Below are 72089 nucleotides of genomic sequence, written 5' to 3'. Positions count from 1 at the left end.
GGCTTCTCATCAGCCCTCATTGTCTGCCATGTACAAAGAGTCCAGTTTTATCCCATGCTTATTCAGTCCCAGTCCAACTGGACTTAGTGAGTTCCCAATAGATCTGCCCCACTGTGACAGTGGGTAGGTGCACCCCTTGTGGTCCTGACTTCCTTGTTCATCTTCTCCCTCCTTCTGCTCCTCATTTGGATCTTGGGAGCTCAGTCCGGTGCTCCAATGTGGGTCTCTGTATCTATCTCCATCCATCGCCAGATGAAGGTTCCGTCCAGATGGAACTCCTCCCTGTATTAGTACTTAATAATAAAAACAAATACCAGTTTTCACACACTGTTTAATTCTATCTTTGAGCTCTTCCTGAAATGATAAAACTATAGATATAAAGAACAGGTTATCTGTTAAGAGAATTGCAGAGGACAATGGGGCAAGAGTATTATAGGTCAAATGGATGGCATAAGACAGCCTTACACTGAAATAATTGTTTGTTGGTGTTGACTGTCCATTGGCCACACAGACTTAATATGATAAAATTAGATAAAATTTAATATACCAAACAAAAACATATTTAAAACCACTATTCAACTATCGACAAATGCTGATTAACTTGATTTATATCTATTTACAATTGATAGTGGGTAGCTGCAATGCAACATGTTCCATTGTGGAAACAAAATGAAGGACACATTAGATCTCCCTGTTTTATGTCTTATAATTATATATGACTCTATAATTGATTAAGACCAATAAAATGCTTCTTAAGTTTATTACCACTAAGCAAACAGGTGGTGATGTCCAGGATAACAGATGTTGGCAGGAATTATTGAAAAAAACAACAACAGAGAAATTAGAACTGGTGAAGGTGTTTTGGAAAAAGGATTAAATTATAATAGTCTAACAGAAAATAAAATATCTGGATATGGTGACACAGGTCTGTAAGCCTCAATTATGTAAGACTAAAGAAGCAAAACTGTGTTCATCATGAGCCAGGACTATGCTGTGAAATTCTCTATAAAAACAGAAAAAAAAAATACAAAATGAAGATATGTAACAAAAACCACCAAAGAAACATGAGTGGGAAGAGACTGATAACTAAGTGAAAAATGAATAGGAAATATAAAGTATGAATGACCAGGGAAGGGAGGCATGTGAAACAATATCCAGCTAGACAACAACTATAGCAGATTCTAATGGGGTCCTTCCCATACTGTCCACTACTTACATATTAATCATTTTCAGATTTTAAGTAAGCTTCTGAACATAGAACTTTATCATCTTAGAAAAGCATTATTTCTGAAGATCAAGCTTTAATCAATGATTAATCAAAGTTCAGTCTGGTGTAGCACATTGGGGTTCTTCTGAAGGTACTGGTTCTGTGTCCTTAAATGGTTTTAAATGTTTCTGTGGGTTAAATTGATATCGATGTTGGGCATGATAAAAGCTGCTTGAGACAATCCTGTATCCTGTCATTCCCTTGTGTCTTGATTCTTCTTTTCTGTAACATCTAAACTATTTTTTCTACAAGATAAATTATAGACTAGTCACCCCTTTTAAAACTATGTGCATTTAATCCCTCTGCCAATTTCAACAGGGACTGATAAATGAAGTAAGTAATTTATATATACAGAAATGATATGCTAAGTCATTTATACAAACAGCAACAAGAGCCTCCATCCCTGTGGCATGTGTTGGCACTTGTAATCCCCAACTGCTATAATATTGTAATTATGCCAACCTTTGTGTATGATGATGTGATATATTACACATATAGGAACATTGCTTAGGGGGTTTCTCTAGTAATATATATGGGAGCAATGGAAACTATAAGGAGAAAGCACTGGTGGCATGTCACCCCCAAAGTGCCAACTAAAGAAAATTATAACCTGAAACCAACCATTAATAAGTCAAAACCTCCATTGTGCTATGCAGAGATCCTTAGTTTCTGCCTCATGAGCAAGTCTTGCTGGGCATGCTGGCTCACACTGATGTATTATATTGGGACTTGAACATTTTGCTCCAGAAGCCTGGCAGCTTTCCTAATCACTCTGTTGATAATTAGAAGCAATGATTCACTCTGCAATGACTATCATCTAATATTCAAGAAAGTCTAGAAATTGTTTGCTTCATTCCTAATGAAGTTGCCAATAATAGAGCATGAACCTACTGGAAAACATTGTAGGACACCAGTAAGCTTGGTTAGAAAGCTTTAGTTCAGGAAGTTGTTGCCCTCAAATCAGAAATCTATAACCTCCCATGGATCAAAATCGAGTTGATATTGTGGTCATTATTGGGGTTTGCTGTACTTGATTCTTAAGAGTCACGAGGTGTGGTCAGAGAAATGCCTTTGTATTCAATAGATTCAGAGCACTGAATAAAACTACTACTTCTCTATATAATATGAACTACCACTGTATTTATTTTAAACAGAACAACTTAAAATTGATAATTAAGAAGAACAACTGAAATTGCATATGTCCCATATGTATTTATCATCTATATATTTATAATGTGTAAGCAAATTAAGATACACTCAGGTGCACAAACAGAATATTCTCAGCAGCAATGACTTAAACAATGAAGTAACCATATATTTCATAATAAAATCCCAGAGGATAGGCACTGTGGTGATATATTCTTTGTACCAATAATGATTGCCTGAATATCAGGGGGCAGAGCTAACCACTAACTAAGCATAGAGGACTGGAGACCTGTACAGACAGACAGGAATTGATATGGTTGGGCAGAGAGAGGAAGTGATAAGGCAGAAGGAAACAGGAACTCATTTGGTTTTTGCCTCGGGAAGTTGTGGTTTTGCCCTCCATTTAAATGACCTCTCAGCATTTTCTCCAATATCTAAATCTGGGCTTTTATTATTAAGACATCTTAGAACTCATGCTATAAGGTACTTACATAGTTTTTGCAATATCTGTAAAATAATATCTATCAAAATATCTATTGGCTATATTAATCGTGTTTTTCTTTTGGTTGATAATAATTCAGAAACTTTTGGTCTAAATTCATCTTATCAGACTTTTATTGAGATAATTAAAGAAGCAGAAGAGAGCAAAAGTCCTAATGAAAGCCGTCTCACCATGAGGCATTATCTTTGTAACATGGTAGACATTGTGCCTTCCTTATTAATCAGAATGCTCCTAGTAAAATAAATTACATATATCCTTCATTTTGAAATTAGATCTCCAAAAAAAACAAATGTACAAGTAACTCTTAGATTTGAGTTATGATAAAGAAAATATATCTCTATGGTAGTTTGAATATGAATACCTACAATTTAAAAATAAAATTTGACTCTTATCATCAGCTCTGAATATGAGTTTGCAGATAGAAAAATGTGACACTAACAAAGATATCAAAGTTAGTAATACATATCTTAAGTTTAATGTAGCTGGAAAAATAGCATTTTAACGGAAGAAAATCAGCGAAAGAATGGTTAAGTTAAGGCTTTTTTTTTAATAAATACATTGTCAATGAAACAGTCACTTTATTATCTGAACATGATGCAAATAACGCACAGCTATGTGTTCTGCATATTAAATGCTATTAGATCTTTTAAGATGAGATTATGTGTATATCTGTAATTTATGCTGAACACATATGAAAAGAAATCTATAATGAATGTTTATGTTATCATATTTGATTTATCTAATATACACTTAAAGTAAAGCTTCTTAATTGCTGCTTCTTCAAACAGATTAGCTCTTTGAAATAACTAATGGAGGAAATCTTGCAATTTCACTGCTACATACATTAGAGAACAAGATGCTGCTGCTACAAAAGTCTCTATGTAATACTTTGAGCAATATCAAAACAACAATTATTGGTATCACACATTAGTTTTCAAATGTAACTCTATTCACAATGCCAGTCTACACATTAGAAAAACAGCGATAAACAAACTGTGTCCACGTGTAACTAAAGTAAACATGGCAGTTTGGCATGCTTGAGTATTGCTTGTTTCAAGTGTTGAGAGTTTATTGACGAATGCAATATGGGGAAGTTGCTTAACAGGAAAGGAAGCTCATATGAGATCATTCCTCGATTCTTATGGCTTTGCCTTCAGGAAAAGTTTATGTTAACCACACTTCTTTTGCTCATATCTTTTAGAAATGATCATTTCTTTTTACAATGCTTCATTCATTGAAATCTACCAAAGGTCTTCATGAAAGCCAAGCATGTATCACTATATCTGTTAAGTAAATTAACTATTTTTAAGTTACCTATCTCAAGCATTTCATAATACTAATAGCAAATATGAGAATACTCTATCCTAATACTTGAATTCAATTTCTAGATGACTTGTTTTTTATTTATTTAAATTTTGTGATACTTGCTCCTTCATATATGCTAAATATGTAAAAAAAAACATAACAGACACATGTCTACTGTACTTTATCTGTCCTTACGAAATATAATCACAAATGCTGACTGGGGTTTATGTCCTACCAAGTCTCGCAGTCATTCTTTCCCAAAGAAAACACATAGAGGTCTACATTAATCATGAACTGATTGGCCTATTAGCTCAGGCTTCTTATTAACTCTTATAACATATATTAGCCCATACTTCTTGTCTGTGTTAGCCACATGGCTTTGTACCTTTTTCAGTGAGGCAGTCACATCTTGCTATCTTGCATCTTCTGAGGCTGGGTCATGACTGTAGATCAAAGTTTTCCTCTTTCCAGAATTCTCATCACCCTGCCTCTATTTCCTGCCTGGTCACCCTGCCTCTACTTCCTGCCTGGCTACTGACCAATCAGAGTTTATTTAAAATACAAGTGACATGGTATAAACCATTGTCCCACAGCACTTCCCCCCTCCTTTAAAAAATAAGAACTCTGAATCGAATCTCCTTTGCTTAGCTTTTCTCCTGATCATTATCCATTAAAAACTTGTAACCAACATTCTAAACCAACACAAAAATCCATAATATATTTTTGGGGAAAATGGGCATAGTTTCTAGGCTACTGCTGGCTGATTGGGGGCACTGACAATCTTATGGGGATCTAAAGAAAATATTGAATTATGGTCAAGTCCTGAATGGAATATTCTGTAAGGCTTGATAATCTCACCCAGCCGTTCTGGATGCAGAACTCAGAGGAAACTCCAACACACTAACATGAGATCTGGAGATAGGTAGTAAAAATTATCATATTGAAGCAAAGCATGGTGTGTCATTACTGTAATCTTAGCACTAAGGAGAGTAGGTAATGAGGAACAAGAGTTCCATAATAGATTTGATACAGTTTAGCTACCATCTCAAAAGAAAATTACACTGACAATTTCTGTGATAAAGACTCCAGCCACACTTATTTCTTCACATGGAATTATAATAGCAAATGATCAGGTCACATAATGAGAAAAATGCCTATGTTGAGACTATTTCTATATTTTGTTTCTGAATGAACTAAGACATAATATTATGAGATTATGAAGTTAAGTACATGGTGATGACAGAATCAGTAAGCATGCAATTAAATTCTGGGAGCTATCAAAGAAAAAAAAATGAGCCTTGATAAGTATCTTGCTCATCCACACACTTAAAATATTTGAAGTACTGAATAAGAATTTCTAATTTCAAGGTGAAGATTAGGTACATGTCATCAACGCAAAGAGGCTAATCCATATATGCATCTGTCTTTGATCTTTGTTCGTGAATATCACATTCTTGTAAGCCAAGCTACAAATTTACATAACTAAAATATTTATTTACCTTATCTAGCCAATATTTGAAACTGTTCAAGCTGACTTATTTGACCTTTCACAATTTTGGATATCATTTGGTGATACATAGCTATTTATTCTTCTATTCAATTTTTATATAAAATGTATGTTTCTGAAAACATAAACTTACTAATCTTTAAGGTATGACTTCCAATTAGATTTTTCGTTCCAGCAAAGATTTCAAGAAATTGATTTTTATCAGTAAATCATGAGTTTCTCTATTTTTTGTTTCAGGTCCTAACATAGCCTCCATTGGCTATGTTAATTCTCATTTAAAACAATATAGGCCAGTTTTAAAATTCATAAAATTCAAAAGTTATATCATTTAATCTTATTTTGAGATTTTACTTTGTTTGATACTGTACAGGTCTTCGACATAAAGTCTCAAAATCTGAATTCATATGACAATTGCCTATTGTGTATAGAAAACTTTAATGAAACCCCTCCACTACCTCTAGCTCTGTCTTTCTAGCTCCTTATCCATGATGATTCCTGAACTGTAGTAAGAGGGGATATGTTATAGATTTACCATTTATGTTTTCTTACTTCTCAATTTCTTACTTTCTGCATAAAAATTACATATAAAATCCCTTTATCTTTATTTGGGAATTAGCAGAGTAGCTTCCCAAATGACTTTTCAAAGGACCTTGTCTGTTAGTCATCACTTCTTGTATTCCTTTTTTACCTAACCCTGCAACCTACAACAATCTGACTGCAACATATACTGGTGTACTAGTGGCATAGACATTATAGGAGTAACCAACCTATTTCTTAAATTCGTGTCTCATTGAGGTAGAGCACATAATTTACACTTTTAAGGAGGTCAAGAAATTGAAATTTGAAGATCATAGGCCATGGAGGTAAATGCACTTTCAGCGTATTATCTATAGAAACCTTAAATTTCAGTTTACAAAAGAGTAAATAAAGTTTTGAGTAATATAGCTATGTCAAGGATCAGTGCTTCAGTTCAATGGGAAATTCGCAAAACCTTTTTGTAAAACTCAAACTCAAAATTAAAAAGTCTGATTTTGATCTTCTACAAACATTTGGTAAAAAAAAAATAGGAACTGGGGCTACAAGATGTTTAAAACATAACACTGCTAATTTAAAGAAACTTACCTGTATTGTACATAAGAAACATGCTGAGATTTTTGCTTTTTGTGGTATTTTGTGCTACTCCATCATAATAATGCATGGCTTCAGCTTTAGAAAAAATAAGCAAGGTCTCTCTGTTTAGCTTTTGGAATCTGTTCTAGAACTTGCTCTCTATACCAGGCTGGCTCATAAAGACTACCTGCCTCTGCCTCCCAAGTGCTCTTTTCAAGGCATGAAACACCACTGCCCGGTGCTACCTCAACTTTTATGTATAGTTTTCTGTCATTTCCTTCATTTTCACTCTCCTTTATTCTATCCCTTGATAGTTCAGTTATGTATCCAGACATAATCATGCTGGTCATATGCATAATCTATGAAATGAACAAAGCTATAAGATGACTCCTAATGGCACCTCCATATATCAGTGCTTTGCTCAATTTCATCGGAAAAGCATTTCTAAAAGTAGATGAAAATAATGACATAAAGACCCACAGCTGACTAATGGGCAGATAATGAAAGACATTGAAACACTAAACCCTAAATGGAGTGTCTTTAAGAAAACACTCTTCTCTAGTTCAGTGCCTACAAAGAAGAAGAGGTAGACAGATGATAAGAGACAGACATGGTCAATGAGTCCTAGAAAACTGTATCTTCCAGACACAAGAGTAAAACATATAATAAATTCACAGAGTATATGGCAATGTGCATAATACTAGTTCAAATTCAAGTCAGAAAATCCAAAGACTGAGAAGGGAAAGTAGACAGATATCCTCACAATTAATCAAGATGCTATGTGAAAGTAACAATCTGTTGAGAGAATGACAATCAGTATTATACAATGGAGTGACACCAACTATACCCCAATGCAGGTCTGATGCTCAGGAGTAATTAACCAAAACAAAACGGACACCATGTTCATGTGTGCTATTTTAGCTATGGGTTGGTTTTTTTTTTGGGGGGGGGGGGGCTTTTTGTTTTGTTTGATTTTCTGAAAACTTTTCAGTTTTCTGTTTTGTTTTCCTTTCTTTTGTTTTTGAAAAAGAGAAGGAACATGTAGTTGTGTGGAAAGGAAGATGGGATGATTTGGGGCAACTTAGTAGAGAAGAAAGAAATCAACATAAATGAGGATTTATACATATACCTAGAGACACATGGCTAGAAGTTCTTATTGCTTAAACTTTCACAATACCAACTTAATTTCTGAAATGTTCTAAATTTTGCCATGTGATAACTGTACATACTCTAAAGTTATTTTATGGTGCAATTGATATATGCTACCACCCTCTGATTTTTCTTCTCACTTTGCTTAACCTTCTTTCAAGTGCTTAAATATCTAGATCAGCGCTCATTATAAAATAGATAGTTATAGCAGCAAGCTATTTAATTATTACATTTAAAAATATAAGACTGTTTTCAAAAAATATACTTTGAGTTTAAAATATTCATAGGATTTACTATAGTATGGAGGATATAGAAGTGTAATATGATGGTAGAATGTTTTGTTCTAGATTCAGAATCCTAATATTAAGTAAAATAATTAAAAATTTCCAAAGAAAATATGCATAAAATCTTATTCAATATCCAGTACCTTTTATTGTTTATTAGAAAGCAATGATATAAATCCAATTCTGGTTCCACTCTTTCTAGTCATATATAAAGTACTTGCAATGCTGTATCTACAGAAAAATATTGACTAAAGAGTTGGTGAATAATATTCATAGTAGCCCTCTTGTTTAGAACAAATTCATAAACTCATTAAGTTTAAAGTATCATAATTTCATATTCAAAGAAATTGAATTTTCAAATTTGCTTCTAAGAACTTTATTTTCAAATAACTCAATCTCTTTAATAATGTAATCGATGAAATAAATAAATTCAACCTTCACCATTTCCTAATGGTCATAAACGATAGAAATATTTACTTTTCTAACTTTTACAAATAATCAAAACAATAATCTACTTGGTAGTTAATTAAAATGATTATTTAAATCATAACAAAGCGCTATGACTAATTTTCAATTATGTTTCTATTTGTTCACCTTCGCCTCAGTGGATTATGCTGTGAATGTTTAATCTGATCACTCTTTATTTAACCAACCTCACAGTTAATTATTATTTGGAAGAATGTTATTAAAAACAATTACCACAATGTTTTTCTTAAAATGGTTAGACTGTGAAGGGCACATATTTTAATAAGAAACATTAAGAATATATGTCAAAAAGCATGCTAGTTTTCATTTTATGAGATGACAAATAGTTTATCAAAAATATTTATATTTTTCAATATTATATTTTAAATACATTTTGAACTATATATAAAAATAATCATAACCTTTCTTCTTGAATTCTTTTCAAAATCTATAAAGTTCAAAATTATTGCTCCTATTAATCATATGTATATAAAATCTAGTAATATTATTAAAATTTAGTAGTTGATATGTCAAAGACTATCAGCAATATATAACTAAAAATTCATGAACTGTTTATCAAACATAAATTATTCCAAAAATCAGAAAAATTTCTTCAGGGAAACTATAATATAATGTATCAAAATACAATGTAAGATTTGAAATAAAACATAATACAAAATGTCAATGAATTACAAAAAAAAACCCAAGTGAAAATAGAAAAAATTCAGGCTGCTGTTTCAGACATTTAATTTAAAATAGTAAAGCAACAAACGTGTTTCTCAGCAAATCAAATAAATCTGTCAATGTCAAACATGGAATAAACAATAATCATTTGTTGGATGTGACTGTTTGTCACTTCATATAATTAAGGTTAATTTAAGAGGTGGCATATGAGTCATGTAACAATGACAGTATATAATTATGGGTTAGAGAATTCCTAGGATGTGGTTGATAAAAGGGTTTACTTTGATGGCAACAAAAATCAGAAATAAAATTCTACCAAGGTACTAGGAGATTATTCACATTTAAGTGTATGTACTGTTCTTCTCTCTGTCATTCCTAAGTATATACCTTACTCATAAAAAGGACATCTGTTTCAATCTATTTCCTATGTTATCTGGCTTACATCCATCTGCAATTCCAGATCTGGTAGATCTAATGTTTTCTTTTGTCCTCTCTGGGTAACTGTACTCATGTGCACATACCTTCCTGTATACACACACACACACACACACACACACACACACACACACACATCTGAAAAATCAAATAGCTCATTTAAAATAAAAGTACAAGCTATTTAAAACCGATATACTTAATTGAATTTATAAAATTAAGCAAAATTTAAGAAAAAATTCTAGGCACTAGTTCATGTTTGGTCAACAAGAGACGTAATGGCAACAAAATTAAAGTATATGAGATTCTTTCTAGAGCTGCCTTCTTTACAAGTCTGAAATCTGAACAGTAAAATGCTACTTAGAACAGCACCTGAATGTGTTTGAGATGGCATGTCTCAGGAGGACTCAAGGGGTCACATGAAGAGATAGGCTGTGCAATGATGGCGTAAAAAGACATCTTCATCTACAGAAGAAAGTAAACTACAGGATACGGCAACAGCACTTGAGATACTTCGGTCATGTTATGAAAATGAATGACAGCAGATAACCAAGGATAACACCTTTTAAAGGAGTACACCAGAAAGGGCAAAGAGGAAGTCCCAAAAAATGCTTTTTAGACAGCATAAATGAAGACTGGAATCTTGGTTATGACAATAACACAAGCATCTAGGAATGTCCAGGACAGAAACAACTGTAGAACTGCCAGAAAAGGACAGCTTAAGCATTGCCAGGGCATAAATGATGATGAAAAGAAAAAAAAAACACTCTACAAGTGACAGTGAACTAACTGAAAAACTAGCATATATAATTTCTCCAGAATGTTACCATTCTACTGGGAAGAGCCCAGTCTTTAGACAGAATACATTGCTTAGAGTCCAGTGTAGAAGCAAGACAAAGCAAACCAATTGACACAAAAGACTTTGAGTTTTTGTGGAGTGTGGGATTTGTTTATTTATTTTAAATACATAAAAAGAATGAAGATGGAAAACCTGGGGTATAACTGTATCATTCATAAGGTCAACATAAAATAAGCACAAGAGCCTATGACTTGAATGTCTGGGTTAATTGTTTTCCACAAAACAGTAGAGAAGTCAATGGACCACACAGAGTTTTAAGAATGATCCTAGATCCTCATTTTAAATCAGAACCTTCAAAGAATTTATGAAAATATAACTAGAATATTAATAAGAGAAAACATGAAATGGAGCTTCCACTCTGGCCTTTGCATGTAGGCAGGGCAGGGAACAATGCCCTAAGAAGCTCTAAGAAGTGGCCTACACTTTTAAATATATAAGAATTTTATATATATAAAATTCTTCTCTCACATAGTTTATATTGACTGCAGTTTTCCCTCTGTTCCCTTCTCTCAATATCTACTCCCCATTTCCCCTTTCCCAGAGGCCTACCCCCAGGCCTCTTCTCGAAAAAAGCAGGCCTCCCAGAGACATCAAAAAACATAGCAGACATGCAGACTGAAAGAGGCGACTTAGTATGAGGAAAAAGGTCCTTCAAGAAGGTAAAAAACTCAAAGACTGCCCCTGCTTCCAATTTTAGGAATCCCACAAAACACCAAGCTACACAGCCATAATATATAATTATGTATATGTATAGGCATGTATACATACATACATACACATACACACACAGCGAGAGAGAGACAGACAGAGACAGAGAGAGACACACAGAGAGAGACAGAGAGACACAGAGAGAAAGAGAAGACCTAGGTCAGAACCCTTACAGGTTCTCTGATACCTGCAAACCTGCGTACCGAGTTGTGGTCATTGATTCTGGGGGTTGTGTTCTTGTGACATCTCTGATTCTTCTGATTGTTCCTCCCCTTCTTTCTCAAGACTCACTGAGCTCTAGGCTAATGATTGGCTTTGGGACTGCATCAGCTGAATTGCTGCGTCTGCTTCATCTGCTGCATCATTTGTTGGGTGAAGTCTCTCTCTCTCTCTCTCTCTCTCTCTCTCTCTCTCTCTCTCTCTCTCTCATCTATTTATTTATTTTAGTTTTCTGAGACAGCGTTTCTCTGTAGTCCTTGAACTAGCTCTTTTAGACTAAGCAGGCCTCGAACACAGAGACCTGCCTGCCTCTACCTTCCAAGTGCTGGGATTAGAGGTGTGTACCACCACCACCTGGTTCTCTCTGGTCTCTTTGATGAGGATTCTGCTAGGCTGCAGACTCAGAACAGTATGCAGGCATGACACACTGTAGGTCGAAGGTTTAGTGGTTACATTGGTGTTTTAATCTCTCTACTAGAGGCCTTAGCTGGTTTACAGAAGATGACTGATTAGGCTCCATATCCCCTGTTACTTGGACTCTTTGCTAGGGTTACTCTCCTAGATTGCACTGCACTAGGCATCTTGTCCCTCCAATGGCCCCTTCACCAATTCTAGTTGCATCTCCCAGTGTTTCCCCCAAAACACACCTGATTCTTCCTGTTCCCAACTCCACCCACTCCCAGCCCATGGGTGAAGTCTATTTCCCCTTCCCAAGGAGATCCTTACCCCTAAATCTTAGCTTCTCTGGATGGACCTTAGCAAGATTATTTTTAAGTTTAAAGCCAATAGAAGCTAACTATTTCTTTTATTATTTTTTAATTGATCTAGGTTTTCGCTGAATAACTCTGACTGTCCTAGAACTCATTCTGTATTTCAGTTTGGCCTGGAAGTTGGGGATCCACCTACCTCTGCATCCCAAGTGCTACAATTAAAGTAGTGCACAGCCACCCTTAGGCTAGAGGTCTACTCTTAAATTGAGAATCCAGCTTTAGATTCTCTGCATTGTCTGGAAGGCAGGCTTTAGAAGGCCTTGAGCAAAGTAGGACCCTAAGTGCTAAAGAGCCGAGAATTCAGTTTAATTTTGGCTGTGATCACAGACAAGAGTATCTATCACTGCTGAAAAGTTATCTTCTATAAAGATTTTCATAATAAAATCCTAAAAGGATGTTAAATCAGGCACTTGCTCACCATCTTGAATTCTTTAATTAGTGTTTAATAATAACTGAGGTACCAAATATCTATCTCTTTACACATGAATCTACTTTTAATTTCACTGTTACTTGCTTTGGTTTCTTTAACCAAACAAACCAAAGTTTATTCCTTGGGAATTTTATATGTATAAATAATTAATTTGAGCATCTCACAGTATGTGCCCTCTCTTACTACCAATATCTCTCTCACTAAAATTCTTCCTGTTTAAACAGTTTCCTTTCTTCTTCTAGGCTTTCTGTAAATTTTGTCTGACTCAATTTCATTCACATTTTTTTTTGCATTTGTATAACTGTGGGTTTATTTACAGGAACATCTGAAATTTATCAGTGCATAAATTACTGAGGAAATTGATATGTCTTCCCTTAGAAACTAATTTTCCATAAACTTGCAGTGAAGGCCGAAACTTCAGAAGACCTTCCCCCATGCATGATGAAATGATGATCGGCCAAATATTGCTCAGGTTTTGAAAAAATAACCACAGCTACAAGGAGTTCAGTAATGCAATGACCATGACACGTCTCAAACATACTGTTTGATAGTCTTCCATCCTAACATTCGGAGAATAAATGATACATGCCCCATTTAGGGTTCACCATTGCATAGCTACTTTCTGTCCACACTTCAGCTAGTTGTGAGTCTCTGTATTAACTCTGACACACTACAAACACAGAAGCTTCTCGGATGAAGGCAGAAAGCAGAACTAATCTATGGTTATAAAGATAAGTAGTTCAAAGACAGTTTGACAGCATGACCGCTTAGCAGAACAGCAGTAATAGCCAGTTGGTTTACAGAATCAGGCACTTTGCTCTTAGAGTGGAACAGGCATCAAATCAATCAGAGATCAGTTAGTTACCCTAAAATTGTCATTATATTACCGCACTGTGGGCATTACTGTTAGCTTGTGTTTCAGACAGTAGAGCAGAATTCCTGATGATTCCTCTCCCTTACAATTTGCACACTAACCTTCAGCACTGAGAACACCAACTAGCCAAGCAAACATTTTCCACCCAGAACCACTTCTTTCTCAATGGCTTGCATGCAAGTGTGTATGTCCTCAACAACAGGACGTATGATCTCTTTCTGAAGAGCTTTTGAGAATATTGACAGTGACCTGTAAAGTCAAGTGGATGTCAGTGACTGCCTTGAACTTTTGATAGAGGGATCCATTCCATATCTAGAACAAAGGTTTTAGGTTTTTAAAATGATTGACTTACATCCACCCATGAGGGTGCCTCCATTTAAAACTTTCTAAATTATGTTTACAATAAGACCTACAAGATATCATAAATCCATGAAAGTCTTCCTACATCCCTAATTTGACGAACCCTTCCCAAGCTGTGTCCTCTGTCTTATGCTCCTTACTGCCCCCACCACTGCTGAAGTTTTTTCTTCCTGGTGATCCAAATCCCTTACTTTCATGTGATATATGCTCTGCTAACTTTTCTTAAGTTTACAGGGTTTGTGTGTGTGTGTGGGGGGGGGTGTGTATGTATGTCTGTGTGTGCCTTCTACTTGCCTCTTTCCAGACTGGTGGCTTTTATATGTACCCTAATTTATTCACCCAAATTCTAAGGATAGGAATATAGGATCTAAATAGGAGAAAGAATATCCTGAAAGTTGTCTCAATATAACCATCATACTTCAATCAACATAATCCCCCATCAGTACTACTGCCTATATATCTTAATTTTATCTTTAAACCTATGTGTCCTGAGAATGTCTGCTATGATAACCGAGAATGACATTCTGTGTGTCCAAACCAATCTCTGAGCACAGAATTCACAAAGAACAGCCTATGGAAGTTCAGAAAATAAACTGCCAAACTGCTAGTCATATCTATTACTGATAAGGATAGCATAACTTTTCTCTCCATGGGACTGTTTCTTTTTCAAACAAGAGATAGCTTTGAATACACAGAGGAGCCATTGGATATTTAACAAAGAAAAATAAGAAATGCTTACATGTACTTTATTAGAGTACCAGTTCAAACAACCACTTATAGCCAAAATTATAGCACATATAAAGGAAAAAATAAGGTTTTCCATAATATTTTCCTTTCATTCTTCTCTTCACATCAGTGTGGCAAAATAAATGAACATTATCAGTGATCTATGTGCTTATCAAGATGTAAGATAAAATTTGTCAAAAAAATTCTCTTTTATGTTTCTACTTAAACTTTCTCAAATACCTGCACATGTAGGAGTAGAATATAAAATATGAAAATAAATTAAACAATCATACATAAATAAGGTAATTTAGGGAATTCTATTTATAAACTAAATGTTTCCATTTACATTTAAAACTTTCATTATGAATACAAAGACAAACAGAAAGATACATTATAATTATTTATAATTTTATTTTACTTAGAAATATTAAATAACATCAAGAATCATAGGTATATTCTAGGGAGAGACTACAGCAAACAGAAAAAGTATTTTCACTAGCATATTCAAGGAATATGCTTTCTTTGGCCTAAATAATGTGACCTACAGTGTTTATTTTTATAGGCAGCTGTGGTTATCCATTAAACACTCAAAAAAAACAAATTAACTTCGATTTACATTACTGTTTATGCACAAAGGAATCCAGCAATACTTAAGACAAGGAGTTTGAGGAGGAAAATGTCTTCAACACACAGTTACAGAATTAAGATGAGGAAAATCTAACTATATATAGAGTGAAATTGTAACTGGAGGTTTTTCTCATGTCTGCCAGTTCCCAAATATTCACCCAGAGGCCTAATATCAATTACATACTGTTTGACCAATGGTTCAGGCTTGTTATAACTAGGTTTTATCTCTTAAATTAGCTCATTTCTATTAATATATGTGTTGCTACGTGGCCATGGTATTACTTCACATCTCGCTTCTCTGATAGCTGCTGGTATTTCCCAGATTTTGCCTCCTCTTTCCCTTTATCATTGCTTGTAATTCCTGCCTGGTTATATTTTGTTTTGCTATTGGCCTAATGAGCCTCTTTAGTAACCAATAATTATAAAATATATTCACAGGATAATCAAAAAAGGTTTTAATTTTAACATAGTAAAAGTGCATATAACAAAACAAGTATCAAGCATGGATCTATATTTATAATCTATATATTATATTTAGTTTATCTGCATTTGGGAAAATAAAGAAAATACTCTATCATTTATTCTATCTTTGTGAGTCTGAAGCTTCATATATAATTTATCTTTTATCATAACTAAGGGAAACTATAATTATAACTATCTACTCAACTCCATCAAAGACCCCATAAGGATATAATATTCCCTAAATAAACAGAAAGTGCATCGTAAGCAACTTCCAAACTCTAGAAATAACAGAGATATCTGACTGCCTGAACAGTCACTCAAAGTTCTTTTTTAACATATGGCATCCATATGTATCATGTGGAATAATCAGCCTATAGGCCTAGCGTATCTGACAATTTTTTTTAATGAAGGAGGAAATTAAAGACTGTCCCACCTCTATTGGAAGTTTGTCAGTCACTTTCTTCCATGTCCTATAGAATGTCTAGCAGCTTCTTCTGTGGAGCAGGAACCCTGCAGGACCATGTTGCCTTTTTTTTTGACAATGTTCAACAATAATTTTCCTGTTCTTCTTGCCTAAATCATTAGCTGACATATGATGTCCTCCTGTATGCTATGACTATGTGTTTCTCTTGTTGGTTGATGAATAAAGCTGTTTCAGTCAATGGCCAGTAATATTATACCTAGGTGAGAAATTAAAGCAAAGATAGGGGGGAGAGAGAGAAGGTAGAATCAAAGAAATGCCATGTAGCCAACCAAGAAGAGAGATGCCAACACTAGCCTAAGGTAAAGATATTAGAAATAGATAATTCCACAGTCATGGCAGAACATACAGATCAATGGAAAGGGCCTAAGATATAAAAAAAGAGAGCTAGCCATAAGAAATCTTAGCCATTGGCCAAACAATTGTAACTGATAAGCCACAACTGTTTTTGTTTGTTTATTTGTTTGTTTGTTTGTTTTGTTTTTGTTTCAAAAGTAGCTGCAGGGATACCATGGACAGAGAGAAACTGGTCAAATGGGAACACAAGACAGAGCAGAGCCTTCTGACTATAGCTAGACATGCCACATTGAAAGTAAATTTCATAAATAACTTTTTCAATAACCATCATCCTCTTGAAGTAATTAGTGCTCTAAGTAGCAGATGTCTCTCATTGTCAAGAAAACCCTAAATTCTTAAAACATTTTCAGTGACATATTCTGTGGTTCTTTGAAATGTTTGAAGGTTATCTATCCCTCTGAAGTAAATCTCTGCATATCTAGAAAACATAACATGACTATATGTTTGACTATTATAGATGAATATTAGTTTATTTTTTAACTATACATTACATTTTAATGAGCTATATAAACATGATAATTTAAGCAAGAGAAGAAATATACATATAGTATAACAAAATTGATATTAAATTTGCATCAACAAACTAAAATCCATATCAATGTAAAGTATTTTGAGACTAACAGTTGCTTTTCTAAATTAAAGTAGATTTAATAATCTACCTTTTTATCATTTCTATATCATATTCTTCTTTTTCTTTAGAAAGATATTGACTCTGACCATTAAACATTTATTTCCAACCCCTTTGAATGAAAACAAATATTTATAAACAATATTTTGGGAATTTAGGCATAGTTTTTATACTATTTTCTGTTTATTGAGGGCATTGTTAATCTTATGTAGATCTTGAGAAAATTTAGAATTATGATCAAGTTCTAATTGGGGTATTTTGTGTGGTTAGTTCATCACAGTCAGTAGCTTTGAAGGTGTTGTGGATGTTGGATCATCTGGGCCATCTTTCACATCAGAAACTTCTCATGGCATTTTACTTGATGAAACCATATTAGCCTGGAAGGAATCTACAGCTTCTCATGTTGTGGAAACAAAACCAGAATCTCTTTTTCAAAGCAACATACCTTAGACCCAAATTTTGAAGTCAAAGTAACTTTATGTTTGATTAGCTTAGCTGTTCCCACAATCAAATATCTCTCTGTAGTTAGCCCATTAGTCGAAAAATGCCAAAGAAAACAGAACCACATACATAAACAAGATTTTCTGTGTATTTTCCACCTTTACATAGCTTTTTTTATATTACTTTTACTCTTTAAAGAATCTGCTTATTTTAAGACTATTTATTTATTTTTATAACTATCTGTCCTCTTTTTTCTTTCTCTCCCAAGCCTACATATGATTTTTAAACATATTGTGATGGTTTAGAGGTTTATTTTTGTCTGAATTTCTTTATTGTGTATCTGTCATTATTTTTTAGCCAGGGGAGTTTTTTAAAATTGTTAAGCATCCTGAATTCTTGGCTTTGGCTGTTGATTTTGCCTGTTTGGCTTTCTAACCTAGTGGGGGTATGCTCACCACCAGCTCTGGTAGCCATGCTCATTGTCCTAACTCTACAGATGCAGCCAGTCCAGTTTTCCATCAAGCAGCTTGTAACACACTGTCTACAAATTCCAATCAAGGGATCCATAGTAGGACATCTTGAAAAAGCCAACAGTGCTGCCTGCACAAACCAGAAAGTCATCTCTTAGAAGACCTGCACACCTGCTCACAACCAGCAAAGAGAGCCTATCTAAAATAATGCATTACCAGGAAGCTGTGTTTTACTTCCATTTTTGTGGGTATAGAAGACTTCTTTATATTTATATTTATTTTTTAAGCTTTTTTATGTCTTATGTGGATCCATGCCTGATGGCGGGTACTATCAGTAACTAGGTTTCTCTCCCATCAACCAGTTTCCAAATACCCACTCAGAGGCTTAATATTAATTATATCTATTTGGATGATGGTACAGGCTTATTACTAACTCACTTTTACATCTTTAACAGTTTCCTCATGCCTTCTCTCTCTAATTCCACTGCCTACTCTCAGCTCAAATCGCATCCCATTTTGTTCTTTGCCTCTTTATTATGACCTATGATCAGCTATCTGCAATCTCTTATGCTTTCCCATCAGTGGCCAATCTATACATTTCTGGTTTCTAAAAAAAAAAAAAAAAGGAAAACTATAAGTTGAATATTTAAGAAAATTTTTTACTGTAACTGAACTTTGGGGTTCCTGAAAAAGTTTCTGCTAATGTTTCTTCATCAAGATTGTCTTCCAAATCATCTACCCAGAACAAAGGAGACAACCAGATGGATAGGTCCATCCATCTATCAAGCGTGCAGTCCAGGATCACAGCCACACTTAAGTCATGGCCTATCGTCAATCGTCCAAGTGAGCTCTTATCAAGGAAGGCATGAATCACCCATGTGGGAAGACAGAGCCTGGGTAACAGCTATTTGAAGAGAATAACATCGATGCACTTAGGAAATAATTCTGGCAATATTTCTGCTGTGTAAATTTTCCATCTGCCCAAGTGGCCAAATTTGCAGTTGCCTGTCTCAGTTTAAATTGCTCCCAATGTGACTTGGGACTGGGGCCTAAAACGGATTTAAGGATGACAGTGTGTGTGGAATGCAGGAGCCTATGATGTTTATAAGTTAGTAAAACCTTCTTGTGCAGCAAGCCCCTCTTTGGGCACTAGCAGGAGCCTGCATCTGTTCTATTAAAGAGTTTCTCCTATGTTAAAAAAATTAGATATTCAAAACTAGGATCCACCAATGAGAACATGGATGGCAATAACGTGCACAGCTGAAGAAAACCCCTCTTTAAAACACAAATCCAAGTGACAATTTTGGGATAACAATTATGAGTTTGCATTCACACAGGATCTCCATGCCCAGGAACTGATTGAGGCTTTCTGTTGTTCTCAGTTACCAACCAGACAACTAGATCATACTTCTGAAAACTCCATAAGCCTCAGTCGTATGATACATGAAAATCAAACTCAACCTGAACTAAAAGAGTCCTCTGTACTTGTTATCTAATATATATATAATGTTATAAAATATATAATAATGATAGAAAGTCCATCGTTTGGTTAGATTAGATGATGAGTTATACTGAAAAACTTATCAAAACACATTGCAGGGTTGAACATGGGACCCACACATGAATTCGATTCTGTTTTTTTTTTATAAATGGACATAGTTACAATATACTTTTAAAATATGTATTCATGCCCACAATTTTCTACTATAGTGGTATTGATATGAAAATATTTTAATCAGCATATGTATAAATGCAACTTAAACCTAAAATATTAAATAAAACACAAAATATAAAACTAAATATTATATACAAAATAAACAACTTGTTGAGAAAATATCATCGTGATAATCCATGATTTCCTGAAATACAGCTTATGGGCCAATAAGATATCAAAGCACTAAAATGGTACTTCTGTATTGGATTGTAAGAAATAATAAATTATAAGAAGAAATTATAGCAAGTGCATAAACATGAAGCACCAGGAAAGATAAGATAGCTGTTGTTCTATCAAATTCCTTTAGTTCTTTCCTTGCTGTTAGTATGAAAGGATGTTTACAAATTGAGGTGGAAGCAGATGATGAGAGATGAGGAGGTCATGGTATCAGAAGTGAGGGACAAGAAGGGCTATGGCAACTGAAGATACTTCTAGTCTTTGTCATTGTTGCTTTAGACTTTTATACACTCAGCATCCAGTAGTCGACTGCAGTTATTCATTTAGAGTTGAGGCCTCATGGACTCTACCTATCTATTTTGTCTTATCAGTTGGTGTCTTCTTTGTTTATTAGGTTATGCTTAGACAGTCATGTTGTTTGAGGTTTTGTGGTTGTCTTCTTTGACCAAGTTTCACAGAAAACACCCTTATCTTCTAATTCTTACAACTATTGTGCTCATTTTGTCTTCCAGGAAAAAGCACACCAATTTGCTATCTAATACCAAATGGTCAGCTCTAAAAACACACATAGGAGCAACATTATATAGACTAAACATGTAATATTCAGAATATATATATATATATATATATATATATATATATATATATATATATGACAAAAAATAAATGAGGATAATATGGGAGAGGAGAGAGGGAAGGGAAGGCAGGAATGATGTTATTATATTATAGTCTCAAAAATAATCTAAAACTAATTCTGGCCTATTCTAGTTTCTAGCTGCCATTGATCCTGCTTCACATTATACTTAAATATTAGAAGAGAAGAAATTTTGTATTATGATCATTATCAATAAAGTTATAATGACATTTCCAAGGCAAGAGCCAATTATTTATTTAGAAATGAAAGACTATCATTTCACATAAACCGCTTTCATGTACATCCAGCAAAGTTATATTTTTGTATCTTATAGCAATGTCAACCTTTTTGAGAAGCTGTTAAGAGCTGTTAATGAGGAGCAGGACAGGTGTTCACAACTGGCAAAGATCACAAATGAAAAGGAAGCAGAGCAGGGAATGGGCAGAGCTTAGGATACGACACCAAATTACTACAAATAGTACAACCAACAACAAACTCTCATTAATAAGAGCAGGCTCTGCAATGCTGCAGATCACACATTTTCAAAAACAGGAAACTTACAGATGAATAATGCTACTTCTAAAAAAATCATAATAAATAAATAAAAAGATAGTATGACGTGAAGGGGAAAAAGAAAAGCTATCTTTTACAAAGAAAATAGAAAGTATTTTTGAAATAATTCGCCATCTGGAATTCAAAGACCTATGAAATAATTAACTGAGCATTTGGTAAATATAGAAAGCCTGTTACCCACACTCATGTGCATAAAATGGTTTGAGGAAAAACATTTATCTAGGAAAAAAACCTAAGGCTCTGCCTTCAACATCTGTAGCAATTAATTAGGGATGCCTACTATTTTTAATTCATATTACCATTTTACCAATAAAGTTATCTTTATTTCAGAACTAAAATCTGAGTAATTGGATTGTGATTATGCTCCATATATAACAAATGACAATGAAATACTGAATTTTAAAAAGAAAACATATTTAGTGTTACGGCCTTATTGACTGTCATTAATTTTATTTGTAAGATACATTCACTCTAAGACTTGTGGTATAGAAATTACAGCTTTAAAATTGAAAGAAAAAAGGTAAATACAGAAAATCATCTATATGGAATAAGTTGACATTATTGATTGAATTTCAGTGTATGGTAGTTGCATGATATTTTTCTTCTTTGTATACTGAATTTTACTAAATTAAGTATAGTTTGATTACAGACAATGCTTCCAAGAAAATGAAAAATGTGTAATCTATGTGATTTTTGTCAATTAAAATCTTATTTTTATTATAAAATTTAATTGCTAGAAAATGTTAGAGAAATGCTCCATATGAAAAGACAAATTAGTAAAACATTTGCAAAAAACGGTATAACAACATGTACCAAAGTATATATCAGACAAACTTATTTCTAGAAATTTATGTTGATACAAATGTACAAGCACTGGGTAATAACTATTACAGTATTATTTATAATTCTGAACAAGAAGAAAAATCAAAATTTAATATGGAATTTATTAAATAAGTTATAAAATTATTTGTCAGTACCAACATTATGAATAATTATATATTTAATTGTATAAAATGTTCAAAGGCAATATTATCAATATTTTAATACTACAAACATAATTAAAATGAATATACTCACTTTGATAAAATGTCAAACAATTGAAAATTATTTGTGATAGATCAACTCTCATAGTTTTACTGGTCATTCATTTTGTTTGTAACTGACAAAAGATATTTGATTATTAGCAATGACATGCTATAACCTGATCTTTGATGTCGCTGGTTTTCATTAGACTTTGAAAGCCCCACCATTGTCGGATGTACCTTGAAAAAAATTGACAACATCTTACTAAATTCAGGTAAAATAAATACTAGGCTTCTAAAATATAGAGCTCACCTTACTCATGTTAACGTAAAATTCAAATTCTTCTTCCATTTCCACCTTTAAACACACCCAAGCTTCATTCTGAGGATAAGAGAAACATCATTCCTTTTCATTTTCCAAGGCCATTATTCTGAAACCATCACTTGATGAAGCTACTTATTAAATATTCCTGATTCTTTGGTGTCTGTTTCTGAAAAGAATGGCATGGGGGAGCTTTCTTAAATCATCTTACTATGAAGGAAAACATGTAAACTTTTGGTCATGTAGGAAAATAATATGGTAAAACCACTTATTATCCTGACTTAAAAAAATATCTTCAACATAAACTATTAAAGCTACTTCTTAGATCTGATAAGGAAAAATGCTTCTCAAATGAGGTTGATTTGCTATTATAATACCCAAATCTTTGTCCTCTAATATATACTATCATATTTAAATTTATACATATATGAATTAATATATATATATATAAATTCATATATATATGTAGTGTTAATTTCACTTAAACTCTAATATTGTGTGTGTTCATTTTTTAATTTAAAAGCATTTATATTAATTATTGGCATTAATCTGTTTGTCTGAAAATGTAGGTAATGTAATTCATGTCCTCCTTAACTTATGTGATGGGGATATACACAAAGATGTTACTTCTAAAGTTTAAGAGGTTCCAGTGAAAAGGTCCATACATGTAATTCAGACACTTGGAAGTAGAGGCAGACCAGTCTAAGCTTTATAGATCAAATCTGTCCCAATAACACAAATAAGAAGCACAGCAGGAATGTTGAGCATATTGTAAATGCACCTTGCACAGAACATTAGTGTTAATTTCACTTAAAATCTATCATTGTATGTGTGTGTGTGTGTGTGTGTGTGTGTGTGTGTGTTCGTTTTTTTTTTCTTTAAAAACATTGTGTTCACTTCCCATAAGGAATGAAGTTTTCATTGCCAGGGATTTGGCTTTTTCTCATCAACGTTCAGACCACCTTCTTGTAGAGTCTCTTCTGTAACTAATAAGTAAGAAGCATGAACATGTGTATTTACTGGTTTTCAATTTGTAAAATTATGTCTTATTACCATTTGAATGTTATAAAATAACTCTGAGGTAAATATCATCTGCTGTGCTTCTTTTTGGTATGAACAAACTTCATTCGCTTAGTTTATAAAACCAACAGCTATGCAGTTAAACTACAGGATTAACAGTGTTATAGTCTGGGGAATCTACTTTGAAGTCATCCTTTCTTTGTTACATTCAGTACACATGATAATTCTCCCTTTGTTTTTAATATAACTACTAAAAATATCAAAAGGATATGAGCATCGAGTGATAGAGAATTGCTTCCAATTCCTGTCTCCCTTTACGGCTAGACTGTATGTTTCAACCACACTACACTTGAAAAGCACACAAATGGAGTACTGTACTGAACAATTGAGCAGGTTTAATTTTTGTTCAATTCACAAAAATTAAATGAGTTTTCCCTCTCTTTCCTTCCTTCCTTACTTCCTTTGTTCCTTTCTTCCCCTGTTCCTTCTTTCCTTTCTTCTGTACATCTTTCCTTCCTTCCTTTTAACTTTGTCTGGAAGTATTAATGAAGGAAATACTTCATAGGTAACTTCCATCTTTCCTGTTTCTGTATGAGCTTCCATCACCATTAGTCAAAGATGGTTTAGGCTCACATAACTGAGTTTGAAGAGTTACCACTGTTCTTATGTTAGTTATGTTCTTATGTTCTCTTAGTACCTGGGTATTTTGGCTAGTGACTTTGAAGATGATCTCATTCACTTCTCTTTAAACAAAGAAACTTCTATGACTCAGGATTACTCCCCAACTTCTCAGTGTTCCCTGAGTTCCACCTAAAATGTCATTGTAGGTCTGTGCAACTGTTCCCATCTATGACTAGGTGAAACCTCTCTGATGAAGTTTGGGCTAGGCTCTGATCTATGAGTGTAGCAGAATATCATCAGGAATCATTTCATTGGCTTTTATTTTTTTTTATTATTTTATCCAGGATCCATGTATACATAGTAGGAAGGTGAGGGTAACCTAAAAAAAAATAGTTGGTTCTTTGAATTAGTGATATTTTTATCATTAGTTTAACATTAAGGAAATCAAAGACTTGAAGCTAAGGACTGATTCCATCTAATCTCTAGATTTAGGAAATGACCATATGATATGGAGTTAGATAACACTAGGAATATCTGTTGAGATGACAGAGGCCTTTGCCAGATAATTGGCAAGCAAGGAAGGAAGATATACAAAGAGTGAAAATATAAACCTACCAAGAACCTGCATGAGTTTAGGAGTGAACATATCCCTTTTACTCCAAGGTATCCAGAAAAAAGTTCATCTCAACTGCATTTTTATATCAGACTTGGGCTTCATAAAAAGAGAGAAACAAGTCAGTTCCACCTGGATTTTAGATTCGCCCAACTGTGACAGAGTAAATAGATATTGATTGAAACTGTGAAATTTGTGGTAAGTTGTTATGCAGCCAGAAAAAACTATTTCTCATTGTAAAAAAAATGTCTTCAAGTCTCTTTGAAATAAGGCTGGATGTGTTTCCCTTAAAACTTAAGTCCTTCAATACTTTAATCTCTAGATCTATCAAATAGAAAATATTAAAAATATGGAATATCTTTTTCTCATGTTTATCTGTCCTGTATATGATGCCATTGTCTGACAGTCAATGTTTAATTAATTGCAACCTTAAATTTTTCTCTAAGCTGAATTTAATAGTATTAATTTTCAAATTCTATGTTTCCTTGTAAGACTGAACAAAGAATTAGTAGCAGTGCTAAATGATTAAGCTATATTTAAGACCCAAATGACCAAACATCTATTCATCTAAGCAACCACTTGACAATGAGTAAAAAACAATAAACATTTCTTCCTTGTGATGCAATAATACTTGTTGTTCTCCACCTATGAATATACAAATTATATCTTATACAGTAGGCTTTTGGAATAAAGCTTTGCTCTTCCAGTATAAAAGTACAAATTATATAAAGTATAAAGATTTTTTTACTTAATAGTGAAAATTATAAATGATCATCCAGCTATAGAAAATATTTTAGTGCATTTTTAAAGAAATTTCTATTATGATCATGATGAAAATGAAATACTTTTGTTCAGATCATGCCACATTTATTGCATATTTCTCCCACCCTAATAATTGCTCAAAATGAAAAAAGTTCATATTTATAAATGGTACAAAATAAAGGATTTACATATTTTTAAAATATGCTTATAAAGCACTTCCTTAATGTTAATCTTCATGTTTACTTACTTTCTTAAGAAACTGTTTTGGAGATTTTTTTTTTATTATTGATAAAAGGAGAATAAAGAAAAGAAAGAAAAAAAAACAAATTTCCACCTCCTCCCAGCCTCCCATTTCCCTCCCCCTCCTCCCATTCTTCTCCCCCTCCTCCCACCCCTCTCCCTTTCCCCCCACTTTTCTCCCCCTCCCTCTCCAGTCCAAAGAGCAGTCAGGGTTCCCTGCCCTGTGGTAAGTCCTAGGTCCTCCCCCCTCCGTCCATATCTAGGAAGGTGAACATCCAAACTGGCTAGGCTCCCACCAAGCCAGTACATTAAATAGGATCAAAACCGCGTGCCATTGTCCTTGGCGTCTCATCAGCCCTCATTGTTCGTCATGTTCAGAGAGTCCAGTTTTATCCCATGCTTTTTTTGGTAACATTCCAGCTGGCCTTGGTGAGCTCCCAGTAGATCAGCTCCACTGTCTCAGTGGGTGGGTGTACCCCTCGTGGTCCCGACTTCTTTGCTCATGTTCTCCCTCCTTCTGCTCCTCCTTGGGACCTTGGGAGCTCTATCCAGTGTTCCAGTGTGGGTCTCTGTCTCTATCTCCATCCATCGCCAGATGAAAGTTCTAGGATGATATGCATGATATTCGTCAGTATTGCTCTAGGATAGGGTCATTTCAGGTTCCCTATCCTCAGCTGCCCAAGGAACTAACTGGGGGCCTCAGCTTGGGCACCTGGGAGCCCCTCTAGGGTCAAGTCTCCTGCTCATCCTAAAGTGGGTCCTTTAACTAAGAAATGGGGTTCCGTGCTCCCCTATCCAACCTTCCTTTATCCCGATCCTCCTGTTTCCCCAAGTCCCCCCTCCTTTCCTTCTACCTTTTCTCTCCCCATCTCCCCTTACCCCCATCCCACCCCACCCCCAACATCCCACTTTTCTCCCCGGCAATTTTGTCTACTTCCCTTATCCAAGAGGATAACTATATGTTTTTCCTTGGGTTCACCTTCTTACTTAGCTTCTTTAGATTCGCCTATTGTAGACTCCGTGACCTCTATTTATGGCTAGAAACCAATTATGAGTGAGTACATCCCATGTTCATCTTTTTGGGTCTGGGATACCTCACTCAGGATAGTGTTTTCTATTTCCATCCATTTGCATGCAAAATTCGAGAAGTCATTGTTTTTTACCGCAGCGTAGTACTCTAATGTGTATATATTCCATACTTTCTTCATCCATTCTTCCATTGAAGGGCATCTAGGTTGTTTCCAGGTTCTGGCTATTACAAATAATACTGCTATGAACATAGTTGAACAAATGCTTTTGACATATGATAGGGCATCTCTTGGGTAAATTCCCAAGAGTGGTATTGCTGGGTCGAGGGGTAGGTTGATCCCAAATTTCCTGAGAAACCGAAACACTGACTTCTACAGTGGTTGCACAAGATTGCATTCCCACCAGCAATGGATGAGGGTACCCCTTCCTCCACAGCCTCTCCAGCACAGGCTATCCTTGGTGTTTTTGACTTTAGCCATTCTGACAGGTGTAAGATGATATCTCAAAGTTGTTTTGATTTGCATTTCCCTGATTGCTAAGGAGATTGAGGACGACCTTAAGTGTCTTTTGGCCATTTGAAGTTCTTCTGTTGAGAATTCTCTGTTCAGTTCAGTGCCCCATTTTTTAATTGGGTTAATTAGCCTTTTAAAGTCTAGTTTTAAAATAATTTTATTATGCAGCAGTGTTTTGCCTGAATATTACTGTGTACCATTTGTATACCTTTTACCTTCGAGGTCAGAAGAGACTGCTGGATTTCCTCGAATGGGACTTACATACACTTCTGTGTCACTATGCTTCTATTGGGAGTTTAACCCCTATCCTCCAGAATAACAAGCAGAAAAGATCAGTGTCCTAACTCCTGAGCATTCTCTCCAGATTCCCCCCAAAGCATCTTTCTCATTTCCCTTCTTGTCTCTCTACATCCCTACATTCTTCTAGAATCACGCCTTTATTTTTGCCCTACATACCACATAAATAAATCATGCCATATTTGATTCTCAAGGACCAGACTACTTCACTTAACTTGTTACTTTCTAATTGTATGTGTTTTATTGACACTGATGTGATTTCATCTTTTTTATATCTGAATAAAGTTCTATTAAGTATATATACCACATTTTCTCCTTAGTTCATTGTTTAAAGTACCTAAGATGATGTCATAATTTTGGTGCTTGTGACAACAGTTGCTGGGGGCAGCAGATCACTTGGCACTGGAAATACAAAGGACTGTCAGTGCCACGTAAATACTGGGAACTGTGGACAGATTTATATTGAGGTCTTTAATCCATTTGGACTTGAGTTTTGTGCATGGTGATAGATATGGATCTATTTTCATTCTTCTTCAGGTTGACATCCAGTTAAGCCAGCACCATTTGTTAAAGCTGCTTTCTTTCTTCCATTGTATACTTTTAGCTCCTTTGTGGACAATCAGGTGTTCATAGGTTTGTGGATTAATATCCAGGTCTTCGATTCAATTTCATTGGTCAATGTCTCTGTTTTTATGCCAATACCACACTGTTTTCATTACTGTAGCTCTGTAATAGAGTTTGAAGTCAGGGATGGTAATGCCTCTGGAAGTACTTTTATTGCATAGGATTGTTTTGGCTATCCTGGGTTTTTTGTTTTTCCATATAAAGTTGATTGTTGTTCTCTCATTGTCTGTGTAGAATTTTGTTGGGGATTGCATTGAATCTATAGAGGAAGTCAGGACTGCAAGGGGGCGGTTCGTCCACCCACTGAGATGATGTGAATGATCTAAAGGGAGCTCACCAAGGCCAGCTGGAATGGGACTGACCAAGCATGTGATCAAATGGGACTCTCTTAATGTGGCTGACAACGGGGGTTGAAGCCAATGATAATGGCACTGGAATTTTGATTCTACTGCATGTACTGGCTTTTGGGGATCCTAGTCTAGGCCTGGATGGAGGAGGGAGGGTCTTAGACTTCCCACAGGGAAGGGTACCCTGCCCTCTTTTAGGAATGGAGGGGGGGAGTCTAGGAGTAGGAGGAAAAACGGAGGAGGGGAGAAGGTAGAAATTTTGAATGGTATTATATAAAGCAAACAATAAAATAAAATAAAATGTTTGAAAAAAGACTACTTTTCAGCTATAAAAAAATATGGGTAACTGAATTTGGGTAGTCTGAAAGAGCAGTATTCACTTTTCACCTTTGGATTGTCATTTTATCCTCCCCAATGTGTTATTCTTAAGCAATACGTACTAATGACTGCTTGTAGGAATATCAATGAATGATAATGATGAATTGTGAAGAGCGAACCATTAGCAACTACTGAACATTAATGAAATACTGATCACTGATTTTGATTTGCCAATAAAATCACTGGCAAATAGAATAAGTCATACTATTCTCTTGTAAGTTCAGGTGTTCAAGTGGTCTTCAATCACCTTAGAGAATTCTACTACATCTTTCCTTGCTTTAGTGTCAGTAATTAACCACTTTTGATCCAATTTTTATGCTGTGACAAGATTTATATTTTTATAATGTACTTATTAATTATTGGAAAACTTCTTACAATGTATATTGCTAATGTACATCTATCTGAACTCCCCACTGTAGTTTCTAAGGCAGAGGTGGAATTTTGAGATTACTTTTCTACTGCAGGTTGGGTTTTTTCCTGGCTTGAAATTCTTGTTCATGTGTTCACTTGCCCAGTTATGTTAGGAAAACACTGTTTCCGTAAAGTCATTTCCTACTTCTAACTCTTCAGTCTTACAATCTTTCTATCCCTTCTGTTGTGCTGAACTCTGACCCTGAAGGGGAAGGGGTGTGATACAGGCATCTCATTTAGAACAAAGATTTTCAAAGTGCTTCATTCTCTGCACATTGACAATTTGTGAGATGTTTGTGTCATCATATGCAACAATAGGAAAAATTTTAAAGTGCAATTAATGATATACTGATCTAACGGTATAGCAATCACATTAAGAGTCCTTTTACTGTCAACTTTACAGATCACATAATTTATTCTACTCCTCTGTATTAGGTATCTAGGCTAGTAACAGGTGTCAAAATAACCTTTATGGTTCTATAAATTAGTCTTTTCTGAATTACATAAAAAGAAGATAATATTCAATTAATTTAAAATACATCTGAAAAAGATGAGTACAGAGAATGATCAATATGCACAATAATGTAAACAAATATGGTCAAAGTTTAATGACAGCGTCTGTTTCACTATCTGCACATTGAGGTGCTTCTGTAGAATTAACAACATTTTTAAATTTAATACTTCACATGATGGCATTTGTTTGTATGTTTTCAAATCTGAACAGCAAAACAGTTCACTGATAGGACTGGTAAATATAGCTAAATCACTGAGTTGTAATAATACTGTCTTTACCTAATAACAAATCACTGACGTCGTTTTAAAAGACTATATTCAGTATCTTATCTTAGTTGTTTGTCATGTTGCTATGGCAAAATATGTGTAAAATAAGCAACATAAGGAACTCCATCATGAGAGGAAGAGCAACAACAGGAGGAGTTTGAGGCACTAGTTTCATTGCATCCAGAATAAAGACACATGATGTGATTATTTTTCATATTTTATTTGCTATCCTCGTTTTATTCAGTCCGGGACCGCAACCTGATAATTCTGCTATCTACAGATAAGGTAGATCTTCCCTGAGATAACTTATTCTATTAATTTCATGACCCTCAATAATCACATTTCCCACTTCAGATTACTAATGATTTATATTTATCCATGATGATTTTCAGATACATAATCACCAAGGAAAACTCTTTTGATGATACAGTCATATTGAATCATAGATGTCTTTAGTCTTTGTTTTAACTTTTGCATTAAAACAAGTATTTATTCTTCTTACTTAACTTACATGCTATAATAATGCTATTAGAGTATGCTACCTACATGTTTGCTGATTAGATGATTTTTAAATTTTCTCTAACCATGCTGTCTCAAATATTATATCTATAAAATGGGAATACAAATAGAACTTGTTTATCCAGAAAATGCATATAGTATATTAACTGGAATCACATGAACACCAAATATGCTCATTTTTAGTTATAAACATTTTATTAATGCTGTTCAAATTTCCTTAAGGAAAGTTTGTTAAGCTTCACAGGAGGAAAAATAACATTCATATGGATGTCTTAGAAGAAAGACTAGATGCATAAATTAAAAAGTGCAAGGAGATAAAATATAGAAATGAAGCACCACAACATAAATATTGTCAATGTATAGTAGAATTTTAAAATGAATCTTGAAGTTCAATGGGTAGAAAGTACTATTCCAAGCAACAGGATGCCATATGAAAAATATTTACAATTAGAACAAATCTAAATGAGATGAGAATTTGTATAGTCAAAGGAAGAGTACAAATATGAACTCTTGTATGGTCCACTGGTCTCTTGAGCAAGACTCAAGTCATTAGAAAGTCTCCTATGGCTAACCTATTTGAGGATCCCAAGCACTGCCTGATATTAACTATCACTTTGAAACAATCTGTTCCATATTCTTGTAAATGATTAAATGAAAACACAAACTATGTGAAATTTAGCACTTTAGAACATTGTTGCAACAGTAACTAAGAAATATTTACATGGATAGTAAAAATATTATAACCAAATCAGATGTGGTGGCACACACTTTTAATTTCAGTACAGGTTAGTCAGAGATAGATAGATCTCTGTGGGTTTGAGGTCAACGTAGCTCACATAGTAATTTTCAGGACAGTCGGAACTACATAGAGAGACCGGTCTTAAAAGAAAAACAAGCAAATGCATTAGAATAAAACTTATTCATTTTATTACTTATATATTGTTAGTAATATTCATTAATTCATTTAGTTAGCTTACCAATTTAAATGCATATTGTTCATATATATATAAATATTATTTTGTGGCAGTTAACTTAATAGATACTAATTACAGAATTTGTTTCTAAATAATAAACTAAAATCGTCTATATTAAAAAATACATAAATTATTATTTTATTTCTATTAATAATCCAAATATATATAATGTAATTTTTTACTTTATATGTGTATCTGTAATTTATCCAATTTAGACTCATATTTTAGTAAATCTACATCCTCTGTCAACCAGCACTGTGAGCAATTGTTAAAAGATATTCGCTTATAAGTGCTGCTGAATAGGCATTTTGATAGGTATTTTGAAAATTCCTTGACTTAAAAATTGAAGTCAAAAGGTATGTTACTTTGGAGAAGAGATTTTGCTTTTGGTTCCACAGGAAATTAAAGACTGTGGATTCATTCTGAATTAAGAAAAATCAGGATTGATCAAGGAAGACCATCTGCGAAATCTCTGGTAGGAACAGAAGCCTGTGTTAATGGGGCAATCAGTTTTATAACTGGAGATCTCTGCGTGATTTTCTTTGGGGCTTATCAGCTGACCCTCATGTTACAGAATAATGCTCATGTTACAATCATGGCTCCATGGCATCTCTCTGACCCTGCCTTCTTCCTCCTAGCATTCAGTCTAATTTTCTTTTCCTACCTAAGTTGTGCCCTATCAACAGGCCAAGGCAGTTTCTTTATTCATTAATGGTATTCAAGCATACAGAGGGAAATCCCACTTCATCAAAGAAGATGAAATATCCAATAATCACTTCTATTAGGTTTTATATTATTTTTATAATGTGCTGAATTTGGAGGGTATAACAAAGATTCAATTTTAACATGAATACATAGAACAGAGCCGTATTCAAGAATATAAGATGCTGGGACTCATTCAAGGGAGAATACTGAAATGAAATACTCATATTCTCCATACTTTACTTTATTATAGATACTGAAGTTTTCTGCATATTTCACAAGATTTTGTGAAATATATAAAAATACATCCTGACTAGTTAATTTTATTTGAATATAACAAAATTATTTATTTTAATACAATGTATTTTGAAAATATTCTTCCCTCTTCCTCAAGACTTCCTGACATATGTATTCATCCAGCATTATGATCTTTCTAACTCTCTCAACAAAGAACAAAAATGAAAAAACAAACAAGAAAAAAAACAGTAAGAGAAAAACAAAACAAAATTAAAGAAAGCAAAATCAAAAGTGCACAAAACTCAAGCCAAATGGAACCAGACCTGAACAAAACAAAGCTCTGGACCACTAAGTCTGAATGTGAAGGAAACTGATTTCCACTCTCCTAGTCACTGTAATTGCAAGGAGCTTCTTGCTTAAGGGTGAGGTTTGTTCCTCCTTCCCCTTCATAGTGCTGGGATTTTCATCAGATTTGAACCTGTGCAGATCTAGTGTGTGCTGTCACAGTCTCTGTGAGTTCATATATACATAAGTCCTGGTGTGTCTGGAAGACACTCTTACATTGTATTTATCTACCAACTCTAGCTTTAAAATATCTCTGTTCTTCGGCTTTATCCCTTGAGATTGATGTGAGAGCCTGGATGAAGAGAGCCCATGCAGATTTTAGTGTTCCAAAGTCTCTGTGTTAAAGGTTCTCGGTGTAAATTATCATCTACTACAGGAAGGTGTTTCTCTGATGGGGGCTGAGTGATGCTCAAAGATTAACATGTGTGTGTGTGTGTGTGTGTGTGTGTGTGTGTGTGTGTGTGTGTGTCTGTCTGTCTGTCTGTCTGTCTGCCTGTCTGTGCCTGTGTGCCTTCTGAAGCCATGCATGCACTGATTCCCTTGGAGCAATAGTTCAAGGAGCTGTGAGTCTTCTCACTTGGGTATTGGGAATCAAACTCAAGATTATCTGTAGGAACATTATATGCTTTTAATGACTGATCTCTTTCTTCGGCCCATGACTTCAGAATGTTTAAAATGAATTTCATACTTGTTTTTAAGTGGGACAACATAAAAGCTAAAAATATTCATTTCAGTGAGTTTGTACACTATGAAATGATTTTAAATACTATGGCACATAGTATTCCAGGAAAAAAAAAATGAGTATTGCATAAAGCTTGCCTGAAAATTCTGACTATTTGACAGCTGCCAGAATGTGACATCACCAATCTGATTATATCTCCCCTATATCTTTAGTTGTGGTTTTGGTGTTAGATGCTAAATTAAAGTCTACTGACAATGTCTTACCAGGAACTACTTCGTTTGGTCCCAGTAGTGGAGAAGTTTCTAAGTCCTTGAGTTTAACATTTTCTGCAGAAAGTTCCCTGGCCAGTTTCTCTTTTCTTCAAAGTCTTGTCTGAGGCAGTATTCAGTTTTGCCTGCCACTTCACCCTGTGGGAATCTTACTAATCCTCCTGTCTTTGTTTACTGCATATATGTTTACTGTTCTGTGTTTGTTGTTACAATAGACAGAATGGCATGGGATCATAGGATATTTCCCAGGGGCTGACATCAGGGGGTAATGAAATCTGAGTTTATTTTATGATTAAGAGGAATTTCTTTGGATTTAAAAATAATCTCCAAATGCATAAATAGCAGTGATTAATCAAAGTCAGTTTCATTATTTTTCAAACTGTTTCTAATTCATTAAGCTCTTTAGATACTTTACTATTCTATAATCTTAAAGATGAAACAGAATTATTATGTACTTTGTGAACTTTATGAGACCTAAATGACATTGAACATCATAAGGAAGTATTTTATACTTCATTCTAAATGCAGACTCAAAACCAGGGAAGTCTCATAGCAGAAATGAGGTGTAAAGGGTTGTATATTCACAAAGCAGGAGGTGCTAATCTTGTAGAAATACCCTGTTTCCCTGACATTGTTATTGCTGCCACACAGAGTGACTGATGGAGAATTAACCATTTTTCATAATGGCCTCAACATCTGAGAGAATATGCTTCTACACTGCTTTTAAACTATGACAAGGTCTTCTCAAAGTACAAACTGGGACAGAAATGCAAATGCTGCTATTTCTCTTTCTTTCCTTCAGAATCTCAAATAACCTTGAGCCTCTCTGATTCTGATGACCTTAGCTACAATATCAAAAACCTCCATTATACTGGACAGATGTTCATTGATTCTTCTGATAATATATTTCTAATCACAAAATTGATGTTTCCACTGGCATGCTATGTTAATATAAACTTAATTACACGTTTCAAGTGAGGAGTTTATATAACAGAAATAGATCAGTCTGCCATTTGGTAGTTTACTAGAAAGTTCTTGTAAATGTAGTATGAGTTATATAGCATTAGCTGTCTAGACAAATCTTCCCTGTAATGGAGCTTCTTCTCACACTGCACCTTCTGCAAGGCTCAAAAATTGATTAAATTTCAATGATTATGGACATGTTGGAGTATCACAAGTTCTGAGTATGATTGCAATTCATTTGGGGCCATTGTTAGCCCTTCTGATTGCTATTCTTTGCACACTCATTATCTGACCAAACAACTTGTACTAACTGATTAAATCTTTTGAAGTTTACTAATTCAGTCTAAGTTTGTACCAAACACAGGCTCAGAATGACAATACCATTTGATACTTATATGTGAAATTTTACTAGTTAGTTTTAACCAGTCTAGTATTTTAAAATTTTCACCACTGTGTTTGAAAAATGCCTTGACTTTGACTTTCTTCTGTTACCATAAAGGCTTCATAGAACTTACCACTGAGGAACATAAAAATTACGGTTACCTAAACCCCTGTTTCCTGCTCAAAATCACTCACATTCAACTTTAAAATAAACTCTTATTCTCTTTGTATGATGCTCAAACATAGCTTTCCTGAGAGTGATGTACTTTTTACCTGATAAGATACACACATAGGGAAACAATACTAGAACAGGTCCCTCTGGCATTGATTAATCTGGTGGATTTTAGTGCTTTGCATTTCAGATTCAGAGACCTCTACAAATGCCTAGAAGAAAAATAATGTCCACAAAAGCATTGGTAATGATCAAATCGGGGTAAATATCTCTATGGGACAGATCTGTGTTATCTAATGTGGGAGAAGAAATAGGCCAGTATTGCTGGGAAACTTATCCAGAGTGACACTGGAGATGGTTGCTCCAAGAATTAACATTACACTTATATTATTTCCTTCACTTCCTTTTAGATACACGAACAAGCATGTAAAACACAATTTATATAATCATAAATTAAAATATTAAAACTTTGGAACAACATAATACTTTGAAAGACATTTTCATAACTAAAGACATCTTCTTTTGATGTTTACCTCTAATTACTAGGAAGAGATAATGCCTTAAGTCTGTATGACAGACTCCACTCTTTTTTCATCTATACTGTTAAGCTTTCTCATATCTTTTTCCCCCATTTTTTTCTTTTTTTATGTTTATTTTATTTTTTTAGTTGTTGCAAAAAAAAACTTCTGCCTCTTCCCCATTTCCCATTTCCCTCCCCCTCCTCACACACATCGCCTATCCTCCTACTCCCCTACCCCTCTCCCCCTCCTCCCCATTTTATTCCCCCTCCCTCTCGAGAATGAAGAGCAGTCCAGATTCCCTGCCCTGCGGGAAGACTTCTATCCAGGACCAGGAAGGTGAGCATCCAAACAGGCTAGGCTCCCACAAAGCCAGTTCATGTATTAGGATCGAAGCCTAGTGCCATTGTCCTTGGCTTCTCATCAGCCTTCATTGTCTGCCATGTTCAGAAAGTCCGGTTTCATCTCGTGCTTATTCAGTCCCAGTCCCGCTGGCCTTGGTGAGCTCTCAATAGATCAGTTCCACTGTCACAGTGGGTGGGTGCACCCCTCGTGGTCCTGACTTCCTTGCTCATGTTCTCCCTCCTTCTGCTCCTCATTTGGATCTTAAGAGCTCAGTCCGGTATTCAAATTTGGTCTCTGTCCCTGTCTCGATCCATCGCCAGATGAAGGTTCTAAGGTGATATGCAAGATATTAATCAGTATGGCTATAGGATAGGGTCATTTCAGGTTCCCTCTCCAACCCACTGACTGGGAGAAGATCTTCACCAACCCTGAAACAGACAAAGGGCTGATCTCCAAAATATACAAAGAACACAAGAAACTAGACTTTAAAATGCTAATTAACCCAATTAAAAAATGGGGCACTGAACTGAACAGAGAATTCTCAACAGAAGAAATTCAAATGGCCAAAAGACACTTAAGGTCATGTTCATCCTCATTGGTGGTCAGGGAAATGCATAATAAAACAACTTTGAGATACCACCTACACCTGTCAGAATGGCTAAAATCAAAAACACCAATGATAGCCTTTGCTGGAGAGGTTGTGGAGTAAGGGGCACACTCATCCATTGCTGGTGGGAATGCAAACTTGTGAAACCACTTTGGAAATCAGTGTGGCGGTTTCTCAGGAAATTCGGGATCAACCTACCCCTGGACCCAGCAATACTACTCTTGGGAATATACCCAAGAGATGCCCTATCATATGTCAAAAGCATTTGTTTAACTATGTACATAGCAGCATTATTTGTAATAGCCAGAACCTGGAAACAACCTAGATGCCCTTCCATGGAAGAATGGATGAAGAAAGTGTGGAATATATACACATTAGAGTACTATTCAGCGGTAAAAAACAATGACTTCGCGAATTTTGCATGCAAATGGATGGAAATAGAAAACACTATCCTGAGTGAGGTAACCCAGACCCAAAAAATGAACATGGGATGTACTCACTCATAATTGGTTTCTAGCCATAAATAGAGGACATTGAGCATATAATTTGTGATCCTAGAGAAGCTAAATAAGAAGTTGAACCCAAAGAAAACATATAGTCATCTGCCTGGATATGGGAAGTAGACAAGATTGCAGGGCAAAACCTAGGAACTTGGGGGTGAGGTGTCATGGGGCTAAGGGGAAATGGGGTGAGAAACATGAGAAGGGGAGAATGGGGGGAGCTTGGGGGAATGAGATGGATGGGATAAAGGAAGGGTGAACACGGGAGCAGAGAAATATATATCCTAATTAAGGAAGCCATTTTAGGATTGGCAAGAGACTTGACTCTAGAGGGGCTCGCAGGTGTCCAGGCAGATGTCCCCAGCTAGTACCTCGAGCAACTGAGGAGAGGGAACCTGAAATGACTTTTTCCCCATTTTTTAATTGATTTTTGTTGAGTTCTACATTTTTCACTGCTCCTTTTTCCTTCCCCTGCCTCTCCCCTCTCCTTCAATGCTTTCTCATTGCCCTCATGCTCCCAATTTACTCAGGAAATCTTGCCTTTTTCTATTTCCCATGGAGATTAGATCCATGTATGTCTCTCTTAAAGTCCTCATTGTCTAGGTTCTCTGGGATTGTGATTTATAGGCTGGTTTTCTGTGCTTTATATTTAAAAACCACTTATGAATGAGTACATATGATAATTGTGTTTCTGGGTCTGGGTTACCTCACTCTATATGATGTTTTCTAGCTCCATCCATCTACCTGCAAATTTTAAGATTTTTTTCACCTGTTAAATATTCCATTGTGTAAATGTACCACATTTTCCTTATCCATCCTTTGGTTGAGGGCCATTTAGGTTGTGCTCAAGTATCTTCATAGCAGCATTCTTTGTTCTAGCCAGAACCTGGAAAGAGCCTTCTCGTATCTTAAGAAGATAAGAATAGCAATTTGTAACAATAGAAACATATATAGTTAGATTTCATGTCATTTCATGAAATGTGATTATGATAATATTTCTCAGCTCCTGGTTCTGACCTACAGATAGAAAGAAATATATAACAACCTGGCAATTCAAGTTTTGCATTTATTTTTATTGTGTGTCAAAATTATTTTCAATTTTAGGACATTTTCAGTTATAATGTAAATGTTACTTTTATATATATTTTGCTGATATACTGAGACCTGAGAAATACATATTTTCTTGATAACAAGTATTTTGAACTTAAAACATATTAAAAATGAAATACTGGTGTCTTATAGATGTTTCATAAAAGCTAAAATGGTATTTGCTCATACAAAAAGTTAATTAATGTCAGAAAAGTTTCATCAAACTATGAAATGTAATACTACATACATACATTTTGATAATAATTTCCTAACAAAACAAGTTCTAAACAAAAACACATACTTCTATTTCAATAAATTTTGTTTACAAATTGTAATACATAATATGCAATTATGATTTATATGTAATAAATATTTTATTATAAGATTAACTATATACTTTCATTAAGCCTAGAATATATATAAAATAGTGGATATTTATTTTTGTTAAAATATTTTTGTCATGTTTCCATTTCATGATAATGGTTACAGAAGATATAATCTTAATATTTAGACCAATTGAAATCTTGGCTTTGAAATCCTGTCTTTACATAATATGTGTACAGGGCCTACCTAGGTGTGCAGGGCCTACCTAGGCTTCCTGTCTGTCATATCTGTTACTAAAATGGCTTGCAAGTACTCATGTAAATTAAAGTTGTTTTTTGTTTTGTTTTGTTTTTTGCAACAGAATTTTTCTGTATCGGTTTGGTACCTGTCCTGGAAGTAACTCTTATAGACCAGGCTGGCCTTAAACTCACAGAGATTTGCCTGCTCCTGCCTCCCTGGTGCTGGGATTAAAGGCATGCACTACCACAGCCTGGCTTAATTTAAAACTTTTAAGCTGGTATTGTTTTCTATTGGCTCAGAACAAAATTAGGATTTTAAGAGGAATAATCACAACTCTAACTTTGCCAATAGACCAATGAAGTTTGGTCACATGTCCAATATACCAGTCACAGGGACAAAATAGTGGCAAATTACAAAGGGATAATATTTATTCAATTTGACCATGTTAGGGAATCATGTGTAAGTGTTTACTGTTTCTAGATATTTCTTCTGTTATAATAACATAAGCTTTTACCCTTCAATTTTTAAAAGGATTTTAAAACATATAGTCCTAGTCAATATAGTATCCTTTCTAGTCTATTTTTTTAAGTTGAAAATATTTTTTCTTCATTTAATATATTCTGATAGTGGTTTACCATCTCCCAAATTCAAATCCTCCCAGATCCTGTTCATGTCCACTTTCACTCAAATCCACACATTTTCTTTCTCTGTGTCATTAGAAAACAAAGGCATATAAAAAATAATAAGAAAACAAAAACTGGAATAGGACAAAACTAACAAAAGAAAAAGAACCAAACAAAAATCACAAGAAAGACATAAAGAGACACACACAGCAATCTGATAAAAGCACAAAATCAGAAACCACAGTATATAAGTAAAAGACCTATAAAAAAGAAAAAAAAAGAAAGAAAGAAAAAGCAAGAAACAACGGGGAAAAAAAGAGCCTCCAAATAACTCATAGCATTTGTTTGTGTTGGCAATCTACTGCTAGGCATGGGGCCTCTCTGCCCTAAAGAGTGGTTTATATACCCAGTGAGATTTCCTGGGAGAAAACTAGTTTTCCTCTGTGAGTGGAAGATGAGACAGGAAGATCTTTAAAGCCAGAGGGGACAGAGGGCACCTAGGAACCAAGGCCTTCTAAAGAAAGCAAGTAAAAGGCAGAGACAATGACAGGAGGGCGGCCTGCAGGGTCCTGACCAGATGGAATCCCCAGAACTGAGAGGGTAAGTAAATTTAAGTTCCCATTCCTATCCCAGAATCTATCTTCAATCTGAAGTCTCTTTATTTTTGTTTCAGTTCATCTTCTCAAGTATTTATTTGTGTAAAGTAAAATAATAAAGGAATTTGTAAAAATTAAAATATATTTAACATCAACATTAATATTAATTTCCAAAATGGGACAAATGGTGGAGAGACAGTGGACATTTCTAAGTCATCTTTTTTTCCCCAGTGTTAAAGAAGCTGTCAAAGTCACTGAGGAATGTGAGAGCAGGGGAAACTGAGGACTGTACATTATTATCTATTTGTATCAATTTTTGAGTTTGCATTCTCCTGAGACCTGCCATATTACAATTATAGTGCTTAAATCATACAAACAGCCTTTATAAATTCATGGCCAATATGAAGATAAATAATCCATCATCTCATGATAGATATCTTTAATGTTAATTACTCAGATGAAACTAGTTTCATTAAAAAACATGTTAAATATTACACTACCAAATCCCTTCATTAAATGCTATTAACACAATTAATAAGAAATTCATTCAGAGAGTAGCTGTCTTTATCACTGGTTTGCTTTGAATTACTAAACAATGCCCAGAGTATAAGCCCCGTATGAATTTCAAACACCATTTATTTATTTAACTAATAAACAATCAGCTAATAAACACAGGCTAATAACACCTTCCTGTATGCTTTTGCAAAAGAAAAATATCCAGCATTTGTTTTTCAAGGCAATGGAGTTTTCTAAGCTTAAATTTTAATATCACAATATTCTAAAAAATAAAAATGGAAAATAAATTTAAGGTCAATTAAAAATACGTTCATCTTCCTTCATTATCCTAAGCATCATGAATAGTTAATGATGATGGATGCTTGTGCCTGTGTTTCTTATATATCTTAAGATCTGAGTATTTACCCATTGTCTTCTGGTCCTTATTGACGGTATATTCAACTAAATGGTAAAAAATATTAAACTAAGATAAGTATTCTCCCAAGCTTTACATCACATGTAACTCCAAACTTCTTGACCTTCAAGTACTTCCTATCCGCTGTCATGCTTTTTTAAAATGCTGTCTTATACAGATCAAACCAGTACCCTGGGCAATCACTCCCACAAAAAAATGCTTGAAATAGTCTACAACAGTTGGAGTTTTTCTATTAGGAACTTCTATTTACCCAAAAGTGCTTAAATGGCCAAAACTTCATTATTTTGCAACCTCAACTATCCTCCTGAAAGGAGTACTATGACTACTGAATCATGGAGATAGAATTTAATGTCCATATTGATATTTTTTATTTCACAATAGAGGAAATGGTTCCCCCCCACACACCTTACCCTGATTGTTTGCTTTTGACAGCCTCTAGATTATTCTTTTCTCTTTATAGACTTAGCTAATTTACCTTCTGGTGCAATTAAAAGTAGCATATGACTCCACTGAGACCAACTCATGTACTTAAAGAAAGGATTTATCTATGTTATTATTGTATAAATGCCTTTTAAAGTCATGTCTTTCAATTAAGTTCAAGCTTAGCTTCCAAGAAAACTTAAAGTCAATCTATAACTATGCATCTATATCTGTTTTGTAAGTATATAGAAAAAAATGCATGTTTTGATAATACAGCCATTTCTGCAATTCAAAACAGATTGTATTCTAAAATATTTGAAATTTGATTGAATGTCAAAGTTTCTGTTCAATGCAAAGTAAAGTGTCTTCAAAACATGGAAATATTCAAAATATTTAAAAAAATAATTTGAGATTTCTGAACCATTGAGAGAGGGAGCCCAAAACAGGTAATTAGAATTTTGATTGATATTCACATGTTCTTCCAATAGAATGTATCTTGTTAACTTTTCTAGTTGTACCAGCAAAACTCCCTTCTTTGGATGTGTGGTTATTTACAAAATCCAAATGAAGACACTACATCACAGTGCAAATGATTCCCATTTCTTACTTTATTTCATACCTGTACAATTCAAATGTATTACCTGGATGCATGGGAATTTTTAAAAGACTGTCTTAGTACTTTTCTATTGTTATAATAAAACACTATGAACAAGGCAACTTTGAAAGAAAATATTAATTTGGTGCTTACAGTCTGCGGTGAAATTCCATGACTATCATTTTGGGGAATATGACAGCAAGAAGGCCAGCATGGTACTGGAGCAGTCACTTAGGGCTATCATCTTGAGACACAAATAGAAACACAGAGAACTAACCTAGGAGTGAGGTGGTACATTCCTTTAATACCAGCACATGGGAAGCAGATGCAATACTCAACAGATTAGATATAGGACAATCTGCTAGATGTATTTTCTCAATTTAGATTTCAGTCTTTAATCCCAGTAACCTGGAGTCAGAAGCAAGCAAATCTCTGTGAGTTCGAGGCCAGCCTGGTCTGCACAGTGAGTCCCAGGACAGCTAGGGCTACACAAAGAAACCATGCCGAAAAAAGAAAAAAAGGAAGGAAGGAAGGAAGGAAGGAAGGAAGGAAGGAAGGAAGGAAGGAAGGAAGGGGAAGGGAAGGGACGGGAAGTGAAGCGAAGGGAAGGAAAGGAAGGAAGGAAGGAAAAAAGAATAGAAAAGATATTTTAAAACTGACCCCAAGTGACACAACTTTTCTAACAAGGTCATGTCTCCTAAGCCATTTTGAGTCACATAATCACAACAACCAATTTTATAAAATGAGAGAGCATGTGTGTGTGTGTGTGTGTGTGTGTGTGTGTGTGTGTGAGAGAGAGAGAGAGAGAGAGAGAGAGAGAGAGAGAGAGAGAGAGAGAGAGAGAGAGAGAGAGTAGGAGGAGGAGAGCTTTTGGAACATGTGCTATTAAATTTTCTTTATTTTGATTTATTTTTTTTAATATATTCCACTATAACCCATAAGAAAAACTGATTTAAAGAATTTGGAATTTTGATATGATTGCTTATAAATGTTTATGTTTAAAGGAGGTTGATTATAAAAGTTTAAATGGAATCTTTTTCTAAAAAGAAGTAAAATTCTGACATCATTACTGGTTTATGAAAAGAAAAATAGTAAGTGGCACAGGTGCCTTAAGTAAACTGGCAATTTGGAACTCAAAATGGAAGCAAAAGTCGTAGAGAAGAATGTTTGAACAGAAGTAGCCAAGATTTTTCTATTTCAGCAAAATGTAGAATTCTACAGACCCAAGAAACTTAGCAAGCATCTAGAAGAAAAGACATGAACGAATTTTACCCATGTGGACAATAATGAATTTTTTCCATGATGGGCAGATTTTAATAACATGCAGAGAATAGGACCTTGTGTCAGGAACATCAACGAAAGGAAGTCAGTTAACTCTTGTTGCAAACAATTACTTAAGAAGAGAACAGCAAAATCTTGAGAACACAAGAAGAGAAAAAAAGTTATACTTAATGCATTATAATAGTTTGTAAGATAAAAAAACAAAGTAGAAAAATCTTGACCTGAATATTTTATAACTTCATATTCCCAGAGACACACTAGCAAAAGTATTAAAGAAACTCAATCATAAGGAAAAATGACAGTTGGAGGGTATCTAGACCAGCTCAAAAGAAAGGATAGACTCAAAGATAAATATAAGAAAGAAACCAACTTCAAAGATGATATAAAAATATAGAGTTGGATCAATATACTGGGAGGAATAGTGTCCTGTTGAGTCATGTGCTGTTTAGAACAGAGCCTTTCACCGTGTGTTCACTGAAGCACTCAAATCTTAGAGATGAGATTCCAGCTGAGGGTAGACAAAAAGCTTATTTCAAAAGTGGGAGGAGAAACTATTTTGATATTAGAAGCAGACACTTGGAACTGGTTTGTGTGTGTGTGTGTGTGTACCTATTTATGTGTGTGTAGTAGGAGGCTACTCTTTCTTTCCCAGCTGCCCACACTAGAAATAACCATATAGAAACCCTATTATTTGCAATACTGTTTGGCCAATGGCTTAAGCATATTTCTAGTTTGGTCTTATATCCTAAACTAAAGCATCCCCATTAATCTGTGCATCACCACAAGGTTGTGGCCAATGTTTCAGTGGGCTCAATCAAAGTCCTTTGTCCCTAGAGGTGGCTACATGTCTTCTCACCGATTCCCCATACTTTCTCCCAGCATTCACTTTAGTTTTCCTGCCTAGCTCTATTCTGCTCTATCACATGCTAAAGCAGTTTATTTATTGACCAATAAATGCAAAACATATACAGAAGGACTTTCCACACCGTGTGCGTGTACATGTGCACATGTGTGTGTGTGTGTGTGTGTGTGTGTGTGTGTGTTTGTGTGTTGCATATATTCAGGCATGGGAAAGATCATATATGGGAAAATAACTTCAAAGTCATCTGAAGTTACATTTCTCAGTTTGTCTGATATTCTCAACCAACCAGCCTTCCTTCTTTCTTTCCCTCTTCCTTCTTTCCTTCCTTTTCATTCTTACTCTGTCTCTTGGATGATTTCTTCACTAACCTGAAACTTTCAGAGATCACCTTGACCTGTCCCCTGCTTCCAGTATTGGCAGTACAACGGCATGACACCATGTATGTGTCCAGGCCAGCTGTGTTACAACTAATTCATTTTCTCCACATTTAGAGTTGTGGATTTACAACATTACCTCTGAAATGACAGAAAGTCATAGTAAACTCAAAAACAGACTTTTATTTAAATGAATAAAGAAAATTTTAGCAATTATAGTTGTGTGCTTCAAATTCTTATGTCCTCACGTAAGGTAGGAAGTCAGGGCAGCCTAGTTAAAGGTTGCAGTGTATCATAGCCTACAAGCTTCTTTCAAAAGTTTGGCAACATAGAGACTCCCTCTCTCCCCAGCAAAATTTTTTGATCTCTACCTATCCTTATCTGGAAAATGTCAATAGCACTAGAGCACTGACCTTATCTGAAAGGAGTCTCTAAACCAGATTCCTGACTTATCTTTAGTTTGAACTCTTGGCACAGATTCCTGCTAAAAGACATGTGCTTAAGCCTGGTGGTGGAAGTATGCCACTTCATAAAAATTAGGGTATTTTCCCCCAGGCTCCCCAGTCCTATATAGTTTTATATTTTAAAGTGATGTTGAGCTGGTTTACAGAAGTCTGTCTTCTGGAGGGATGTCCTCAATGTACCCACTGCCATCCTACCCTGTTCCTTTCTACTGGTCCCTCCACCCCTATAGACCAATGCAACCAATGATCCCAGGAAGAAGTGCAGCCCTCAATGTAGATGTCAAAAAAATGAGATGGTTGAAATTGTTAAAGGCCAAAAGATGGATTAAAGTAGACAATTATAAATTTGAGAAGCCAAAGTATTATTATTAGCTATAGTTATTATCCTAAGAACAATGACTTTGACATGCACATGTGTACATATAATATATAACATATAATATATACATATATAACATATATTATATATATACACACATTGTCTGCAATTTACTTATAACAATTAACAGACTAATTTTCTGTGAACATACTATTGTGGCAATATTTATTGCCGTGTTATTATTGTTCATACAATTTCCAAAAGTGTATATTCAAATATATTTATCAATCAAAAAAAATCTGTGGGCTATGGAGATGGCTCTTTATATATGCCATGTGTCAAACAAGTCTGCAGAGTGAGGTTCAGGTCCCCAGAACCAAGGTAAATAACATGGGGGTTTGGTGGCCCTAAGTCCAGAGTTCAAAGGTCAAAACTTAGAATCTCTGTGCTAGTGTAGCAAGCTCTTCACATGCTGAGCCATTTTATCAGTCTTAATAAGGTTCATATTACTTTAAAGAGAAAGTCTTTGTGTAGAAAAGGCATACTTGTATTGCTCTTTTATATATTAGTTTTATTGGTATCTTTTTATCAGCTAAGAGTTGGCTATAGGTAATTATATATGGATAAAGTTGGAGAATAGATGTTTTAAGGCATGTAATATTTGTCTCATTTACCCTCACATCAGTATTGTTGGAATTCTCACTTACTAGACAAGGTGAGCTGCTATAAGAAATTAAGAAAGCTGGTCTGATCATGGAGCCAGAACTCACACACAAGCTATCCAATGATGAAATAAATACTCCTTATAATTGAACAGGTCTCATTTTCCAAAAAGTGTTTATTTAACAGTTGTTAAGAATCTGCTAGGAAACAAAGGTACTCACATCCTGTTGTAAAACATTAAGTTAGGCCTCCTCCAGTAATTTCTGCAAATTGGAAACACTAGGAATAATTTGTTTCCAGTAAAAATTTATTTTGTAAATTATTTTTATTTATTCTATTATATACCAAAGTATATCATGTTTTAGAACTATAACTTGTCAAACTACTGAAATTATTTGGACATATTGTTAAAAATCTGTAAATGGAGATGGTACAGTGTTGTCAGAGGTTTCTGTTCCACCAGGTATCACATCTGCTTAGTCCCAAATAAACACACAGATATATACATTAATTATAAACTGATTGGCCTTTTAGTTCAGGCTTATTATTAACTATTGTAACTTATATTAGCCCATAATTCTTGTCTGTGTTAGCCATGTGGCTTGGTACCTTTTACAGTGAGGCAGTCACATCTTGCTTCTTCTGTGTCTCACTTTCTCTGTGTATGGGTGAGGACAACAGACTCAGTCTTTCCTCTTCCCAGAATTTTTCTGTTCTTTTTTTTTTATTATTTTTTATTTATTTTTATTTATTTATTTATTTATTAAGGATTTCTGCCTCCTCCCTGCAACCGCCTCCCATTTCCCTCCCCCTCCCCCGATCAAGTCACCCTCCCTCATCAGCCCAAAGAGCAATCAGGGTTCCCTGACCTGTGGGAAGCCCAAGGACCGCCCACCTCTATCCAGGTCTCCTAAGGTGAGCATCCAAACTGCCTAGGCTCCCCCAAAGCCAGTACGTGCAGTAGGATCAAAAACCCACTGCGATTGTTCTTGAGTTCTCAGTCTGTTCTTGTTGCACCACCTCTACTTCCTGCTTGTTGGCCTTGCCTAAAATTCTTGCTTAGATACTGGACAATTGGCATTTTATTAAAATATAATTGACAGAGTAAAGATCATTGTTTCATAGCAGTTCAGAATTGGAGAGCAGGTGTGAGCTGCATCCATTCCTTCATAGAAAGAAGCTCTTTAAAACAAATAGAATATTCCCATTGCCTTGGGTACTCTCTGTATAAATTTCCATATATTAGGTAAGTATTAGTTTACAGTCCTGAGACAAATAATATTTTAATGTACCTTTCTGAGACGTTTTGATTGTTTCAATAATATAGAAATTAGATCAATATGAATATGTGTCACTCACCGTGGCCCCCGTCTGTGCACTATGCACTAGAACCCAGTTCACAAGCTTCGGGCAAAGGGCTGGAGGTTGAGAATACACATGCAGAGACAGACCGACACACAGACCTTCAAACACTGGTACCAAAAGCCCCCTCTTTAATAGCACCTTGGAGGCTTAAATACCCTGCAGTCAATGGCCAACAGGTGAAAATCCCATCCTCTGATCCTCTAGGCAAAGCACAGCTTTTAGTAACTTCCATTAGAAGGCTCTAGACAGGGAAGAGCAGCTGAAGGCCAGGACTCAATTAGTCCCAACATCTATGTATTTCATATTTGTGATAATACTCTTATCATAATAAATTAAAATTATATTGCCTAACAAAGAGAAAATGTATATAGTTTTATCTTATTCCATAACTCTTTTCTTGATGTATATCAAAATATCATAACCTTATGGTGGTCTTTGTGTCATTATTTGTAACTTAAATGTTTTTTACAACCAATTTTATCTATTTTCTAGATCTTTATACTTAACGGTTTTTAAAATTGAGGGACATAAGTCCTTTTAAATTACAAACATAAGATTCTTTTCATATTTCAATTACTTCTTTCAGCTACATAACAATAGAATTTGGTTTTTCTTTGCTTTCTGAAGTATATGTCATGTCTATTATGTATGACTAATAAGGCTTCCTCTTGAAAACATGCACTTCAGACTTAAGATGAATTTGATCTGGGTATGGTAGCATAGCTTATTAATGTCAGCACTCCACAGAGAAGTGTAGGCATATCTTTTGGAGTTGGAAAACTGCGTGATCTATATAATGAGTTCCAGTCAAGTTAAGATTACATAGTGAAATACTCTTAACTCCCCAAGAACAGCAAAACAACACCAACAACAAAGATTTGCAATGTACTATTAAAACAAAATCAGGAGACTGTTCTAATCCATTAAACTGAATGGTCAAGGAGTTGTGCACCACCCCCAAACAACAATAAAATATAATAAAACAATTGGAGCGTTACTAAAATATGCAGGCATATTTAAAGCAGGCTTCCTACTATTAAATATGTGCCAGTGGAAGTTGCTATAGAAACTAAAATTGATAGACTGGTAAACTACTTAGTTCTACATTACCAATGGATTATTTCCAAAGTAACATGTGCCAAGACAAAGATAAAAACAATAAATAAAAATGTGGAAGTCAGGATAAACAAAAACATCCAGTGCATTTGGAATTGATACGGTAACTGCAGTTGGTTTATCATAGTAGAGTCAGACTAAGCAGAACGATAGTTACATCTCACATTCGCTGAACAGATTAATTAAACTTTAAAAACCTAGTAGAAATCAAAGTACACAAGGAAAGGGCACATGGGAAATAATTGCACAAAATGTGTCTGGAAATTATCTAAAACACTAAGAAAGTGCTCAAAGAAAATAGAGGTGGAACAAAGATAAAAATATAAGCAGGAAACAATGAATATTAAATATAAAATAATCAGACATTGTTTTTAAGAAATAGTGTAATAACATGTTTTTATCAATAGAAGATAGAAGCTCTAGAGTCTGAAGTGAGTGTCTTCTCTCACAGAGCCTTAGAAAGATGTATTTCCTGTTAATTAAATTACCAAACACATAAAATCAAAGTAATAATAAAATATACCTCAATTTGCTTTTGTGATGATTAAATGTGTCTTTTGATGATTAAGTCCTTAGAATAGTGTTGCCTTTTTATTGCCAGTAATTATTCTTGCACATAAAGTTAGTTAATGAATTAAGCACAAGTATTAAAAAGTAGTATTGCTTTTAGCATCAAATACTATTTAAAAGATACCTTAAAGATGATATCATTTACAAAATGAGATAATAAGCACAAAAGTAAAATGTTTCATAAACTAAAAATAAACTCAATAAAACATGAAGACAATTTCATCAAATCCCAGAGAGGGAAGAAATGGAGGCCTGGAGAATTCCTAACCTAGAATTAGAAAAGATAATGTTAAAATTGCCTTAGATCAAGAGAATCTGGAAAAAGTTTTGGTATTTATTTTCAGAATGCTTCATTATTTTCTTAGAACTCTTTTCAAATGGCCTAAACTATTTCTTTTCTTCCATATCTAGAGCCATCCTCAATACTGATAAATCAACCTAATGATTTCTCCAAGTTTGATCTCAGGTCACTTCAGAACAACTCAAAATGAAGCAAAATGACTCCATCATACAAGATAGGGAATACAAAAAACTTAAACGCCTAACTAGGTTACTTATACAAGTTAAAAAAATACAACTCGTCAGGTAAACACTCTGAAACTTCTTACATTTCTTAAAATTGAAACAGTTCAATGAGGGGCTTGATTTATATAATTCATGATGAGTCTGTCCTGTAGAAGACTTTTTAATTTTATCAAGAAAATACCAACTGCAATGTGTGACAATCACAAAACATGTTTTAAGTAGAGAAAGGGACAGTAATTCAAGTTTCTATTTTTATTGCAATATTGTTATACATCCCAAAAGAAATAAAAATTTACATATAATACCTTGAGCCTCAAAGGCATTTAAGAAATGCATGCTGATGATGTTAATAATTTTGAATACATATAACCAGAGAATTCACTGGGGAAAATATAGTTTCAGATGAGTTTAGAATCAGTATGCATAATCCAAACCTTGCATTCTTCTGGAGATATGACAATTAAAATCTCTAAACATATTATCATTTCTAAACATCATGGTTTTCTACAATGTATTTCTTTTTCTTAGTCAAAACATAATTACAATTACATAATTTGCTGTTCACATTTACCCTTCAAACTTTTCTTATTCCCACTGCCTTTCAAACTTATGTCCTCTTATTCTTTAATAATTATATATAATATATATATATATATAAAGCCTATAAGAAAAAATATTCAAATGCAACTTGCAAGTTTTATTGTTGTATATATATATATGTGTATACATATAAAATATTAAAATATATAATGCTTTGAGTCTCAAAGACTTGTAAGAAATGCATGCTATTACTGCTAATAATTTTGAGTATTTTTATGTGGCCAGAGATTACTTCACTAGAGAAAATCTATAGTGTCATATTGGTTCAGAAGTCATTTCCCATAATTCAAATCTTATCTTTATTGTAATCTTTCTGCAGATATTAGAAATTAAATTTCTATGTATATCATATAAATTTATCTATCTATCTATCTACATATATATATATATACATATCACATACACATGTGAATATATAGACACACAGATACACATGTGGTAAAGTGTAATTTCCCTCTCTTAGTAGTTGTTAAATACCTGTAGCCCTTCATCAAGGGGTGCCATCCAATTGCCTTTTCCTCAGTCCACTTTAACACGTCAACTGGTATTATTTTTTTTAATTTGTTTAAGCAGCCATATTGTTAATATTTCATAATGTGGCTTCCGGCCATATCAGGAAGTCACAGTCTTGTATTAGTTTTCCTAGGACTCTGGCTTTGGTAATTTTCCTGACACCTCTTCTGCTATGTTCACTAAACCATAAATGGAGGAGTTCTGTTGTACATGTAACAGTTTGGACCTGAAAACATCTGAAGTTTCCCTCTGTATTTTACTTGATATGACTTTCCTTTGTTGAAAATATAAGTTTCTTTGATGAGGGTGAGGGCTACATTTATCTGTGGATCCAAGGATAAGTATTTAGATGTAGTTAAGAATTCTACTTGAATCTCACCAATTTCCCAGGGAAATCCATGTGTTCCTCGCTGAGTTCTCAATGCTGTGAAACCTCTCTGGGGCTGTGGATTGTAGGTTGGTTATCTTATAGTTTACTTCTAATATCCTCTTTTAAGTGAGTATATACCATGTTTGTCTTTCTGGTCTGGGTTACCTCACTCAGAATGATGTTTTTTGTCTAGTTCCATCCATTTCCCTTTAAATTTCATGAAGTCATTGTTTTGATAGCTGAATAATCCTCAATTATATAATGTACCACATTTTCCTCATTCTTTCTTCAGTTGAGGAATAGGAGGAGAGGAACGAGAGGAGACTGTGGTTAGTATGTTGTTTAAGTAAAACAAATATAAAAATACAAAAATCTACATTGCTTCCTAAAAATAAAATGAAGAACTACATGCAAGGTATTTAAAAAAAAAGAAAAGAATTCTATTTGCTTAAACCAGAAGCAATAATTTCAGTTTTTCCTCTGATATCTATGATAATACTATTATGGGTGCTTTGCAAGGTTTACAGTATGAGGCATAACCTCGCTCATGTTGAATGGTCCTTTATTCCAGTTAGGCAGCAATTAGTTGTCCTCATGATATGATCAAGATTACAGAACCTTTAGGTCTTTCTTGCCACACTGATGACTAATATGATTCATGGTGTCACAACAGTATCAAACTCCTGAATACTTTTCTCTTCTTTGGAATTTTACATAGTACCTTTTTGTATTATTAAATCTAGTGCTGAGAGAGGAGGGTCTGAGTCAGATCCTGCTTAATTCCTTTGAGTTTTACCTGTATCCAAAGTTCATGTTATCTTCAGAAGTCAAGGAAGTATAGGAGACTCCCAAAACAATATACAATATTCCTGTTGCCTTTGGTTTATTATTAAACAAAGCCAATTTTATTAATAAAACATTACACATGAACTCTAACATTTTATTGATTATTAAAGCATAATACACAAAAACACTTATTTTCAAGTATAGGTGATTAGAAAAGGAAACTCAGTAATTAGAGATTTCTTTTTATAACAACATCAAGAATGCTATATTTGTGCTAGTTTTATTTTTATTGTATCTATATATTTATTTATCTATCTATATATTATTGATTGTATTGAGCTATACATTTTTATATGCTCCCTTTTCTTCCTAACCCTTCTCTTCAACACTCTCTCATGGTCCCCACACTCCCAATTCACTCAGGAGATATTGTGCTTTTCTTTCTATGTAGATAAGATTCATGTATATCCCTTTTAGGGTTCTCATGTTGTCTAGGTTCTCAAGACCCACCTCCATCATGGGATTGTGAATTTTAGGTTGGTTTTCTTTGCTGTATCTCTAAAAGTCACTTTTGAGTGAGTACATATGATATTTGTATTTCTGGATCTGGGTTACCTCATTCAATATTATGTTATCTAGCTCCATCCATTTGTCTGCAATTTTCAAAATGTCACTTTTTTCTGCATTGTAGTACTCCATTGTTTAAATGTACCACATTTTCCTCATCCACTCTTTGCTCAAGGGGCATTTAGGTTGTTTTAAGTTTCTGGCTATGAAAAAAACAACTCTGTTATGAACATAGTTTTAAACAGCATACCTTGATAAATAAAATAAGTTCTTTGGAATATGAAAATAAAGACTGTGTACCTTCTATAAATTGTGGTCATTCTAAAACTTTGAAAAGTCACATATTTGTTTTTTTAAATAAATTTACATTGGGGATCAATTTCTAATTATTAAAATCTACTCATATGATCTTACTTAAATTAGAGATAGATTCCTCTAGCTAAATATCTGAAAGTAGATACCTCCTAGCTTCATTATATTGGGCATAGAACTTCATCACACTGATATAATAGTAGCAGGAATTTCACACAAGGATTTAACTACTTTCTGGTTATACTTGCACCCTGTTCCATAGGCTGCAACTTGCTACTGGCATTATTATTGTTGCCCAAATCATCTGGATAGACATATTTTTCTATAACGATTATTTTGCTAGGAGAGTATAATATTAATCTGACTCATAATCAATATACCTATAGAGTAGTGCATGACTTTTGACACTCTACACAAGCTCCTCTATGCAGTAGTTAGCAGTTAATACAGACACCCATCAGCTTCTCTACATGGCCCTTTAATCCTGGATCTCTAACTGCTCTTGAAGCTATATCATCACCGGTGTTATCCCCTGGTCTCTCACAGTGTCAAGTCTCAACTGCTTTTCTACACCTCTTCATGCCTTCAAAATGAACACCACTCTTATACATGACCAAATTTAGCGGCGAGCACCTTGGCCACCACTGTAGCACAGTTTGCTGACTCTGAGAAAAAGAGTTTCCAAAGATTTCACTTCAGTGATGCTGGTCTCATATTAATCTCTTCTAATTTCTTAGCTCTGGGTAATTGGGCATCAGTTGTCTATGTAATCCAAAGTTTTCCCTTCAGCAGTGCTTGTCTCTTGTTAATCATTACCAACCCCTCAGTCCCAGATGACCAGAAGGATAATTCTTAATTGAAAATGTGCCCCATCCTCGATAGAGCCTTTAATTGACACTTAATTTTCCTCTGGGATATTACAAACCAGGCCTCAATCCTATATATTTCTACGAATATTCTTATATTTTATTCTGCCTCAGAATGGAACACCAGGTTTTGAATGCTCAATGGATTTTTCCAGCCTAAAATCCAAAGTCCTTCCACAATCCTGAAGGCGTTAAGTCACAAACAATCCCACACCAGTTTGGAATTATGACTAATATAATAGTAATTTATTTAAAGGGAAAAACTTACAGATCACCATCCCAGACAACAGCCCTCTGCGCCATCAGGAAAGAAGTCTAGTAGCCAGAAGCCAGAAGCGGAGCTGTAAGCAAGAGAGCACACAGCTACTGCTGCTTTTTAAATTAAACGAGACCACGCCTAAGTGGGCTGGTAACTTAAAGTCTATTGGCTGAAGGAGCAGAAGAAGCTCCCGCAGCACAATCCAAACACAAATTAAAATAAAACAAGATTATGCCTGTTACAGCAGTACCCCATAATCCTGGTATCATCTTATGTCCTACTTTTGTTTTCTATTGTTATAGTGAAACATTATTATCAAATGCAACTTAGGAAGGAAGTGATTCATTTGGTTTACACTTCCACATCACTGTTCCACACCAAAGGAAGTCTGGACAAGAGTTTGAACTGGGAAGTAACCTGGAAGCAGAATCTGAGACAGAGACCATGGAAGAGGTCTGCTTATTGGTTCATTCCCCATGGTTTTCTCAGCCTGCTTTCTTATAGAAACCAGGCCTCCAGCCCAGGGATGGTCCCACCCACAACATGCAGGGCCCTCCCCCATCAATCACTAATTAAGAGAATGACCTACAGACCTGTTTACAACCCAATCTTATGGAGGCATTTTCTCAGTGGAACTTAAAAATAAACAGTACACCATGGAATCTTCTAAAGTTACTGAGATATATACAAATTAATTAAAGAAAGTTTAACCAAAGCAGTATGGAAAGTAGAAAGATTAAGTGTACAATTTAGTCATTTAGGTCTGTTAGACATCAGTGAGAAGAAAGGAAGGGAAGGAAATACCAAGTAGGTAAGAATATGAATCAAACTTAAATTCCAACAAGCTAGGTGAGCTATTTGAAAGTTATGGTTGGTATAGTATCAAACTGTACGAACTTAAAAAAAAAAAAGGTGCTGATTTCCACTGATCTGTTTTATGTAATCCAGTGTCTAGCTTTTCCAAGAAAGAATGTTTCATATCTTTAAATATAAATATACCATGAAATGGCAAGAAATCATGTGTCTCCTTAGCAGCTAGACAATAGTCTATCCTTTAGACCTAGACAGAGAACAAATATTCTAAAAGATATATTTGCAAACGACTGTTACATAAGTAGCTACTGGTAGAACAAACGAAACAAGAAATCTAGAATTTCAGCAAAATTGACATAAAAGAGGCCAATTAGAAACATTAAACAGGGTGAGGAGGGTGGAAGGTATATGGAGCAAGAGGAGGGGAGGGAGCAGGAATTGGGATTGGTATGAAAAATGAGAATAAGAAAGAATCAGTAAAAGAAACATTAAACATTAGAAAAATAAACAAATAATTGTGATCTGATATTGATATTGCCGTGTGTGAGAATGGACCACAAGATGTACAACAAAAGTTAAGAGCACTGACTGTTCTTCCAGAGGACCCGGGTTCAATTCCCAGCATCCACAAGACAGATCACAACTATCTGAAAATGCAGTTCCATGAGATCTGACACCGTCACACCAATGCACATAAAATAAAGTTAGAAAAAAGATTTTTATTGCCAGGTAGTGGTGGCACATGCCTTTAATATCATCACTCTGGAGGAAGAGGCAGGGGTATCTCTGTGAGTTCGAGGCCAGCTTGGCCTACAAGAGCTAGTTCCAGAACAGCTCCAAAGCTACTGAAAAAAAAACTTCCTTAAAAAAACAAAAAAAATGGTTTTTATTAATAAAAAGAAAGAAAAGAGGGGGTGTGCACAGCCTGACTGAAAGAAGCCTGGTTGAATGAGAGCATGTCTACTGTTTAAGGGTAGTTCAGTGAATGCACATGGGGTCTAACTCAGCCATGCCATGCAACCATATAGATTATGTGGCCATGCTCTGCACACGCATAGATTACATAGGATGCAAGGCTCTAGAATGACTAGGCAATTTGCCTGAATGATAATGATGAATGTGTGGCCATGGAAACCTGGAAATGCTAACTCATAGGGTGATTTAGTTTTTGCGTTAATGTTGGTGGTCATGGGACCCCAAATGTGATGGAAATGACTACAGTTACTAACTGATCAAAAATTTCAATCAGTAAAGGAAATTATATTGAGTAAAGGGAGAGGGCTGCTAAACCCCTCACAATATAGAAAAAGGAAAATGACTATTTTACATAAATTAAAAATACCGCTCACCAGAGAACATTGAAAATTTTCAGCAAATACAACTATATGCTGCTCTAGCAGAGGAACAGGATTTGGTCCTTCCCACCCCCACAGCAATTAACAATCAACCGTAAGTACAGTTCAAGGATATCTAATGCCCTCTTCTGACTTCTGTGGGAACCAGACATATATGTGGTACACACACATACAAAATTAAAAATAACCAATGAAATTTCAATAATTTATTTATAATATTTTTTCATACTCTTTTTGTTTATTACAAGGTGAGTCTAAATTGATTTTGTGTGTAGCCAGAGATACGTACATCTCAATATATTTTATGTTAATGAAATCCAAGTGGAGCCACCAAAAGAACCTGCGATTTATAGAAGTACGCAAGCCATTACTTTTAAATAATTTAAAATGCTTTGAATCTGAATCAAGCTTTTAAAGTAGCATATTAATCAATTGATTATTTAATATTAATATATTAGAACAATACTGTTGCTTTCTGCTTATGACGCTTGTATCCAACTTGATAATGTGTAACACTCATTTCAGTAGAGTTGTTTTGAGGTAATTTTGTAAGTCCCTTATACTCTAAATTTACTTGTTAATGTTAATTTTGTCAAGAATAATTGATTACATTTAGTAGTTACTTTGAAGTCTCTATATGTATATTTATATATGTGGAGGAAAAATACATAGAAACGAATGCAAGGTTTTTTCACTAAAAGCTACTTTGATATAAAGTTGACAGGACATTACATTGAAAGGATAAAAGATTGAGCATACCAGCTTAAAATAGAGGCAAAGCAATTTAAATCTGCCCTGTGATTAAATTCAGGTAGCAAAACTCTGCTCAGAGTTCATTGATAGAATTAGATATGGTTTTAAAATATCACCATGAACTATTTTATATAATGAAGGAAAGAGTATAGTAAAAAATGTCAAACTTCATACATCTGAATCATTTTCTACACCATTTGATCTTTAAAAACCAATATTGTATCATAGCATTAAATATTGTGAAGATTCTTCTGCAATGATATTTCTGGCTACTCAAGACACTGCATACATCACCCAAGAAAGCCCCTTGAAATCTGAGAAAATTATGTTTGCTTTTGAGAATCTTTCTCTTTGCAAAAGTAGAAGCATATTTCTCCTTTGATAGCTGGTATATGCTGGTGTGGTAAGCAGGACCAGTAAGTATTGAGTATATCACAGCAGCAGACACAGAAGACCAGATATATTCTGTGACTGACTTGTTTTCATTCTGGAACTTACAAGTCAGGAAGCATTTTTAAAATAAAGATTTTTCCTTTGGCCAGTGTTCTTCTTGTTTATTCCACCTGGCAACATTTGGTTCTGCAGCAAGCTCTGCTCATTTCATTTTTGTGATTTTTTGTCTCTTTGTAGATGCATTATTATCCATAGATAACATTCATAAGAAAATGATTTTAGGTATTTGATAGCAAGGATCTCAAGAAAAAGTTATTGAACCACTTACGTAATCCACTTAAATAAAATCATTTACATATGAATGACTTTTACTTATGAGAACAATGCTTTTTTCGTAATAAAATAAAAAGTATGCCAATGATAATTTTATTTCTCCATCTATTATTTTGCATACTGCTTTTATTATGCAGAATTCAATAATGCAGTGAAATGAACTATTATTTATTTAAAATTTAACTTGCTGTTTTATAAAAAATGCTTATGTGTAAATAAATTGTATCTGTTTAGCCTTATATATTTGTTAATTAGATAATAATACAAATTGTATATTATACAGGTTAATTAACAAATATTTGTGAATAGACACAATGTATCATTTTAAAAATTGTATTAAGAAGGAGATGACTCCGTGGACACAGCACTTACTGCCCATATGTGAGGGACAGAATTTGATTCCCCTGAATACAAATTCAAGCCAGACGGTCAGTAAGCAGGATTTCACTGTGCCAGGGATGAGAAATAATGCCATCTCCAATCAGAATTGTAGCTGTTCTAGAAAGATTTCTAAGAGAAGCATTTTTAATATTATTTTTATCTATAATATGAGACAAAGAGATGATGCTTATGTTTAAAAATCAAATAAGTGATATGGAACCTACTCAGTGAGGAGTTCTGGTGAAAAACATGATTTACAATATAGAATGCAGTAATAAATTGCCAATGAAACTAAAAATGCTCTAGACTCCTCCCAACACAGTTTCTCTTACCTATTTTACCGTGAATGTTTTAATGCAGCAGGTTATCTCCATTCACAATAATTCTGAAGACAAATAAGAATTATAGAATGTATTAATATTTTCATCAAAACAGATATCTGATAACCCTTGAGAATAGTTTTGGAAAGTGTCTTTCCTTGCACAAGGAGATGTGAGAACATTTTCTATGAAGCAAAATGTCACATTTAATATTTCTCTCTGCACGATGATTAATATTTGAGCCTGGCATGGTGGCACACATCTTTAATCCCAGCACTCTGGAGGCTGAACCAGGCAGATCTTGGTGAGTTTGAGCTCAGCCTGTTGAATAGTATTTGTTTGCATGTTTGTAATATACTGATACATTAAAGTTGTATATGAGGGATAATTTGCAATTGTGATATGAAAATATAGCTAAGGAACGAGAGATGTCAGAATATCCACCATTGAATAAAATCTCTTAGTAACGAGCCAGCAGGTTGTGTTTATTACAGTACCAAAGGTCTTTTAGCAAGGAAGTCATAGTTATTCAAAGATTAGTCACATTGTCAAAAGAAAAAAAAAACAAGCAAGCACAAAAGCTAGGCTAATTTTTCTCTTTTCTTTCTTTTTTGTTTTTAATTCTTTCACTTATAACTTACACTTGAAAAATAGGACAAGGTGGTTTTCTGGAGGAAAAACTGACTTTTGCGTATAAACTATAAGTTTGTATCTTGAAAGGTAATAGATAAGAGGAAACATGACGAAGAGGGTTAACTGAGTGAAAAACAATCTCCTGGCATCTCTTTGACTACACAACAAATAATGACCACCTACTTTCCCTTCCCAAAAGAATGAAGTTAGTTTGTCTGAAGCAAAATTTGTCCCTAATTATGAATACATGTGACAAAATTATCAGTCACCCAAACTATCTTCCAGCACTGTCAGTTTTAACTTTGTCATCTGCCAAGAGTGAGATCATCAAGTTTAATGTCTATTATTTCAATAAACTAACTTCAAATAACTTCCTCATAGTCTTAGTAAATAACCAATATGCAAATAGAATCTACTCAGTGACATGAAATTGACAGAATTTAGTTTAGAGAATTTGTATTCAAAAGAACTTTGGGGATAACCATGAATAGGTAAGGACCTTAAGTGATAAATAGCTACAAGAAATTGCCTCACAGAGTTGGTGGAGAGGGTGGAGGGATTGAGATAAACCTGAGAGATATTTTTTCCTACAAATCTCTACTGCTGAGTTTCCACAGACTCAACAGAAAACAATGGGATTACTTCTACTTTCGCTTTGTACTGGTGCCTTAACTGCTGATACCCCCAACCTATACTTCCACCATTATCCCTGCTTCCTAAGTTTGATACAGCTGTTTCTATAACTGACATCATTGCCAGAGACACGCTTGCAAGCTATAGAATAAATTTTAACTCCTGCCAACTTCTGATATCCTGTCATTTTCTCCAATCAACAGAAATTTACAGGAAGTCATCTAGAAAGTGAATCTGGGAAATACCATTTGCATCATCATAGATTAAACGGATCTTGGTTTAAATGGTACTCCATAATAATAACATCACAGATATTGTTATAGATGAAGAAAACCTGAACACTGGAATACACACACACACACACACACACACACACACACACACAACACACACACACGCCAAATATGCCTCATGGAAAGATACAGAATATACTATACTGAGAATTTTATTTTCTTTAAATTTCACTGTTCTGAATAAGATCACCCAGGAATAATAGAAAATAAAATCTGTGCTGAGATGCATATTGGAATAATTATCTCAGTTTGCTTATCAGTAAAAGAGATTCATTAAAAACCAAAAAGAGAGCAGGGGACTGTAATTCTGCATAGCTTAATGAGAGTAGTTTTGTAAAGTAAGAAACAAAATGTAAATATCTAATCACTCCAATGAAGTTGTGGCTATAGAATAAACAATAGCGTGTAGAATATGGAGGTCATTAGTAACCTTCAAATTTGCTTCTTTGAAAGAGTTTTAAGAGCAATAACAGAAATTCAGCAATAATAGAAATAGAAATAATAGAAATTGATGAAATAGCATTTGTGGACATTATGTATGCAGTTTTTTAAGTGATAGCAATTTAGGTAAGCTGAGAAGGATAAGAGACCTAAGAAAAATTGTGTTGTTATTTTTACCATTTTTAAAGTAGAAAATGATACAAGGAGCATTACCTAAAGAGATAAAGCAGTATAAATTATTAATGTCCCATAAAAGGGGATATAAAAATTGTAGGAAGTAAGGGTGTGCTTTAGTCCCAAGGGCTGGGACACAACACATAATGTATGGAATTTATCCATTCTAGGAATAATAGATTAATAACTAAAAGTCCATAATGAGATTATCATGTCTTAATAGCGATTATTTCAATAAACTAATTTCAAATTTAAATTCCCTCATAGTCTCACTTAGTAAATATCATGGTCAGAAATGTGGGTTAAGTATCCAAAATGTGTATTTGTACTCATGAGATGAGGAAATAGTTTTGTGATTGTTTTTGCTCTTAAAAGAAAATACAAAACAGAAGAGAATACTTTCATATTGACAATTGGAAGAATTTAATCTCTATTTCTAAGTCTAGTTATCAACTGAGCTGGCAATATCACAGTGTCCATGATATTTTCTAATATAACATAATTAGCAATTGCATAAAACAGCCTCAGGCATCACTGTAGTGATGTTGAAGATTGGAACTGATTATAATACAAAACAAACACCGAGAACACAAAACATACATTACCTCATCAAAGCACACGCAAGATTTTGATTGCACTGCTCACTAACAACAGAAATCCTGAGTGATTATTAGTGGAAAGAAATTTCTATAATAAAGTTTTGAGTGGAGACTGAGAAAATGGGCCTTTGGGACTTATTTTAGTTTTAAAAATTGACCTGTGAAATTCACCTAGGAAAATGAGATTGATTAACTTGAGTATTAAAGAAGAAAATCTGCTTTGAGTCCTGCAAAGAGTCATAAATGAAAGAGTATTTAAATTTGAAATTAAGACGTGGGATGTGCTGCATTTGCTATAATGCCAGGCTTTAGGGAAGCACCTTAGAAGTGTAGTGTATAAGAAACAATGAAGACTAGGAAAGGAGAGCTAGGATGCTGGATGGATCACTCACAGAGATGATTATTTTGAAGGATGATAACACAGGCAATGATAGAATGTAAGCCTGTGAGCCAGGCACTGAAATTGTTCCTGAGAAAGCAAAGGGGATTAGAAATGTAGACAAGGTTAGTAGAGGGTGAAATCTGAAACCTTGTTCTCTGATGAAGTTTGTTAACCTGACAGTGTATCAGAAAACAGATGTAGCTACAGCTAGAGATAGTGAAATGACAGTCTTGTTGAAATTTCTGGGGAAGAATATCAGTTCTCGTTTTAGTCTATTCTTGAAACTGATGTCCTCTCAATTTACAGGCAGTGTGATGACAGAGTGTTGTGGGAAAGATCTAAACTTTGATCATATAAGAATTGAACTTCAAATTCTTTTGACGATATTATCATTGGCTAAGATATCCTGCAATGTCCTTGGCAAAACACAAGAAAACTTTGAAGCCAAAGACTGTTATTGAAGCAATAGGAAAATGATAAGATTGCAATATTGGTATATAGTTCACACTAGGATTGGATTGGTTTGCTCAGAAAATTGTTCCTTTTATGAATATGTGGTAAACCTCAGTCATACATTATGAATATACAGTAAAAAAATCTTTACTATATAAAAGTTACTTTGCATACTATTCTTTAGAGATGCCCTCTATATTGTCTCCAAATGTTCTTTAAATTAGTAATGTACCTAATGTCAATGAGCTATAAAATCATTATGGGTTATTGAAAACAGTCAATATAAATGCATATTCTTATCTCTTTCTTCTAAACATTTGATTGATAATAAATAACTATATATTGAGATAGAATAGAATAGATAGATATAGATAGATAGATAGATAGATAGATAGATAGATAGATAGATAGATAGATAGATAGATAGATAGATGATAGATAGATAATGATAGATAGATGATAGACATAAGTAAATATAGATAGATTATCTTTTATTGAAAATAGATTTTTTCTAAAATAATATATCCTGATTATGGCTTCCTCTGCTACTCTGAGTTGTTTCTTCCTATCTTAATCCCAACCTTTATGTCTCTCATTAGAAACCTGTCAATTTTCTTAGGTGAAAGATTAAAATGCAATATAATACATTACAGTACAATGTAATATATGAGATAATACAAAAACTAACACAAAAGAAATAGATTTAAAAAAGAAGAAAAACAGCTTAAGAAAAGACACAGGAAACAAGTGTAGATACAGACACTCACTCATTCACAAACTCAGATCCTAAAGTCATTACCTAAAATGACTGAATATTGCTCCTGCTTAAAGCATTTATAAGACACAGATATTAACATCATAAAGTACAAAGTAACTAAAAGGATTTTGGCATTTTTGGTTGTTCACAGTATAGAACATAGTCAATCAGTCCAGTTTCAACAAAATTATTATTTGTGTGTGCACATATGTGTGCATGTATTGCTTTGCATGAAGGTATGATGTGTACATATAAAAATATTTATAAGAAGTTTTTAAATGTAGAATTTAGGCTTCAGAGCAGCAATTGATGTATTTTGATATAGTGTCTAGCACACATTTCTTAGAAATAAGTCAGGTCATCCTAGAATGGCTACACCTTAATAATACTGATACAAAGGAAGGAGGTTTCAGTGAGGCAGAAATAAGTAACATCCTTTATAATATTTGAAATGATCACTGTTGTCCAGCACAATGGGCTTATTTCCTCCCTCCTGTAGTAATTTTCCTTCATCTCTGATATAACAGTGTGCCATGAAGTGACTTCCAGGAACATGTCACAGATTCAATCAATTTGGACTGACACAGCACTATCATTCCCATAAGTGTTCAGGCACTTCCAGGAATGACTAAGAAGCAAAACAGTGCCCAACAACTGCGGTGTTGACATGTATATTTTGAAGAAGACAGCCCTACTGAGTGGTCACATTGTTAGAAAATAGTGAATTTTCTATTTTTGTGGATGTTTTAAAATCACCGCAATATTTGACATGCTTCTGTCACAGAACTATAATTTCCTCTTAAACTACAAATGAAAAGCTGTGGAGTACAGTCAGATAAAATTGACATATTTGCTATCTGATACTGTTTAATGATTTTTAATTAAAATGTATTTAAGGTTTAGGAAATTAATTTTATGCTGTTAACAATACAAAATATCAGATGAGCCAAGCAAAGAAAATCCCTATCTCTTGTGCTGTAATATTTATATAACCTTATAATTAAGCAAGATGATCTTCACCAAGAAAGCTAATGAATTTAACTTACTTAAAAACATGTTGATGATAAATCTAAAATAAAATCTTGGTTGCTTTATATACAAGACATTTTAGTCATTTTTATCTATGCTGAAATACAAAACAAGGACTGCAATTTTGTTCAGAGCAAGTTTCATATAGCTATCATTCTATTTGGGTATTTTGGGGAACAATTTCTAAAAGAAAATAAATTTTTATTTGAATAGTTTGTATTCTTTTCATTAAACAGCTAAGAAGATGGGATACATCTTTAAAAATTCATAGCTTCTTATTCAGATTGTTTTTGAAATTATTTTTTCTTGGTATTACTTGACCAATTCCTAAGAATTGCAGGAATATTCATTGAAGGAACAGGGGGTATTGAGGAGGGCCAATAAAATGTTAAGATACATAAAGCAAAATAATTATATTATTGATCTTGAATTCCATTATATTTATTCATATTCTGTGTGTGCGTTAGAATAAACTTATTTGGCAATAAGTTATAAAGTGTCAAGGAATAAAGACCAAAGACTTATAGTTTTATGAGGTATCTTGTGGAGGAGTATATGAACATAAATGTTTCTCCAAGCTCACCATTGGAAATGAATTTCAGCACATACTTGGTGCTGGAGATCCTGGCTACTTACTGATTATGTCTCAATTAATTCCAAAATGAAGATCAAAAGTTTGAATAACCTTACAATTATTAGGTACCCAAGTTCAGTTAGGAGCCCACAATATCCTATGAGTCCTTGGCCTAAAATAGAGAGCCATAAAAGCCTTATTTAGCTTTTCCTATATTTTAAAACATGCCTGACAAACAAGGTGTGGGACAGCGAGGGATAAAGGGAAAGTTGCCAATATTTTAGAGCTAACTTTATGAATCTAAAGTGAAGAGAGTAAACAGAGTTATAAACTAGTTTGGAACAAGTATATGAGTATCATATGCATCTTCATTCCAGCATTAGTGTTCTTATGGTCCACAAAATAAGACTCCAAATTACCAATTAGGAAGGCTTCAAAGACAGCTGAATACAGCATATCTGAGTTTTCTCATATTCAAATGATAGAATAACCTGTCTCTAAATTAGTTTCATAATATGCATGACCTAAAGATACTTGAAATGAAAGATTTCCACTCTTATTATTTATCAATACAGTGTGTCAGGTCAGATTCCAAGTGCCTAAGGACACATTGTGCTACAAAATATGTAACATAAAAGAAGCAAAGTAGGAGTACCCCCCCCTCTCTCTCTCTCTCTGTGTGTGTGTGTGTGTGTGTGTGTGTGTGTGTGTATGTCTTCCCCATATGGTATTAGTTCAAATCTAGGAATGATTTTAAAACTTTATGAATTGGTAATAGACAGGATTCATTATGGTAGGCTTATATTAGTTCACCTGATTAGATAAAGAACTGGCTTATTAAATAAAATGTAGACATTAATATGACATTCTAATGTGAATAAAATCATGTACACTTAATGTAAAATGCTTGGTGAGATTATTAGCTTAATTATTGACATGAAGTTCATACAGTAACTAATAAAGCTATTACTTCTCATTACTAGAAATGGAGCATGCACATCTGCCAAAGCCAGAACTTTCTCCAATGCCGTATAGCCTGTTGTAGTTACTTTCTTTAATTTCAGTAAGAGTTCAATTAAAGGGTAAATAGTTAACTTGCCTAAAGTTCTACATTACAGTCATAGGAGAATAATCAAGACAGCAGTAACTTGAGGAAGTTGGTCATATCCGTAAACAGAAAGCATGAACAGTTAATGCATACATACCAGCTGCATTTCTCTTTTTATTACAATCCAGAAAAAATCAGGGGGTGATGTCATACACAGTGGCTGGATCCTCCCTCTTCAATTAAGGCAATCAAGATAATCCCCCACAGACAAACGCAAAGATATCTTTGTCTCAGATCTTTATCAACTTGACAATTATTTTGACCCAAACTGAAACTAATCTACATTTTTACATTATTATTTATAGTTTTTGCTCTTCCAGCAATATTTTTTTAAAACTTAAACGTACCTGTAGTTGACTCCAGGAGAATATTACATATATTAAAACTTATAAATAGTGTTCCCAATCTAAAAGAATTACCACATTTTATACCTGTATTATAAGAAGAAATCTACATGAAATATAGGCAAATTAATTGCTACAGCATAGTATGTACCACCTATAAACAACCGTACTGGGGTACTACCTGAGAAGAAAGGTAAATACCAGCTTAACTACAAACCCTGTGATCTGCAGTGGTTGCTTGCCTGTGAAATATACTGGTGGAATAGTGGCATGGACATTGTGGGAGCAACAAACCACTAGTTAATTAAATCAAAAGCCCATCTCTAAGATGGAAGCCATGTCCAACCATGTCCTGTGGGTACTAGAAAGTAGATAGGTCACAGATCTAAAGGAAAATAAAAATTTTTACAGTTATGCTAAAGATACAGCAATAAAATGACCCCCACCAACATTCTACTCATATTCATAGATCAGTGTCTTGCTCAGTTATCATTGGAGAAGTTGTCTCTTGCTGTAGATGGGAACATATACAGAGATCCAATACTGGACAAGCGGCAGAAAGTGAGAGATCCAGGAACCCTCATTGATAAACTGGATGCCTCCATCAAATCCTTCCCTAAGTGCTAAGGGAAACATGTGGAAGAGGAAATGGAAAGATTGTGAGAAATGATAACGATGGAAGACATCAAGGAAACATGGCCTTAGAGATACAAAAGGACGGGCAAGTACATGAACTCACATAAGCTGTGGCAGCAGACACAGGGTTTACACAGGTCTAAACAGACAGGATTCCAGTACTAAGAGGAAAAGTAAACACAAATCCCATCCCTAACCCAGAATCTGTCTCCAATTGTCAACTGCTTGCTAAAGAAAACTAAGTTCTGAATTAGTGTCTCATTGTGCATACAAACCACTCTTAAGGGCAGTCCTAATTTACAGTAGTAGATGGTGAACCCAAAATTAACTTAGTGATATTTGGTGGGAGTGTTTTCATTTTTCCTTTCTTTCCTTATGAAATTGTTGTTAATGTTTATTGGCTTGTGATATTTTTTATGTTTTCTATGTATGCAAAAGTATAATACACAGTGTCTGTATTATTTATTGTGCTTCTTCTCTGGATCGTTTTTTGAGTCCTGATTTGTACGTTTTTATTTCTTCTTAATTTATATTATTACTATTATTGTTGTTACTGACATTTTAGACCTCTGTATTCTAATGAGAGAGAGAAATAAGTGGTTTTCACTTGGGTGGATGAATAGGTCATTAGATCTGGGAGGGTTGGAGGAAGGAAAGTATTACTCAAAATATATTTTATGAAAAATAATTTTTAATTAAAAGTTATTTTTAAAAACTGTCATCATTTTTTTCAGAGAGTATAATAACACCACTTCAACATGTGCCTTATTTTACCTGAGTTCATTTCTCTTTCAACTGCTAATGGACATCTAGACTGTTTCCATTTATTGACTGTGGTGAGAGGAGCAATAGCAAACATGGATGAGCAAATTTCTCTGTAGCAGGATACAGAGTCCTTGGGCATATGCCTGAGATTGGACCAGATTTTTGTGGAACTTCATGAACACTGATTTCTACAGGGGTTAAAAGACTTGTGCATCCTAAGTAGCAGTGATTAAGTGTTGTCCTTTCCCCACATTTATTCCAGGATTTGTTCCCATTTGTTTTTTGATACTTAACCATTCTAACTGGAATAAGATGAAATCACAAAATAGTTTAAATTTACATTTCCTTAATCACGAAGGATGCCAAACATTATTTAAAATGTTTCTTAGCCATTATATTTCACAGTTTTAGAACTCAACTTTCCTTATCTCATTTTCTAATTGGGTTGTTTCTTCTCTTGATTTTAATTTTCTTAGCTACTTATATAGTCTGAAAAACTAATCATCCTTCTACTACATAGCTAGAAAATATATTTTCCTATTACGTAGTTTTCCACTTAAGTGATAGTATCCTTTATTATATAAACATTAATTTATTAGCTCCTATTAATAATTTTTTCAAGATATATGCAGGTTTAGGGGGTTTGTCATATATCATGGGGGCAACAATGCTCCTTGAAGAGAAAAGGCTAATGAATATACATCCCTGTCCCAGGAAGAGGTAAATTCATTGGGGCTTACTGGCAAATGAGGTCCCAACAATTACCAAATAGTACAGGCTATCGTCATTGCTTTTGGTTACACCCAAAGCATGATTAAAGGCCCCATTGCTGAAGATAACATGCACTTAAGACACAAAATATTGCACAAAGTTCTCAAAGAAGTAACTTCAAAAGAGACTGAAATAAAGTATATGGGTAAAACTAAAACACGCTTCAGTCACAGTGCTGGCTTGTCTTAGTGCTGCAAGACTCTACCTGGAAGATAAAATTAACCCCAACATCACACAAGATTCAGATTTTAGATTGGCTTCCCTAAAATAACTTACAGTAATTTTCCACCTAAAGACCTTCTCACTCTTTTGGCTATAAATTTCAAGTTATCTATTCTTTATTCAAAGTGGATTTTAATATCTATTCTCTGGTAAACATGCAGTTATAGGAATGGAGAGAAAACTCAGTCATTAAAGGCTTAGACTCACACATAAGAGAATAGAATTGTAGTTTTCTTAAGTCAGATGTAATGGCTTAATTTTAAAAGTGTGGCGTAATTGTCACTCATTTATTTTAAGTGCTCTTGTGAAGTCAAATTTGAACAACACACAGTGCTAAACTCTATGCCAAAGGTGACTTGTCATGTTTTCTGGATGGATTTTCTTTCACACTCATATCTTTTAGTACATAATCTAGGAGTTGAACATCAAGATTCTTAGGGAAACAAAAACTTCCAAGATGTTTTCCTATTTGTAAATGAGATACCCGACTTCTTGGGCACCTTACTGAATGATTTAAAGTTGATTATGATTCCAACCAAACCAGAAGAATTCAGTCCAGATGTGTGGGCTGATACTACAAAAAAAAAATATTCTATTCCATCTAGTTTGCCAAACCAGTAGAATCAAATCATCCCTCTTGGCTTGAGGAGCCTCCAGAAAAACAAAGCCAAAGTGGAGGAATAAACACTGATGCCAGATAGATTTCTGCTGTGGTCTTTGATTACATAAAATAATTTATGCTGTGAAAATAATTTAACCCTGAGATGAAGTACTTAAAGTCAGAGATATGCTTAATTATTTATTCATTAATTGCTTATTTACTTGAGGTAACTTTACAGTGATTGTTAAAGAGTATTTAATCATATTCACTTCTATACTGAATTTGCCTTGATTTCCACAAATATTTATTTTTCTCCACAAAAACTTTTAACAGACAAGCATAAGCAAGCATTAACTGACAATTACCACATATCAAAAATCAATTCACCTTTTATTTATACTTCAAGACTTTTTTTCCTAGGGGAAAAAATATCTGGATATCTGTAAGTTACAGAAACAGTATATTTTTCTGCTTTTGGCTGCATTCTGTTTTGTGGACATGATGCTTTTTTTTAACTGAAATTTATATTTTTCTATACTGTCCTCCTTTCCGCCTTCCTCCCCTTTTACTCTCTCCTATGATCCCCACACTCCCAATTTACTCAGAAGATCTTGTCTTTTTATTCTTCCCATATAGATTAGATTCATGTATGTCTCTTAGTGTTCCCTTAGTTGTCTAGGTTCTCTGGGGTTCTGAATTGTAGGCTGTTTTTTCTTTGCTTTATGTCTAAAAGACACTTATGAGTAATAGTGGTGCTTTAGTGCCTCGTCTCTGGGGCTTCTTTTTTTATTGATTTTTAATTAGCTCTACATTTTTCTCTGCTCCCCTCCCTGCCTCTTCCCTCCCCCTTCATCCCTTCCCTAAGGTCCACATGTTGCCAATTTACTCAGGAGATCTTGTCTTTTTCTACTACCCATGTAGATTAGATCTAAGTAAGACTCTCTTAGTGTCCTCATTGTTGTCTAAGTTCTCTGGGATTGTGGTTTGTAGGCTTGTTTTCTTTGCTTTATGTTTTAAAAGCACCTATGAGTGAGTACATGTGATAATTGTCTTTCTATATCTAAGTTACCTCACTTGAAAAAATGTTTTCTAGCTCCATCCATTTGTCTGCAAAATTCAATATGTTGTTTTTTTTCTACTGTATAGTACTCCATTGTGTAAAAGTACCACATTTTCCTTATCCATTCTTCAGTCGAGAGGCATTTAGCTTGGTTCCAGTTTCTGGCTATGACAAACAATGCTGTTATGAAAATAGTTGAGTACATGTCCTTGTGGCACAATTGAGCATCCCTTGGTTAGATACCCATATGTGGTATTACTGGGTTCTGAGGAAGGTTGTTTCCTAATATTCTGAGAAATCACCACACTGACTTCCAAAGGGGCTGTACCAGCCTGCATTCCCACGAGCAATGCAGGAGTGTTCCCCTTACCATACAACCTCTCCAGCATAAGTTGTAATCGTTTCCTTTGATCTTGGACATTTTTACAGGTGTAAGATAGAATTTCAGAGTTCTTTTGATTTGCATTTCTCTGATGACTAAGGATGTTGAACATTTGCTTAAGTGTCTTTCACTCATTTTAGATCCCTCTGTTGAGAGTTCTCTGTTTAGGTCTGTACTCCATATTTTATTGGGTTATTTGTTCTTTTGATGACCAATTTCTTGAGTTCTTTTTATATTAGGGAGAACAGACGTCTGTCTGATATGGGGTTAGTGAAGATCTTTTCCCAATCTGTAGGCTGTGTTTTGTCTTGTTTACCTTGTCTTTTGCTTTATAGAAGCTTTTCAGTTTCAAGAGGTCCCATTTATTGTTTCTTTCAGGGTCTGTGTTGCTAGAGTTATATTTAGGAAGTGGTCTTCTGTGCCAATGTGGTCAAGTGTACTACATCTATGGGGTTTCTAATGCCATACTAATCTAACCTTGTATTAGATGACCAATTTGCTCTTCAGTGACCTAGCAACAGTTAATTAAAATAGTTAAAATCAATTTTCCTCACATCTCACTATTCCTGTATTCAAAGTCGTGCCTTTACCAATTTCTGTTTTCAAAGATGGGTTTTCTATCATTTAACATTTCTGTTCAGAATCTGCTCACCAATGATCTCAATGTTGTCTTGAAATTCTCCACATTCATATTTGTCTCAAATGTAAAATATATGTGAGGGGAGTTAGTGGAATCTTGTTAAATGTCTAATTGCTTCATGGGTTGCATATTCAGTTTTAACATGTACCAAATATCTATTATAAGTCCTGGTTATTATTTATGATCTGCCATAATCATATTTGTATGTTTAACAAATGAATATATAAACATTTACTGTAAATATGTGTGTGAGAACTTACCTCCTCCCTGCAAATCCATATCTTCATCTAAAAATAATAGGTACCCAGATTAAAAATATTCAGTTTTAATTTTAAAAATATTTCACAATAAATTATATTCAATTATTTTTCCAAATTCTGTTTTTTCCATTCCTTTCTCATGTGTTAGTGATCTATAGGAAACATGCAGAAATAGTAAAAAAGAGTTTTTATTTTATCAGTAGGAAATGAAATATAACAACATATAAATGTTTCCATATTATAAATGAGTGACACTAAAACATATTTAATTCTTCCTAACGTGAAGCTAGTAAATTTCACAAACAAGTCTCTTTAAATTAGTGTTTATAAAATTTAGAAAATACTTCCTATAATATATTCACTCTTGACCTTGATCACCTAAAGTGCCTTGATTTAAAAATGGCTTCCATTTTATCATATTGAAGGCTTGTTCTAAAGCCTATCAAAAATGGAGCAAATAAGCCACATAGTTAAGCCTCAAGAACAGAATGAGATGAAAGAGAGAATCTCAGGTACTGATTAGAAGATGGGGGGGGGGCAGATACTTTGGTCATTGAAAATGTTGAATAAAAAACAATCAGTTACAAAATATTCAGAAAATATGAAGCACTAAAAAATGACCAAATGTAGAAAAAATACACATAGAGGAAAGAGAAGAAATTCAAGTCAAAGTCCCCCAAAATATTTTAAGTAAATTCATAGAAGAAAAACCAGGCATTGATGGTGCATGCCCTTAATCCCACCACTCAGGGTCAGGAACAAGATGTTGTAGCCTTTCTAGTATCTAACAAAATAGACTTC

The sequence above is a fragment of the Microtus pennsylvanicus genome, chromosome 17 (assembly GCF_037038515.1).
Source record: "Microtus pennsylvanicus isolate mMicPen1 chromosome 17, mMicPen1.hap1, whole genome shotgun sequence".
NCBI classification, from domain to species: Eukaryota; Metazoa; Chordata; class Mammalia; order Rodentia; family Cricetidae; genus Microtus; species Microtus pennsylvanicus.
Note: the sequence above shows the minus strand (reverse complement) of the source record.